The sequence below is a fragment of the Mus musculus genome, chromosome 11 (assembly GCF_000001635.26).
Source record: "Mus musculus strain C57BL/6J chromosome 11, GRCm38.p6 C57BL/6J".
NCBI classification, from domain to species: Eukaryota; Metazoa; Chordata; class Mammalia; order Rodentia; family Muridae; genus Mus; species Mus musculus.
This window is the reverse complement of record NC_000077.6, coordinates 46,664,964-46,731,816: the sequence shown is the minus strand read 5'-3', so window position 1 is coordinate 46,731,816 and position 66,853 is coordinate 46,664,964. Positions and strand designations below refer to the sequence as shown.

Below are 66,853 nucleotides of genomic sequence, written 5' to 3'. Positions count from 1 at the left end.
CCAACAAGATCTGAATCTTCCCAGGCTACTGTCAAGCAATTAGCTTCAGGCTGGCTGCCCCGCCCAGAGTGTCCTTGTGACCCCTTGACTGGAAAGAAGCAGCAAGAACAGTGTGGAATGCCGGGCATGGTGGCGCCCGCCTTTAATCCCAGCACTCGGGAGGCAGAAGCAGGAGGATATCTGAGTTCAAGGCCAGCCTGGTCTACAAAGTGAGTTCCAGGACAGCCAGGACTATACAGAGAAACCCTGTCTCGAAAAACCAAACAAAAACAAAAAGAACAGTGTGAAATGTCAGACTTCATAGTCTTTCCTGAAATTCCAGGATGATGAGGCTGCTGTGTGTGTGTGGCAGAGATTTTTAGCCTGAGGAAGATGGTTGATGTCACTGTTGGAAGGGGCAGTGAAAACTGCAGAAACCTTCACTGAGGCCTGGAGCAGACAGGCCTTAAAACCCCTCACCATGAGCACTAGAACCTTCCTGTTATCACAGCTCAGTCAGCACCAGGGCCAGAGAGTTTGGCCAAGAACTCGTGGTCAACTTTCGCATGAGGAAACAGGAAAGGCAGGAGAAGACAGATCTTTTTGAGTTTGAAGGTAGCCTGGTCTGTATAATGAAGAGGTTACTTCATCTACCTAGAGAGTTTAACATAGTAAGACCCTACCTAGGAGAAAAGAAAGAAAGGAAGAAAGAAGTTGTTCCCCCTCTTCATGGCAATGCACACATGGCCACAACCATGGTGGGTAGAAGCAGGAAGAACCAGAGGTCAAAATCATCTTTCCTACATTAGAAATTCAAGAAAACCAACCAAACAAACAACAACAATCAAAAACTGGTTACATAAGACCACGTCTAGGGCTGGAGAGACTGCTCAGCGGTTAAGAGCACTGATTGCTCTTTCGAGGATCCTGAGTTCAATTCCCAGCAACCACATGGTGGCTCCCAACCATCCATAATGAGATCTGGTGCCCTCTTCTGGAGTGTCTGAGGACAGCTACAGTGTACTTACATATAATAAATAAATAAATCTTTAAAAATAAAGACCCCGTCTGGGCCTGGCAAACACAAAAGTGGATGCTCACAGTCAGCTATTGGATAGATCACAGGGCTCCCAATGGAGGAGCTAGAGAGAGTACCCGAGGAGCTGAGGGCATCTGCAACCCTATGGGTAGAACAACAATATGAACTAACCAGTGCCCCCCAGAGCTCGTGTCTCTAGCAGCATATGTATCAGAAGATGGCCTGGTCGGCCATCAGTGGAAAGAGAGGCCCATTGGTCGTGCAGACTTTATATGCCTCAGTGCATCGGAACGCCAAGGCTGGGAAGTGGGAGTGGGGGGGGGGGGACTTTTGGGATAGCACTGGAGATGTGAATGAAGAAAGTACCTAATTAAAAAAAAAAAGACCCCATCTAATTCCCTCCATTATCAACCTCCCCACCACCAAGAAGAAACTGATGCAGAAATCCATTATTACAACAAAAATATAGGAAACAGTCCTATTGTACAAATACTTTGTATTTGCCCCCTTTGCTGAAGAATTGTATGAGTAAGCTCAAGGAAGAGCTTTAGGCCTGAAACAATATTTTATTTCTCCTCCTCCCCTCTCCTCCCCTTCCCTCCCCTCCCCTCCCCTCTCCTCCCCTCCCCTCTTCTCCACTCCCCTCCCCTCCTTTCCACTCCTCCTTTTCTTCCTCCTCCTCTTCCTCCTCCTCCTCTTCTACTTCTTCCTCTCTCTCTCTCTCTCTCTCTCTCTCTCTCTCTCTCTCTCCCTCCCTCCCTCTCTCTCTCTCTCTCTCTCTCTCTCTCTCTCTCTCTCTCTCTCTCTCTCGGTAGTGTCTTACTATGTCAAACTCTCTAGGCAAACCAAGTTAACTTCATTATACAGATCAGGCTAACTTCGAACTCACAAAGATCTGTCTCCTCCTGCCCTCCCAGTTTCCTCATGCCAGAGTTCACCACGGAGTCCTTGGCCAAACTCTCTGGCCCTGATGCTGACTGAGCTGTGGTAGCAGGTTTCAGTGCGCATGGTGAGAGGCTGTAAGGCCCATCTGCTCGAGGCCTCAGTGAAGGTCTCTGCAGTTTTCACTGTTCCTTCCAATAGTGGTATCATCCGTCCTCCTCAGGCTAACAATCCCTGCAACACATGCAGCAGCCTCATCAGCCTGGAATTTCAGGGAAACACTTCAAAATCTGACATTTCATACTATTCTTGCTGCTTCTTTCCCAAGTGGGGGGGGGAGGGTATGGGGGACTTTTGGGATAGCATTGGAAATGTAATTGAGAAAAATATATAATAAAAAATATTAAAAAAAGAGAAGATGTTCATGTCTGGGATGAGCTAGTAACCTAGGACAATGGAAACTCCTAAGGAATCTATGGGTGACCCTAACTCCTAGCAATAGGGGATATGAAACCTGAAACAGCTACCTCCTGAAACCAGGCAAGACGTCCAATGGAGGGATGGGAACACCAACCCAACCACAAAGCCTTAAACCCATAACTTTTCCTGCCTACAAGATGTGCAGGGGTAGAGATGGAGCATAAATTGAGGAATAGCCAACCAGTGACCCACCCAGCTTGAGATTCAGCCATGAGAGAGAGATCCCAGCCCAGAAAAAAAAAAAAAAGATATCGCAAGAACATGCTTGTACCCACAGTACACCTTCCATCAGACATCTGTCTAATCCTAAATAAATGCACAGTGTAAATTCTTCTTCTTCTTCTTCTTCTTCTTCTTCTTCTTCTTCTTCTTCTTCTTCTTCTTCTTCTTCTTCTTCTTCTTCTTCTTCTGCTGCTGCTGCTGCTGCTGCTGCTGCTGCTGCTGCTGCTGCTGCTGCTGCTCCTGTTCCTTCTCCTCCTCCCCCACACCCCCTCCCCCTCCTTCTTCTTTTTCTTCTTCCTCCTCCCCATCCTCCTCCCTATCCTCATCTTCATCCTCTTCTTCATGCTCTTCTTCTTTTGGTTAATTCTATCTATCTATCTATCTATCTATCTATCTATCTATCTATCTATCATCTATGATCTATCTATCACAAGCAAATATGTAGTCTCAAAGGAAAAAAATGTATGTGTACATTTTCTCTGTCTTTCAAATATGGCTGCAAGAAATATTCTTTTTTTTTTCAATTTGCCAAGCTGTGACTGTTTATTAACTGACCAGATTACAAAAATACAATGGGTGACACCTTAGTTCATCCGTCTAATAAGCCTGTTTATCTGGTCTTCCCTGTTGCCAGCATCTCCACCTTCTACAAAGTGAGTTGTCTTTTTCTTCATCCCACCTCGTGGGGAAGATAACTTGAAGGGCCACAGGAAGTTATTTGCTTCCTTGAAGCGTTTCCCAACTATATAGATCTCATGAATTAGATCCTCCATGCAGATGATGCCAAACTTACCAAGAGACCGAGCAATCAAGGAATTATCTGTCAAGGCAATCCGCTTCTTGTTGATTTTGCCGTAGCCGCGATTGTAGATGAGCTCGTTTACTGACTTCAGGTTGGGGTACCCCCATGCAATGTATGGTTCCACAATCTGCAGCATGTTAATTGAAGCCTTGTTGAGCTTAACAAAGGTGCCATTGAAGATCTGTCGAAGACGAAGGAGCTGCAGAACCTTACGAACCTTTGGGCTTACTCCATTGATACCTCGGATTCTGATGACAAAGGCCAGCTTTGGTTCTGCGGGCACATAGAAGTTGCCAGCTTTCCTTGCCATCCTGGCCATCCGAATCTCAGTGCGGTACATCTGCCTGTACTCCTTGTGATAGTGTTTTGCCTTCTCATAGATGAGCTTCCTCCTTGCCTTTCAAAGTGTCTTCAGGGCAAACTTCTTCCTCAGGCGCTTCACCTTCAACTCTGCGAAATTCCTTCGCTTTTTCTTGAGGGTTTCTGGCACAGAGGGAACCTTTTTCTTGAGAGTTTTTGGCCCAGCAGGAACCTTTTTCTTAAGGGTTCCTGGCACAGTGGCAACCTTCTTTTTCTTCTCTGGAACAGCCTCCATGGTTCCAGCCGGAAAAGAAGAGAGCCAAGAAATATTCTTGTAAAAATATAAGCATTTGACAACCGGCCACCTTCCTGGTGAGTGCACAGGGGTCCACCCGGCCCCAGAAGTTTGTGCCTCAGGCCCCGGCGGGAGCCTCCTTGGCTCCGGGACTCCGCGGAGGGCAGGCTGCACGGGTGACGGTGTGGAATACAGAGGCCAGCCGTTTCTGGGACAGGCGAGAGCCACAGAGCTTCTGATGTGGCGCCATCTTCGGCTCCAGACAACCGGCCACCTTCCTGACAACTGGCCACCTTCCTGGCGAGAACCACAGAGCTTCTGAGGCGGCGCCATCTTCGGATCCAGACAACCGACCACCTTCCTGGCGAGAGCCAGAGAGCTTCTGAGGCGGTGCCATCTTCGGATCCAGACAAACGGCCACCTTCCTGGCCAAAGCAACACAGCTTCTGGGAAAGATCCTGTTTTAGGCCTTCATCTTCAGCCAGGAGGAGGTCCAAACATCAGATAACTGTGCACCTTCCCTGAAAGAGGAGAGCTTGCCTGCAGAGACTGCTCTGACCACTTAAACTCAGAGGAGAAAGCTAGTCTCCCACGTCTGTTGATAGAGGGTAATAAAATCAACAGAGGAACAATCTCTAAACAAAGACAACTATAACAACTAACTCCAGAGATTGCCAGATGGCGAAAGGTAAATGTAAGAATCATACTAACAAAAACCAGGACCACTCACCATCATCAGAACCCAGAACGCCCACTTCGCCCAGTCCAGGGCATCCTAACACACCTGAAAAGGTAGACCTGGATTTAAAAGCATATCTCATGATGATGGTAGAGGACATAAAGAAGGAATTTAATAACACACTTAAAGAAATACAGGAGAACACTGCTAAAGAGTTACAAGTCCTTAAAGAAAAACAGGAAAACACAACCAAACAGGTAGAAGTCCTTAAAGAAAAACAGGAAAACACATCCAAACAGGTGATAGAAATGAACAAAACCATACTAGACCTAAAAAGGGAAGTAGACACAATAAAGAAAACCCAAAGTGAGGCAATGCTGGAGATAGAAACCCTAGGAAAGAAATCTGGAACCATAGATGCCAGCATCAGCAACAGAATACAAGAGATGGAAGAGAGAATCTCAGGTGCAGAAGATTCCATAGAGAACATCGGCACAACAATCAAAGAAAATGGAAAATGCAAAAAGATCCTAACTCAAAACATCCAGGAAATCCAGGACACAATGAGAAGACCAAACCTACAGATAATAGGAGTGGATGAGAATGAAGATTTTCAACTCAAAGGACCAGCAAATATCTTCAACAAAATTATTGAAGAAAACTTCCCAAATCTAAAGAAATAGATGCCCATGAACATACAAGAAGCCTACAGAACTCCAAATAGACTGGACCAGAAAAGAAATTCATCCCGACACATAATAATCAGAACATCAAATGCACTAAATAAAGATAGAATACTAAAAGCAGTAAGGGAAAAAGGTCAAGTAACATATAAAGGCAAGCCTATCAGAATTACACCAGATTTTTCACCAGAGACTATGAAAGCCAGAAGAGCCTGGACAGATGTTATACAGACACTAAGAGAACACAAATTCCAGCCCAGGCTACTATACCCAACCAAACTATCAATTACCATAGATGGAGAAACCAAAGTATTCCACAACAAAACTAAATTCACCCATTATCTCTCCACGAATCCAGCCCTTCAAAGGATAATAACAGAAAAAAAACCAATACAAGGACGGGAACCACACCCTAGAAAAAACAAGAAGATAATCCCTCAACAAAACTAAACGAAGACAGCCACAAGAACAGAATGCCAACTCTAACAACAAAAATAACAGGAAGTAACAATTACTTTTCCTTAATATCTCTTAATATCAATGGTCTCAACTCCCCAATAAAAAGACATAGACTAACAGACTGGCTACACAAACATGACCCAACATTCTGCTGCTTACAGGAAACCAATCTCAGGGAAAAAGACAGACACTACCTCAGAGTGAAAGGCTGGAAAACAATTTTCCAAGCAAATGGTCTGAAGAAACAAGCTGGAGTAGCCATTTTAATATCGGATAAAATCGACTTCCAACCCAAAGTTATCAAAAAAGACAAGGAGGTACACTTCATACTCATCAAAGGTAAAATCCTCCAAGAGGAACTGTCAACTCTGAATATCTACGCTCCAAATGCAAGGGCAGCCACATTCATTAAAGACACTTTAGTAAAGCTCAAAGTACACGTTGCACCTCACACAATAATAGTGGGAGACTTCAACACACCACTTTCATCAATGGACAGATCATGGAAACAGAAACTAAACAGGGACACAGTGAAACTAACAGAAGTTATGAAACAAATGGACCTGACAGATATCTATAGAACATTTTATCCTAAAACAAAAGGATATATCTTCTTCTCAGCACCTCATGGGACCTTCTCCAAAATTGACCATATAATTGGTCACAAAACAGGCCTCAATAGATACAAAAATATTGAAATTGTCCCATGTATCCTATCAGACCACCATGGCCTAAGACTGATCTTCAATAACAACATAAATAATGGAAAGCCAACATTCACGTGGAAACTGAACAACACTCTTCTCAATGATACCTTGGTCAAGGAAGGAATAAAGAAAGAAATTAAAGACTTTTTAGAGTTTAATGAAAATGAAGCCACAACGTACCCAAACCTATGGGACACAATGAAAGCATTTCTAAGAGGGAAACTCATAGCTCTGAGTGCCTCGAAGAAGAAACGGGAGAGAGCACATACTAGCAGCTTGACAACACATCTAAAAGCTCTAGAAAAAAAGGAAGCAAATTCACCCAAGAGGAGTAGACGGCAGGAAATAATCAAACTCAGGGGTGAAATCAACCAAGTGGAAACAAGAAGAACTATTCAAAGAATTAACCAAACGAGGAGTTGGTTCTTTGAGAAAATCAACAAGATAGATAAACCCTTAGCTAGACTCACTAAAGGGCACAGGGACAAAATCCTAATTAACAAAATCAGAAATGAAAAGGGAGACATAACAACAGACCCTGAAGAAATCCAAAACACCATCAGATCCTTCTACAAAAGGCTATACTCAACAAAACTGGAAAACCTGGACGAAATGGACAAATTTCTGGACAGATACCAGGTACTGAAGTTGAATCAGGATCAAGTTGACCATCTAAACAATCCCATATCACCTAAAGAAATAGAAGCAGTTATAAATAGTCTCCCAGCCAAAAAAAGCCCAGGACTAGACGGGTTTAGTGCAGAGTTCTATCAGACCTTCAAAGAAGATCTAACTCCAGTTCTGCACAAACTTTTTCACAAGATAGAAGTAGAAGGTACTCTACCCAACTCATTTTATGAAGCCACTATTACTCTGATACCTAAACCACAGAAAGATCCAACAAAGATAGAGAACTTCAGACCAATTTCTCTTATGAATATTGATGCAAAAATCCTCAATAAAATTCTCGCTAACCGAATCCAAGAACACATTAAAGCAATCATCCATCCTGACCAAGTAGGTTTTATTCCAGGGATGCAGGGATGGTTTAATATACGAAAATCCATCAATGTAATCCATTATAAAAACAAACTCAAAGACAAAAACCACATGATCATCTGTTAGATGCAGAAAAAGCATTTGACAAGATCCAACACCCATTCATGATAAAAGTGCTGGAAAGATCAGGAATTCAAGGCCCATACCTAAACATGATAAAAGCAATCTACAGCAACCCAGTAGCCAACACCAAAGTAAATGGAGAGAAGCTGGAAGCAATCCCACTAAAATCAGGGACTAGACAAGGCTGCCCACTTTCTCCCTATCTTTTCAACATAGTACTTGAAGTATTAGCCAGAGCAATTCGACAACAAAAGGAGATCAAGGGGATACAAATTGGAAAAGAGGAAGTCAAAATATCACTTTTTGCAGATGATATGATAGTATATAAAAGTGACCCTAAAAATTCTACCAGAGAACTCCTAAACCTGATAAACAGCTTCGGTGAAGTAGCTGGATATAAAATAAACTCAAACAAGTCAATGGCCTTTCTCTACACAAAGAATAAACAGGCTGAGAAAGAAATTAGGGAAACAACACCCTTCTCAATAGTCACAAATAATATAAAATATCTTGGCGTGACTCTAACTAAGGAAGTGAAAGATCTGTATGATAAAAACTTCAAATCTCTGAAGAAAGAAATTAAAGAAGATCTCAGAAGATGGAAAGATCTCCCATGCTCATGGATTGGCAGGATCAACATTGTAAAAATGGCTATCTTGCCAAAAGCAATCTACAGATTCAATGCAATCCCCATCAAAATTCCAACTCAATTCTTCAACGAATTAGAAGGAGCAATTTGCAAATTCATCTGGAATAACAAAAAACCTAGGATAGCAAAAAGTCTTCTCAAGGATAAAAGAACCTCTGGTGGAATCACCATGCCTGACCTAAAGCTTTACTACAGAGCAATTGTGATAAAAACTGCATGGTACTGGTATAGAGACAGACAAGTAGACCAATGGAATAGAATTAAAGACCCAGAAATGAACCCACACACCTATGGTCACTTGATCTTCGACAAGGGAGCTAAAACCATCCAGTGGAAGAAAGACAGCATTTTCAACAATTGGTGCTGGCACAACTGGTTGTTATCATGTAGAAGAATGTGAATCGATCCATACATATCTCCTTGTACTAAGGTCAAATCTAAGTGGATCAAGGAACTTCACATAAAACCAGAGACACTGAAACTTATAGAGGAGAAAGTGGGGAAAAGCCTTGAAGATATGGGCACAGGGGAAAAATTCCTGAACAGAACAGCAATGGCTTGTGCTGTAAGATCGAGAATTGACAAATGGGACCTAATGAAACTCCAAAGTTTCTGCAAGGCAAAAGACACCGTCAATAAGACAAAAAGACCACCAACAGATTGGGAAAGGATCTTTACCTATCCTAAATCAGATAGGGGACTAATATCCAACATATATAGAGAACTCAAGAAGGTGGACTTCAGAAAATCAAATAACCCCATTTAAAAATGGGGCTCAGAACTGAACAAAGAATTCTCACCTGAGGAATACCGAATGGCAGAGAAGCACCTGAAAAAATGTTCAACATCCTTAATCATCAGGGAAATGCAAATCAAAACAACCCTGAGATTCTACCTCACACCAGTCAGAATGGCTAAGATCAAAAATTCAGGTGACAGCAGATGCTGTCGTGGATGTGGAGAAAGAGGAGCACTCCTCCATTGTTGGTGGGATTGCAGGCTTGTACAACCACTCTGGAAATCAGTCTGGCGGTTCCTCAGAAAATTGGACATAGTACTACCGGAGGATCCAGCAATACCTCTCCTGGGCATATATCCAGAAGATGCCCCAACTGGTAAGAAGGACACATGCTCCACTATGTTCATAGCAGCCTTATTTATAATAGCCAGAAGCTGGAAAGAACCCAGATGCCCCTCAACAGAGGAATGGATACAGAAAATGTGGTACATCTACACAATGGAGTACTACTCAGCTATTAAAAAGAATGAATTTATGAAATTCCTAGCCAAATGGATGGACCTGGAGGGCATCATCCTGAGTGAGGTAACACATTCACAAAGGAACTCACACAATATGTACTCACTGATAAGTGGATATTAGCCCCAAACCTAGGATACCCAAGATATAAGATACAATTTGCTAAACACATGAAACTCAAGAAGAATGAAGACTGAAGTGTGGACACTATGCCCCTCCTTAGAATTGGGAACAAAAAACCCATGGAAAGAGTTACAGAGACAAAGCTTGGAGCTGAGATGAAAGGATGGACCATGTAGAGACTGCCATATCCAGGGATCCACCCCATAATCAGCATCCAAACGCTGACACCATTGCATACACTAGCAAGATTTTATCGAAAGGACCCAGATGTAGCTGTCTCTTGTGAGACTATGCCGGGGCCTAGCAAACACAGAAGTGGATGCTCACAGTCAGCTAATGGATGGATCACAGGGCTCCCAATGGAGGAGCTAGAGAAAGTACCCAAGGAGCTAAAGGGATCTGCAACCCTATAGGTGGAACAACAATATGAACTAACCAATACCCCGGAGCTCTTGACTCTAGCTGCATATGTATCAAAAGATGGCCTAGTCGGCCATCACTGGAAAGAGAGGCCCATTGGACACGCAAACTTTATATGCCCCAGTACAGGGGAACGCCAGGGCCAAATAGGGGGAGTGGGTGGGTAGGGGAGTGGGAGTAGGTGGGTATGGGGGACTTTTGGTATAGCATTGGAAATGTAAATGAGCTAAATACCTAATAAAAAATGGAAAAAAACAAACAAACAAACAAATAAATATTCTGTTAAATTTAAAAAAATATATATATATAAGCATTTATGTGCTGTGAACGTATAGAGTTCTGAGGGTAAAGTTGTTGTATCAAACTGTGATCTTACTTAGGGTACTGGGAGTACAAAACAATAACACTTTAAAAATCACATCAGTAAGTGTGCAGCTGCACACATTGGTTTTAGTCAGCACCACAACTAGAGACACCTGGGAAGAGGAAGCCTGGACCGAGGATTCTCCTGTTGGCCTGATTCTGGGCATTGATTAATGATTGATGTGGGAGGGTCCAGTCCACTGTGGGCAGTGCCAGGCTGGGCAGGTGGTCTCCTGTTGTATAAACAGGCAGGCTGAGCAAGCCAGTAAGCAGCCTGCCTTCATGTCTTAGCTCTGTCCTGGCTGAGCTCCTGCCCCTTTCCTCTCTATGGCAGAGTGTCCTCAGGATGTTCAGGAAAGTCAAATAAACCCACTCAGCCCAAACTGCTCCTGAGCACTGTGTTCATCTGTTAGCAACAGAAAGCGAGCTGGGATAAGAGCCAAGTGTCCACTCTCTATTACAAGGCAAGTGTTCAAACAAAGAAACAAAACATAACTGTATGTGTGAGACAGGCTCTCATGTAGCTCAGGCTGGCCTTGAACTCCCTACATAGGCAGGCAGTGCTGACCCTTGAACTTGTTATTTCACCCCCACCTTCCAAGCCCTGACCCTGCAGGTGTGAGCCACCATGCTGAGTGTGAAACCCAGGCCTTGGTCCAGGCCAGGCAAACACTCACCTGAGTTACATCCTCAGTCCCTAGGAAATTCCATTTTGATTCCAGCACAGGCCCTTCAGAGTGGGTTTTGCTGTTTAATTCGGCTGAAGAATTTAGTTAGGCTGGTGTGAGGTACACACCCTCAATCCAGCAGTCAGGAGACTGGGGCCTGAGGAGCAGAGCTGGAGACAATCAAACCAATCAAAGCCAGAACACAGTAAGCAAACCATAGAGGCCAAGCAGTTCCCACCAGTTTTCTGTTGGAATCCCAGTGATTTTTATCCTCATTCTCCTCTCCCCTCTTCTCCCTCCCCTTTTAGCAATCAGTGTCCAGCCTGGGGCCTCTCCTCACTCTTGCTCTCCTCGCAGTCCATTCTCCTCCTGTGACAGCCCAAGTGGTCCACTTTCTGTGATTATCAGAAGGCTCCTCCTGCTATGTTGTTCAGGTCCTTTCAGTCACTGCCTGGAGGGACTGCCTCTCTCCTGCCTTTGCCAGCCCCTCCTTGTCCTCTCTGTTTCAGCCACACTGCCTTCCTGTCTGCTTCTAGGATAGCCTGAGTTCTTCTGGTCCCTGCATCCATTCCATGCCTGGTGCCTTTCTCAGGACCCTTCTCTGGTGGGCATTAGAGCTTTCTCATACTTTTCATTATCTGGCTTACATTTGTTGTCCAGAAAACAACCTTCTTGTTTGTACTCAGTTCATTTCTTGGGTAGTTTATCCCAATTAAACTCTTACCTAGAGAGTAAACTTTAATATGGTATACAATAGGAGCCCACACAGCATTTGACTCATGGAGAAAAATGAGTTTGCCTCCTGTGATTGGAAAAATGAACACATGCCTGCTGTATTGCAATCCCATGAAGAAGCAGCTGGAGAGATGGATCAGTGGTTAGGAGTGCTGGCTGCTCTTCTAGAGGACCTGGGTTCAAGTCCCAGTACTACACAGTGGCTTACAGGTACCTATGGCTCCAGTGTCACTGGATCTGACTCTCTTTTCTGGCCTCCTCCAGCACTAGAAATGCATATGGCACACAAACATATAGGTGTGCAAAATTTCCATTCACATACAAAGTAATAAAATAGAAAACAGAAGGAAGGAAGAAAGAAAAAGATTCTTGATCTTTTCTTTCAAGGAAGTCAGACTGCAGTAGGAAAGTTCCATGGCCAAGCAAAGTATTTCAGCAACCAGACTGAGCACGGAGCAGACGTGCTGCCACTACATTCCGAAGGACACTAGGAAGGCGTTCTTGCCCATGTCTTTTGTTTTCCTCTCACTCTAGAAATAGACATTTTTAGTGTTATGTTTGCTTAATTAGTTCTACAAAATTCAAGTGACTCTTGCTACATAGAGATGGCCCAATGGATCAGATGTTCCATAAGTAGAAATTGGTGGCTTCATGAACTAGTGCCTATGGCAGAGCCTAATTTCCACCCCTAGACCCATGGTGACTCAATGTGTTACTTGGTAGAGGAAAAAGTATTTCTTAATGAAGCATTTGTGTTCTTGTAGCCTCCTATCATTCCACATGCTTGGTGATGTCCTTCCAGGACATCTGTCTTACTAAAAGAAGAAGGAAGAAAAGGAAGGAAGGAAGGAAGGAAGGAAGGAAGGAAGGAAGGAAGAATGTTGTAATTATGCTGAGAAAAAGAAAGTCCTGTTAATAAAATTACTCCCACCTCTGTAAAAATACATTATTTGGAGACTTCCTGTGTTGTTTGTTTTTTTTTTTTTTTGTTTGTTTTTTCCTTAAAAATTTATTTACTGTTAATTCTTCTAAGAAAGGAATGGCCATTTTGGCTCACAGTTTGAGGATACACTCCATCATTGTGGAGTCCATGCCGGCAGCAATGTGAGATGTCTGCTGGCATTGCATGCACAGTCAGGAAGCAGAAAATGATCAATGCTGGTGCTCAGCTGGCTTTTTCTTCTTATTTAGCTCAAGGCTCAAGGCTGTGGGCATTTGCTGCTCCTTGTCTAATTGTTATTTACAGCATTTAACTTGGGGCTGGAGAGATAGGCAGTTCAGAGTGTGTGTTACTATTCTGTTGGACCTGATTGAATTTCTCAGCTCCAGTGTAGTGAACCTACAATGTGTTACTTCTCTCTGGCCTCCAAGGGAATACACATATGTAGAATACATTGATATGTGCACACATACACACACACAAACAAACAAAAATAATAAATCTTAAAATAAACAAATCTCTTTTAACAAACATACATATACCAGTAAGTCTTATAAAATACTCAAATTATATATTTATGTATGTATATATATATATAAAACATTAACATTTATATTTATATGTCATAAAACTCAAGCCCTCCTATTCTGTCTGATTCTCTACCAGGCATAGAAAGAATACTATGGTGAGTCTGGTGGCTTTTGCTCATGACATTTCTACCTTGTCTTAGTTAAGGTTTCTACAGCTTCAAAAAGAAAAGAAAAGAAAAGAAAAGAAAAGGAAAAGGAAAAGGAAAAGGAAAAGGAAAAGGAAAAGAAAAAGAAAAAGAAAAAGAAAAAGAAAAAGAAAAAGAAAAAGAAAAAAGAAAAAGAAAAAAGAAAAAGAAAGAAAGAAAGAAAAACCTGACTAAAGAGTACATTGGAGAGGAAAGGGTTTATTTGGCTTACACTTCCAGATCATAGTCCATCACTGAAGGAAGTCAGGACAGGCACTGAAGCAGGGCTGGAACCCTGTGGCAGGAGCTGATGCAGAAGCCATGGAGGGGTATTGCTTATTAGTTTGTTTCATGTGGCTTGCTCAGTCTGCTTTCTAATAGAACCCAGAACCACCAGCCCAGGGATGGCACCACTCACCATGGGCTGGGCCCTTCCCAGTTGATTGATAATTGACAAAATGCCTTACAGCTGGATCTCATGAAGGCATTTCCTCAACGGAGACTGTCTCTCCTTTCTCTGGTTTGTGTTAACACACAAAGCAGCCAGTATACATCTCTAGACAATTTGTCAAGTTTTTACAAAAATGGGTTCCTGTGGCATAGGTTGTTTTGCACTTTTTAAAAATTATATTTCTTGAAGTTTTTTTTTTGTTTTGTTTTTTGTTTTGTTTTTTGAGACAGGGTTTCTCTGTATAGCTCTGGGTGTCCTGGAACTCATGCTGAAGACCAGGCTGGCCTTGAACTCAGAAATCTGCCTGCCTCTGCCTCGCAAGGGCTGGGATTCAAGGTATGTGCCACCACGCCCAGCAGAGATATTTTCAAGTCTTAGAGCTCCAATATAATGTTGACATTCTCAGCCAGGCAGTGGTGGCACATACCTTGAGTCCCAGCATTCTGAAGGCAGAGGCAGGCATATCTCTATGAGTTCAAGGCCAACTGGTCTACATAGTCGGTACTAGGATAGCCAGGGCCACACCGAAAGCTCTGTCTCAAAAAACAGCAAAAAACTATTGACATTCTCTATGATTGATTTATATATATATATATATATATATATATTATATATAATCACTAGCAAGTAAAGTTAATATTGTTTTAAGTCACAAGCCCTGACTAGGAAGCTGATAAAACTTCGTACACATTTTATATAGCTACTCCTGGCAAGGGCCGTTCAGCTTGGTTTTCAGGGACTCTGGGACATCTTGATTTGAGAATAGACAGTTCTGAGAACTATTCTGGCTGAGATGTAACTCAGTTTTAGTGTACTTGTCAAGCATGCATGAAGTTCTGGGTTGGATCCTCAGCATAGCAGAAACCCATGGGTGCTGGCACAAACCTGAGATCCCAGCACAAGGGGAAGCAAGAGGATGGGAAGCTGAAAGCCCCCCTTGCTACACAGGAGTTTCAGGCCTGCATTACATAGTGAGACCCTGTGTCAAAGCAAAACAAGGAAGAGAAACAAACAACACCATTCCAAATCCAAACTGAAATGACAATCCTAATTCCATTAGGTAAAACCTAACATTATTAAATCTCCCTGACCCATCTGTCTTCTCCTGAGTGGGTGTGGAGACATCTTACACTCATTCACGTGGTCATGGCCCAGAAGCTTTAGCACCAAACTTACCTGTGAGATAGTCCTCAATATCTTTTAAAAAATCTATGCATGCTGAGCAGACTTTGGGTGCTGGATCCACACCCAGTCTCACAGCACCCAGAGGAAGCTCGACTCCCAGGTGTTCTAATATGTCCAGACCACAGGATTTCAGGATCCCAGCGACACCTTGACTCTCAGGAGCTCTGACACACCCAGAATCTCAGGGTCACAGAATCATAGGATCACAGAGACAGCTGGACTCTAAGGAGTTCTGACACAACCAGAATCATAGGAGGGACAGGCTCCAGTCAGAGACAACAAGGGCAAGTGTAGTCTCCCCTCCCACAGCCTGAAACCTGCTTGCTCAGGGGTGGAGCTTCCCGATCAATGGTTCTGCCATGCCCACTGCTGGAACCTGCCTCTTTGCTGTTCAGAGCCATGCACGTGGTCACCCTGCTATTGGACCCCAAGATTAATTGGTGGGAATCGGGCCCCTCCCCCTGCTTTATAATTGTGTGCGGAACAGTAAAATTGAGCTTTGATCAGAATGCCTGTCTTAGCTGCATTTCTTTATCTCGCCGCCTAGACCCTCTTCTCTTCCAGGTTTCCAAAATGCCTTTCCAGGCTAGAACCCATGTTGTGATCTGCTGGCCGGACACAACAGGCAAGTAGCACTAGAGATAACCAGATGGTGAGAGGCAAGTGCAAGAACATAAGCAATAGAAACCAAGGCTACTTGGCATCATCAGAACCTTCCAACATAGCAAGTCCTGGATACACCATCACACTGGAAAAATCAAGGCTCAGATTTAAAATCACTTCTCATGATGATTATAGAGGACTTTAGGAAGGGCATAAATAACTCCCTTAAAGAAATACAGGAGAACACAAGTAACCAGCTAGAAGCACTTAAAGAGGAAACACAAACATCCCTTAAAGAATTACAGGAAAACATAACCAAACAGGTGAAGGAATTGAACAAAATCATCCAGGATCTAAAAATGGAAATAGAAACAATAAAGAAATCACAAAGGGAAACAACCCTGGAGATAGAAAACCTAGGAAAGAGATCAATAGTCACATATGCAAGCATCACCAACAGAATACAAGAGATAGAAGAGAGAATCTCAGATGCAGAAGATACCATAGAAAACGTTGACACAACAGTCAAAGAAAATTAAAAATGCAAAAAGTTCCTAACCCAAAACATCCAGGAAATTCAGGATACAATGAGAAGACCAACCCTAAGGATAATAGGTATAGAAGAGAGTGAAGATTGCCAACTTAAAGGGCCAGTAAATATCTTCAACAAATATAAAAGAAAACTTCCCTAATGTAAAGAAAGAGATGTCCATGAACATACAAGAAGCTTACAGAACTCCTAATAAACTGGAACAGAAAAGAAATTCCTCCTGTAACATAATAATCAAAACATCAAATACACAAAACAAAGAAAGAATATTAAAAGCAGTAAGGAAAAAAAGTCAAGTAACATATAAAGGCAGAGCTATCAGAATTATACCAGACTTCTCACCAGAGACTATAAAAGTCAGAAGATCCTGGGCAGATCTCATCCAGGCCCTAAGAAAACACAAACACCAGCCCAGGCTACTATATCCAGCAAAACTCTCAATTAACATAGATGCATAAATTAAGATAGTCCATGACAAAACCAAATATACACAATGTGTTCCCACAAATCCAGCCCTACAAAGACTGATAGACAGAAAACTCCAACACAAAGAGGGACACTACACCCTAGAAAAAGCAAGAAAGTATTCTTTCAACAAACCCAAAAGAAGATAGCCACACAAACATAATTCTACCTCTAACAACAAAAATAACAGGAAGCAACAATTACTTTTCCTTAACATCAATGGACTCAATTTCCCAATAAAAAGACATAGACTAACAGACTGGTTACATAAACAGGACCCAGCATTTTGCTGCATACAGGAGACACAACTTAGTGACAAAGACAGTCACTGCCTCAAACTAAAATGCTAGAAAACAATTTTCCAAGCAAATTGTCCCAATAAACAAGCTGGAGTAGCCTTTCAAACATCCAATAAAATAGACTTTCAACCAAAAGTTACCAAAAAAGATAAGGAAGGACACTTCATACTGGTCAAAGGAAAAATCTACCAAGATAAACTCTCAATTCTGAACATCTATGCTCCAAATGCAAGAACACCCACATTCATAAAAGAAACTTTACTAAAGCTCAAAGAACACATTGTACCTCACACAATATTAGTGGGAGACTTCAACACCCCACTCTCAGCAATGGACAGATCATGGAAACACAAACTAAGTGGAGACATTGTGAAACTAATAGAAATTATGAACCAAGTGGATTTAAGAGATATCTATAGAACATTTCATCCTAAAACAAAGGAATATACCTTCTTCTCAGCACCTCATGGTATCTTCTCAAAAACTGACCATATAATTGGTCACAAAACAGATCTCAACAGATACAAGAAGACTGAAATAATCCAATACATACTATCAGATAACCACATTAGTCGGCTAGTCTTCAATAACAACAAAAACAACAGAAAGCCCACATACACATGGAAGCTGAACAACGCTCAATGATAACTTGGTCAAGGAAGAAATAAAGAAAGAAATTAAAGACTTTTTAGTATTTAATGAAAATGAAGGCATAAACATACCAAGACTTATGGGACACAAAGAAAGCATTGCTAAATGGAAAACTCAAAGCTCTAAGTGCCTCCAAAAAGAAACTGGAGAGAGCATACACTAGCAGCTTAACAGCACACCTGAAAATTCTAGAACAAAAAGAAGCAAATACACCAAGAGGAGTAGATGGCAGGAAATAATCAAACTCAGGGATGAAATCAACCAAATAGAAACAAAAAGAACTATACAAAGAATCAACAAAACCGGGAGCTGGTTCTTTTGAGAAAATCAACAAGATAGATAAACCTTAGCCAGACTAACCAGAGGGCACAGAGACAGTATCCAAATTAACAAAATCAGAAATGAAAAGGGAGACATAACAACAGAAACAGAAAATTAAAAAAAAAAAAAAAAAACAGATCCTACTACAAAAGCCTATACTCAGCAAAACTGGAAAATCTGGATGAAATGGACAATTTTCTAGACAGATACCAAATACCGAAGTTAAATCAGGATCAGATAAACCATCTAAGCAGTCCTATAACCCCTAAAGAAATAGAAGCAGTCATTAAAAGTCTCACAACCAGAAAAAACAAACAAACAAACAAACAAACAAAAAAAAAAAACCCAGGACCAGATGGGTATAGTGCAGAATTCTATCAGACCTTCAAAGAATACCTAATACTAGTACTCTTCAAACTATTCCACAAAATAGAAAGAGAAGGAACTCTACTCAATTCATTCTATGAAGCCACAATTATGCTTATAACTAAACAACACAAAGACCCAACAAAGAAAGAGAATTTCAGACCAATTTCTCTTTTGAATATCAATGCAAAAAATACTCAATAAAATTCTCACAAACCAAAATTGAAGAACACATCAAAACAATCATGATCCATCATGATCAAGTAGGTTTCATCCCAGGGATGGAGGGATGGTTCAACATAATCTGCTATATAAACAAGTTCAAAGAAAAAAGACACATGATCATCTTATTAGATGCTGAGAAAGCATTTTACAAAATTCTACAACCCTTCATGGTAAAAGTCTTGGAAAGATAGAAATTCAAGGCCCACACCTAAACACAGTAAAAGCATTATACAGCAAATCAGTAGCTAACATCAAACTAAATGGAGAGAAACTGGAAGCAATCCCACTAAAATCAGGGACTAGACAAGGCTTCCCACTCTCTCCCTACCTATTCAATATAGTACTCAAAGTCCTAGCCAGAGCAATTAGACAACAAAAGAAGGGCAAAGGGATACAAATTGGGAAGGAAGAAGCCAAAATACACTATTTGCAGATGATATGATAGTATATTTTTGTGCCCCTCAAAATTCCACCAGAGAACCTAAACCTGATAGACAACTTCAGCAAAGTGGCTGAATATAAAATTAACTCAAACAAATCAGTAACCTTCCTGTACTCAAAGGATAAACAGACTGAGAAAGAAATTAGGGAAATGACACTCTTCACAATAGTAACAAATAATATAAAATACCTTGGTGTGACTCTAACCAAGCAAGTGAAAGACTGTATGATAAGAACTTCAAAGCCGGGTGTGGTGGCGCACGCCTTTAATCCCAGCATTCAGGAGGCAGAGGCAGGAAGATTTCTGAGTTCGAGGCCAGACTGGTCTACAACGTGAGTTCTAGGACAGCCAGGGCTACACAGAGAAACCCTGTCTCGAAAAAACAAAAAACAAACAAACAAAAAAAAAGAACTTCAATTTTCTGAAGAAAGAAATCAAACTTCTTTCCAGAAGATGGAAAGATCTCCCATGCTCATGTGTTGTCAGGATTAATCAGGATTAATATAATAAAAATGGCCATCTTGCTAAAAGCAATCTACAGATTCAATACAATCCCCATCAAAGTTCCAACTCAATTCTTCATAGAGTTAGAAACAGCAATTTACAAATTCATTTGGAATAACAAAAACTATCAAGATATCAAAAACTATCAAGGACTTCCATATAAAACCAGAGACACTGAAACTTATAGAGGAGAAAGTGGGAAAGAGCCTCGAACATATGGGCACAGGGGAAACTTTTCCTGAACAGAACATCAGTGGCTTGTACTGTAAGATCAAGGATTAACAAACGGGACCTCATAAAATTGCAAAGCTTCTGTAAGGCAAAGGACACTGTCAATAAGATCAAAAGGCAACAAACAGATTGGGAAAAGATCTTTACCAATCCTAAATCCAACAGGGGGCTAATATCCAATATATACACAGAACTCAAGAAGTTTGACTCCAGAATACCAAATAACCCTATATAAAAATGGGGTACAGAGCTAAACAAAGAATTCTCAACTGAGGAATAGCGAATGTTGAGAACATCTAAAGAAATGTTGAACATCTTTAGTCATCAGGGAAATGCAAATCAAAACAACCCTGCGATTCCACCTCACATCAGTCAGAACGGTTAAGATCAAAAACTCAGGTGACAGAAGATGCTGGTGAGGATGTGGAGAAAAAGGAACACTCCTCCAATGCTGGTGGGATTACAAGGTGGTACAACCACTCTGGAAATCAGTTTGGTGGTTCCTCAGAAAACTGGACACAGTATTACCTGAGGACCCAGCTATACCACTCCTGAGCATATAACCAAAAGATGCCTCAACATATAACAAGGACACATGCTCCACTATGTTTGCGTAGCAGCCTTATTTATAATAGCCAGAAGCTGGAAGCAACCCAGATGTCCTTCAACAGAGGAATGGATACAGAAAATGGATACATTTACATAATGGAGTACTACTCAGCTATAAAAAAAAACAATAACTTCATGAAATTCTTAGGCAAATGGTTGGAACTAGAAAATACCATCCTGAGTGAGGTAACCCAATCACAAAAGAACACATATGGTATGCACTCATTGACAAATGGATATTAACCCAAAAGCTCAAAATACCAAAGATACAATTCACGGACGACATGAAGCTCAAGAAGAAGGAAGACCAAAGTGTGGATGCTTCAGTCCTTCTTAAAAGGAGGAACAAAATACTCAGAGGAGGAAATACAGAGACAAAGTATGGAACAGGGACTGAAGGAAAGGCCACCTGGGGATCCATCCCATATACAGTCTCCAAACCAGACACTATTGTGAATGCCAATAAGTACATGCTCACAGGAGCCTGATATAGCTGTCTCCTGAGAGGTTCTGCTAGAACCTGACAAATACAAAGGCAGATGCTGGCAGCCAGCCATTGGACTGAGCATGGGGGTCCCTAGTAGAGGAGTTAGATAAAGGATTGAAGGAGCTGAAGGGGTTTGCAATCCCATAGGAAGAACAACAATATCAACCTACCAGAACCCCCAGAGCTCCTGGGGGAGGGGGCGGGGGGGGGACCACCAACCAAAGAGTACACATGGAGTGACTCATGGCTCCAGCTGCATATGTAGCAAAGGATGTCCTAGTTGGGCATCAATGGGAAGAGAGGTCCTAGGTCCTGTGAAGGCTGGATGCCCCTGCGTAAGGGAATGCCAGGGTGGGGAGGTGGAAGTGGGTGGGGAGGTGGGAGTGGGTGGGTGGGGGAACACCCTCATAGAAGCAGGGGGAGAGGAAGGGGATAGGGGGATTCATGCATGCTTTGTTTATTTATTTGACTGGAAGAGACTTGGGAGCCTTTGAAAGCAACAATACCTTCTGGAAACATTTGGCTTTGAACAATGCAGCACCTTCTAGTTGCCAGAACAGAAAAGGATCTCATCTAGCTTTCTGTTTTCACAAGACTCCATACCTTAGCAAGCCCTGAGACCTTTACATAAGGGACTCAGAAATGTGGAGACAGCACCTTGCCAAACTAAAAGATTCTTCCCATCAAAGTCGATACAGGCCTGGGAAAGTGTCAAAATCTACCTACCTTGCTCTTTGGAGTCTGTAGTTCTACTTCTGGCTAACTGTTCTTCTTCTTTTTTTTTTTTAACATTTTTTTTTAAAGATTTATTTGTTTATATGAGAACACTGTAACTGTCTTTAGACACACCAGAAGAGGGCATCATATCCCATTACAGATGGTTGTAAGCCACCATGTTGTTGCTGGGAGTTGAACTCAAGACCTCTGGAAGAGCAGTCAGTGCTCTTAACTGCTGAGTCATCTCTCCAAGCTTCTCCCCCCCCCCCCCCCCAATTCTTGTCAACCCAGAACATGATGGTTTTTTGCTTAAAACCTCACCCTGAGAGTGACTTAGTGCTACCCTGAGATCCCAAGCACCAAGTATCAAAGCTGGCTGGCTAATAAAGTTTGACAAAAATAAATACAAAAACTTGTTGCTGGTTCCTAATAGGAAACACTTTAACGATTGTGAGAGGGAACCCGCTGACATAGACACTGTGGGTCAGACATGTGGGTAGAGGTCAGGCAACAGAGGTGGATGATTGTAACTTTATTACCATGAAAAGATTTCAAATCACATTCATGCTGTGTACACATGAATAATGGGCACAATGATGGACCGACAGTTCCCAGTGTCTGCTGTGTAATCTCCTGCCACGCCTCTCTGATGCTGTGTCCCCCATGTACACAGTGTATTGATTCCTAGGAGTATAAAGTTGTCACCCATCAATAAAGATCACAAAGTTGGTTTAAAAAAAAAAAGATTGACAAATGGCTTAATTAAACAATTGTCTAATTGGCTTAATTGGCTTCTCGGCTGAATACTCCACCACATTTCTGGAGACCCCAGTAAGATCCCAGAGACTGGACCTCAAGACAAGGAGGTTCTTGGTGCCCCTTGGCGTGAGGAAGAGTGTAGTGGTCAGGGAACTCCTAGGGTGTGGAAAGCCTTTTGGGGTACCACTTGGCAGGAGTCTGACAATGGCTAAGGACAAAGAAGTAGGCTTCAGACAGGAATCTGACATTGTCCTAGGACAAGGAAGTAAGCTCAGACAGGAATCTGACATTAGGGCAAGATAAGGCAAGAATCTAACTGTAGGCTGTGATAGGGAAGTAGGATAAGGCAGGAATTTTAGTTTTAGGATAGAACTAGGCCTCAGACAAGAGTTTTGGGCTTGGATGAAGAAGTGGGCTTAAGTCTTAAGCCTTTTTTATTTTATTTTTTATTTTATTTTATTTTTTTGTTTTTGTTTTTTTTTTTTTTTTCGAGACAGGGTTTCTCTGTATAGCCCTGTCTGTCCTAGAACTCACTCTGTAGACCAGGCTGGCCTCGAACTCAGAAATCTGCCTGCCTCTGCCTCCCAAGTGCTGGGATTAAAGGCGTGTGCCACCACTGCCCGGCGATAAGCCTTTTTTTTTAAACAATTATCAGGAGTCATCACAGGACTTCACTTGCTGCCTGTTCCTTATTGTACTGCTTGCCCAAAATACTTGCATGTAATTGATATTGTATTAAAAAGTGGGTTGAAAAATAAAAATTTGCCTTCAGTCTCAGAATTGACTGGGGTCACGCTACAATGTTGTCTAACTGTCTTTTTTCTTTTTAATCCTCACTCCCGCGCTGGAGAACCTGATGTCTGACTGAGCGGACTTGGTCACTAGGGGGTGTGTAATCTGAGTTATTTCAGGTCCCCAGGGCTCCCTTTGATCATGTGTTTCCTAATGCTTTCCCAGGAGTCTGACATGTCTACCCCAAAAGGAAACAAATTAGTCACCTGGTCTGTCACTTCTGAATGTAAGTGTCGTTAGGGAACCTTCTCTTTGAACACATAGGACAGGTCAGACATGGCTACTGATCCAGACTCTGGGATCCATTTGAGACGTTACTGGATCCTCCTGTCTGTTCAGAATGGCTGGATGGTGAGTGTGAATTCATTAAGTCTGTATGGTGGCCACTCCCAGTTGTTTCGTGTGTGTGTGTGTGTGTGTGTGTGTGTGTGTGTGTGTGTGCGTGCGTGCGTGCGTGCGTGTGTGTGTGTGTGTGTGTGTGTGTGTCTGTAAGTTTTGTTTCCCAATATTCACAAGTGGTTTTCTCTGGTATGAAACCTTCCCCTGACCCAGCTTAGAACCTCCTGTTGGGGATCTAAATCCTTTTGGCTCAGCCAGGTCAGGCAGAGAAACAAACAAACAAAAACAAAAACAAAGCACTCCAGGAATAGGAGAGCTTGCTTGTTTTCTTGCTTGGCTCCTTCCTGTTCATGGTCAGAATTGATCCAAGTGTGGAGGTTGGGAAACACTGGGTCTTTTATCCAGGGGAATGCACACGGGAAGGGGGAAATAGTTTCCCCCAGGTGAGCGTTTCTTCTAACCCTGTTCTGTGCCTGCTGTAAGTTCCTCAGGGCTGAGCCCCAAAGGAAGGAGGAATTTCCATTCCTTTTTCTTTCACAATGTATGTATTTGTTTCAAAGAATGATCTGTGAAACCTACCATTCTCAGAAAAAAACAAAAACAAAAACAAACAAACAAGAGATGGGGGAGGGTCACAACACCCCTGCACCCCTGGGCTGGGTGGGGAGTGAGGTGTGTGGGGGGGTATGGATCCCTGCCAGATAGTACAACCTGGACAGAACAGATTTTTCCCTTCTGTCCAACATTTGCTAAGGGGGGAAGAGGGGACCCTTTGTTGAGTCCTTTTTAAAGGATTAAAGACAGCTACTAACAAGATTGTCTTTGTTACCCAGCTAGCTCCAGATATATATATATATATATATAAAAGTTAAAAGAAATTTAAAGAAATAAGCAGGTCCCAGTTGCTGGAGATAGCTTAGAGGGTGTTTAATAACAGAGAACTGATGAGGACAAGACCTTTTGCAAAAACAGAAAGCCACTGTCTCCTTCTCTGAGGATGAGATGCAGTTAGACTTACAGGTACTCAGCCAAATTTTGATGTCTTACCCTCTGTCAGAAAAAAAACCAACCCCCAGGGCTGGCCCAACACCAAGCTCCTATAATTGCTCAACTAACCAGTTCATCTACCTCTGTCCGGACGAAACCATTCTCAGTGAGTCTGGAAACAAAAGGAGGAAACTAAAGTCCATGTTGCCTAACTTGAAAAGACAGGAGCCCCGGTTCCCTTCCAGTCAGCCTGGGTCAACCTCTCCTGACTGGGAAGGTCCTGGGACCTCTGACTCTCATGACTCTGGTTCTTTCAGCAAAATAGGAGTACACCGTCTTGGACCAGAAAGATTAATTCTTCAGCCTCCGATAGGCAGAGGTGAGTCCACCCATCTTTTTTTTCAAATGGACAGACCTAGTGGGAGGTTACAACACACAACTTACATGGATCAGGTTGCCCAGGATACACACTTCCTGCCTCAGAGGCTTCCGGGGAAAACAGATTATAACAGGGCCACTGAGGAATTGTTGCAAGTGTTACAGACCTCAGGCTACAAAATATCAAGCTAAACCAGCCCATGGTGGTGCATGCCTTTAATCTCAGCACTTGGGAGGCAGAGGAAGGTGGATCTCTGAGTTCAAGGCTAGCCTGCTCTACAGAGTGAGTGCAGGACAGCCAGGACTACCCAGAGAAATTCTGACTCAAATTAAATTAAATTAAATTAAATTAAATTAAATTAAATTAAATTAAAACTACCGGCTAGGACAGCCCACTTTTGTAGAAGGCTACTTATCTTGGCTACTAGCAAAAGGGAAGCAAAGAGAGCCTGTCTCACAACAGGATTGCTACCATCACTCACAACCCAACTGCAAAGACGACGAGACAGGTTTAAGAGTTCCTAGGTGCAGCTAGATATTGCTGCCTCTGGATACCAGAGTTTGTGGAAATAGAAAGACCTGTATACGCGAGCACAAAGTAGGGCACTGCGCCCCTAGTCTGGACTGAGACTACATAAAAGATGAAAGTGGTTGTAACTTGTTGTGGTCCAGGAACAGTCACCCACTAACCACGTGGACACAGATGTCAGATAGGATGAAAGTTTATTGAATGCTTAATTCAAGCTGATGAATCAGGGTCATAGAGAAGACTCTGGAACCAAACTGATGCTGGTCTACTCTTAGAGCAGGCTTTTTATAGGAAAACCACGCGCAGAAGACAAGGGGGAGGAATATTACATTTTGGCTAACTAGACAAAGTATTACCAGACAACCTTTAAGCTATTTGGCCTAAGTGAGGTGGTGGTTAGGGTTTTCCAGAGGACTAAGATGATAGAGGATGAGTGATACAACCATAGCATTGGGACCTTTTGGGAGATTTTCTCAGTGTCAGCTAGAATAATTACTTCTGGGAAGTGGAGTTTGAGAATTTGAACTTAGCTTCACCTTATGAACTAAATGGACTAGATTCAAAATGACTACAGTTGTATTAAAATGAGTAGGTCTTTTTTTTTTTTTTTTTTTTTGGTTTTTTTGTGTTTTGTTTTTCTTTTCAAGACAAGGTTTCTCTGTGTAGCCCTGGCTGTCCTGGAACTCACTTTGTAAACCAGGCTGGCCTCAAACACAGAAATCCACCTGCCTCTACCTCCCAAGTGCTGGGATTAAAGGAGTGCGCCACCAACACCTGGCTAAAATGAGTAGGTCTTCACATAACCCAATCTTTGGAGCCATGGAAACATCCTGTGACAAACCTGTCCGTACAACTGGACTTTGTAGTCCAAGGATGACCCACCTGTCTAAGAGCTGCAGTAGCTACTGGAAATTTAATGAAAAAAACAAAACAAACATACAAATAAACAGACAAGTTAACTCTGGGTCAAGTTATGCTCACAGCACCCAACAGCACACTTGAGTCCCTCCTCTGTGGAACAGCAGAATGACACTTGTCTAATGACTGTATGACCCAGTACCAGGCCCTACTCCCGGTCCATTCTTGAGTCCAACTTGAGAAACCTACCACCGTCAGTGCAGGTGCTCATCCTTGACTGACAGGAGATGAAGGATGAAACCAGGTACGTGGGAGCTACAGTAGTTACTTTAACCAAAATGATTTGAGCTCAAGCAAGGTGCCTCAGCCCAGAAAGCAGAACTGATTGCTCTGATCCCGGCTCTCAGATGGGGCAAAGGTAAGTCCACCACCATATACAAGGACTGCCAGTCAGTATTGTTTACTACCAGTCATATCCACAATGTGATGTATACAGAAAGAGGGAAAAGGAGCATTAAAAAAAATCTTGACCATCCTAGGAGCTATTTGCTTTCCCTTATAAAGTGTTGTCCCACACTGCTAGACTTTATGACCTGGTTGCTTGACAAACAGCCCTAAGACCAATGGCTATTTCTGGTTGTCAACTTGACTCAGGGAAGACTCAGGCTTCTGACCTGGATCTTGACATGGAGATCTTGAGACATAGCAGCCATGAAATGTTTAGGCCCAGCAAGGTAGTACATGCCTTTGATCCCAGGAGACTGAGGCAAGCAGATCTCTGAGTTCAAGGCCAGACTGAGACAAAACAAGTTCCAAATCCAGGCATGGTGGTACATACCTTTAATCCAGGCCACACCTTCTGCTGGAGGCCTGTATGTGAACATTGAAAGAAGGAAGACTCGCTCTTCTTTGCCTGCTTGCACTTACTTGCCAGCCCATGTGTTGGGACCTACTTCTTCTGGATTCCAGCTTATGCAGAAGACCAGCTGAAACAACTAACCCCATGGGACTGAGCAACTACTAGATTCCTGGACTTCCCATTCACAGCTGCCCATTGTTGGGGCACTTGGACTACAGACTATAAGTAATTACAATAAATTCCCTTAATATATAGAGACATTCCATAAATTCCGGGATTCTAGAGAACCCTGACTAATACACCCAGTGAGACCTATTGATAGTGTAATGACATGAGTTATTCCCGAGTGATACTACCTGAGACTCCATGCTAAAGGAAACAGGGACATCTCAAACCCACCCATAGACAGGTTGATGGAGGACACCAGAGGGAAAGGAAAGATCACTCTCTCAGAAAGAACTGGCAGGACTGTTAGTAACTAACCTGCACCAGGCTACATCTCTGGTTTCAGACCCCAGGACAAGGGGCTAAGGTGCGTATTTCACATATCAAAGCTGACCTGGCCTCCAGATTCTCCCAGCATCCCTCAGTCCCTACCTGGTATACCCTTCCCCCAGCCCTGAACTTTCCAGCCCATAGACTGGACTGCCCTTCCCCCCAGAGGCTCTTCCCTATATAATCCAGACATTTTGGTCTCCCCACCCTCTCTCCTTCTTTTTTTTTTCTCTCTCTCTCCCTTCTCAAGACAACTTTCCTGGCCTCCTTTCTTGGTGCCAGTAAACTGGCCCACCTGACAGCAGCACTCCAATAAACCTGAATTTAATATAATCTAATCTGGCTTGAGTTTGCTCATCTGGGATCCATGAAACTTTCTGAGTTGCTCAGACCAAGGTATGTTGTACCTTAGACTGGGCAGCCTAAAGCAGGATGTCTCAGCCAGATGTTCAAATGAATCCAAAATGGAGAACCGTTACCCAGGAAGGGGTAGGGATGAGCAATCGACACCTTAACAGACTCTCAAACAACTGATGTCACCAAGATCCAGACGGCTGGGGGACGATAGAAGTACTTGCTAGTTTTTAAAGACACTTTTTCAAGGTGGGTAAAGTGTCCCCCAAACAGGCTGAAGCTGCTCAGATAGCAGGTTAAAAAGTTCCCTCAGGAAGAGGCTTCCCACTACCAATGGGGTCCAATGATGGCCTGGCTTTCATAGCCCATACCCATCAATGAATAGCTAAAGCTTTAAGTATATATTAAAGACTTTATTGTGAGTATAGACCTCAGAGTTCTGGCCCGGTAGAAAGGATAAACAAGACATTAAAAAAGAAAAAAAGCTAGAGCATCCTTCCTTCCTTCACTTTGCTTCAGCTGTAGGGATGGATTTACTATGAGATTCAGTTTGAGAGGCCCCTGCTTCCCAGGCTCCAAGACCAACAGTTGGCAGCATTCTCTTACAATCTCTTTCTCAAGTCACTCCAGGTACTTCAGAAAACCCATCATTAGACTGAGAGATCCAGCTGGCCTCTCAGTTCATTACCAGTTTCCCCTTGTTCCAGTCCAGTGATACTGTCTGAGTCAAGCAGGTAGCCAATGAGCCACTGAAACCAACTTGGATAGAACTCTATACAGTGATTCTTGCCACTCCTATGGCTGTGGAAGTAGCTGGCATTACACCATGGATCAACTACACCCTGGTCAAGAAAGTGGAAGCCACAGACACTGATGCCAAATGGACTGTCTCTAGATTATGGACTCATTGAAATTAAAGTTTCAAACTCAAAGACAAAAATCACATGATCATCTCATTAGATGCTGAGAAAGCATTTGACAAAATCAAACACCCCTTCGTGATAAAAGTCATGGAAAGATCGGGAATTCAAAGCCCATAACTAAACATAATAAAAGTAGTATACAGCAAACCAGTAGCCAACATCAACCTAAGTGGAAACTCGAAGCAATCCCACTAAAATCAGAGACTAGACAAGGCTGCCCACTTTCTCCCTACCTATTCAATATAGTATTTGAAGTCCTAGCCAGAGCAGTTCGATGACAAAAGGAGGTCAAGAGGATACAAATTGGAAAGGAAGAAGTCAAAGTATCACTATTTGCAGATGATATGATAATATATATAAGTGACCCTAAAAATTCCACCAGAGAACTCCTAAACAGAGAACTCCTGATAAACAGCTTCAGTGCAGTAGCTGGATATAAAATTAACTCAAAGACGGGCGTGGTGACACACGCCTTTAATCCCAGCACTCGGAAGGCTGAGGCAGGCAGATTTCTGAGTTTGAGGCCAGCCTGGGCTACAAAGTGAGTTCCAGGACAGCCAGGGCTATACAGAGAAACCCTGTCTCGAAAAAAACAAAAAACAAACAAAAAAAATTAACTCAAACAAATCAGTGGTCTTTCTCTACACAAAGGATAAACAGGATGAGAAAGAAATTAGGAAAACAACACCCTTCACAATAGTCACAAACAATATAAAATACCTTGCTGTGACTCTAACTAAGGAAGTGAAAGATCTGTATGACAAGAACTTCAAGTCTCTGAAGTAAGAAATTGAAGAAGATCTCAGAATATGGGAAGATTTCCCATGCTCATGGATTGGCAGGATTAATATAGTAAAAATGGCTATCCCCGAAAGCAATCTACAGATTCAATGCAATCCCCATCAAAATTCCAACTCAATTTTTTGTTTTGTTTTGTTTTTTTGTTTTTCGAGACAGGGTTTCTCTGTGTAGTCCTGGCTGTCCTAGAACTCACTCTGTAGACCAGGCTGGCCTTGAACTCAGAAATCAGCCTGCCTCTGCCTCCCTCCCAAGTGCTGGGATTAAAGGCCTGTGTCACCATACCCAGCTTCCAACTCAATTCTTCAGAGTTAGAAAGGGCAATTTGCAAATTCATCTGGAATAACAAAACACTTAGGCTAGCAAAAACTATTCTCAACAATAAAAGAACCTCTGGGGGAATCACCATGCCTGACCTCAAGCTGTACTACAGAGCAATTGTGATAAAAACTGCATTGTACTGGTACAGCAACAGACAGGTAGAGCAATGGAATAGAATTGAACTCCAGGGAATGAACCCACACACCTATGGTCACTTGATCTTTGACAAAGGAGCTAAAACCATCCAGTGGAAAAAAGACAGCATTTTCAACAAATGGTGCTGGCACAACTGGCGGTTATCATGTAGAAGAATTCGAATTGATCCATTATTATCTCCTTGTACAAAGCTCAAGTCTAAGTGGATCAAAGACCTGCACATAAAACCCGAAACACTGAAATTTATAGAGGAGAAAGTGGGGAAGATAACATAAGGGCACAGGGGAAAAATTCCTGAATAGAACAGCAATGGCTTGTGCTGTAAGACCAAGAATTGACAAATGGGACCTCATGAAATTGCAAAGCTTTTGTAAGGCAAAAGACACTGTCAATAAGACAAAAGGGCCACCAACAGATTGGTAAAGGATTTTTACCAATCCTAAATCTGATAGGGGACTAATATCCAATATATACAAAGAGCTCAAGAAGCTGGACTCCAGAAATTCAAATAACCCTATTAAAAAATGGGGTACAGCCAGGCGTGGTGGCACACGCCTATAATCCCCAGCACTCAGGAGGCAGAGGCAGGCAGATTTCTGAGTTCGAGGCCAGCCTGGTCTACAGAATGAGTTCCAGGACAGCCAGGGCTATACAGAGAAACCCTGTCTCAAAAAAAAAAAAAAAAAAGATAAAAATTGTAAATTTACAATTCTACATATGCCTTACTTGATTACTAGAAACAAGGGAGTTTCCGTTACAAAATTTGAGATTGTGAAATGAGGCTTCCTAAAACAAATTTCTTCAAAAAAATATTCCGGTCTTTGGGAAACAGGAAAATCCTGAGGATTCAAACCTATGCCACAGAAGGCACCCTAGGGATAGAGTTTATCATTCCCAGCCAAAAATTAGCCAGGGTTACTGGTTGTCAGACATCTGGCCCCTGTACTACATGGGGGTAGAAACAGTTCGGACTGTCAGCCTATTAACTGACAAAGTTCACAGTGACTGGGGGGTACCCCAATCAATATTAGAGGACTTACAAGAGGCTAAAACTTGCCTAATATCCAGAACTTTTAACCAAGGCACTTCCCCTTATTCTGATGTCTGCTATTCTGCCTTATCTGGATAACAACAAGAGCTGTAGGACCAACCACATCTCATTCTAACAGGATGAGTAGTGTATAGTGTGACTCATTTACTAAGACCAGTATAACAGGGCACCAAACCTTAGCAAGCCCTGAGACTCGACTCCACATGGAAGTGCCATTCAGTCTGTAAAATTCAGCAGCATATGGAAAACACCTCCTGCCAAAACTAAAACAAACGCCTAATCTATCAATGTCAATACGGTTCTGGGAACGTCTCAAACTGTACGAACATTGCTTTTTAGTTTCTATAGTTCTGCTCCTGGCTAACTGGTCTTGTTAACTGAACTATGTCAACTCAGAACATGGTTTTTGTGCAGCTGGCTAAGAAAGACTTTCTATTGGCTTAAACCCATGTCCAAGCTGTCTTCACCATCTATCACAACCCTTTGTAAAAGTAACTTTTATTCACCAGATATAATTGTTGTCTCAGAAGCTAACTGCTGAATAAACCCATTCCTTCTAGCTCGTTTTGCTATGGCCAGCTGGTTCTGGCCCAAATCCTCTCCAAGTTGACTGTTTCAAAGTAGCTTCTCTCAGCTTTTGACTGAATTGCTCTGCTTGGCCTCAAACTAACTCTGGCAATCTGTTCTAATCTGGTTTCTTCTCATTTTCTGGCTCATTCTGTCTTTACCTGTAGCCTGTCTCTAAAAATTATCCTGGTAAAGCTCTAAAACTCTCATATTCTCTCTCTCTCTCTGTCTCTGTCTGTCTGTCTGTCTGTCTGTCTGTCTGTCTCTCTCTCTCTCTCTCTCTCCTCCCTTCCTTCCTTCTCTTTTAAGTAGCTTCTCTTTCCTGTGTTCTCCTGAGAGTTGGGCATATCCTCTCTTTGACTCATTCTCATTCATCACTTTGCCTCTCTATTAGATATCACTTTCAAATATGACTTCTTCCTTCTACAACTTTACCTTCATTGTTTGGGACTAAAGGTGTGTACCAAGGGTGTGTCTGTAATCCAGCCAGAGGAATTAAAGGTGTGTCATTCCAGCCCGATCACACAGACATGTGATCCCTTGCCACAACAGTTATGTTTCTGGATTAAAATTCCTCTGCGGGGCTGGAGAGATGGCTCAGTGGTTAAGAGCACTGACTGCTCTTCTGAAGGTCCTGAGTTCAAATCCCAGCAACCACATGGTGGCTCACAACCATCCGTAATGAGATCTGATGCTTCTTCTGTGGTGTCTGAAGTCAGCTACAGTGTATTTACATATATGTAATAAATAAGTAAATCTTAAAAAAAATTCCTCTGCAACTACCCAACTCTGGAAGCCTGTATAGTTACTAAGCCTGAAAAGCGTATGAGGGCATGGAGAAGCTCAGCTTAGAAAGCTGGCAGCCTCCCCTTAGCGTTCTGCAAGCAGGGACTTTAGTCTAGCTTTATTTGCTTAAACTGTTAATTGACTGACAGACCAACGTGTATAATTAGTCAGCTTTCACTTCTGCCTGTGCACCAGGTCCCTCGCTGGGTTCTATCTATATTCTATTCCTCTTTCTGACTTTCAGTTTATTCATATACAACTAAGAAAGCTGGTGCATGGTGCAAAGTCCCTTTCTGCTGAAAACTTTTCAAAGTCAGCATGATCTCCAGACCTGGAGTTTGAACTCAAGTGAAGACCTTTGCTTCGCCCAGCAGAAAGTTAGCTTTGTTGTTGTGGGGACAAAGTTTCACTATGTAAACGGAGTTGGTCTTGAACTCAGAAGATCCACTTGCCTCTGCTTTCCTGAGTGCTAGTCTTTTAAGTATTTTTTTATAATCTCTTTAAGTTGAACATATACAATCAGGCAAAAGGATGGTAGAACTAGAGAGACTCAGTTTTCAAACAAAATATTGAAGGTGTGGCCAGGAGATAAGGATGGAATTCTGGGACAGATTCCTCTTTATCTATCAGCAGCTCCATCAGCAGCAGAGGATTAGAAGGAGACACTAACCAGAAGCTACGGCTCTCTCCTAACTGGTAAGTTCCCTCTTCTGTAGGCTCGTGTTAGAGAGAAGCAATGAGGACAGTACTTCCTGGAGGTTCTGTGCCATGTGGCTTTGCATTTGAGACAATGTGGGATTCTATGGCGGCATTGGAACAACGATGAGTCTCTAGACATTAGGACAACTTAATATCCAATAGAGTTCTTCGGATTCTTGGAAGGTTGATCCTCGTTTAAATGGAATAATGGACTTTTTAATATATGAGCTATTAAAGCCTTCTTAAATGGAGTTAACATGAGATATAAGAAGGAAACTGTAGAAGAGAATAGTCTGGTAATTTTAGACTAAGCCCTAGATAATTAGGCATGGACCTATAGACCCAGATCTATAGCATCAAATTGGCTGCTGGAATTTGAGATATCGTGTTTGTGAACTTGGCAAGGCCAGAAAGAGAAGAAGATTTGCTTTAGTTGGAGTGTTGAGAAGGGGAGCACATGGCCAGGCTAGGCAAGTGGGCACCGTTTAGAGCTTGGTGTTCATGTGGATTTAAGAAAAAAAAAAAAAAGATTTGTTTTTATCTAATGTGAGTAGGTATTTGTCCACATGTATGTCAGTGTGGGGTTGCCAGTTCCTCCCCAGAACTGGAATTGCAAACAGTTGTGAGCTGCCATGTGGGCACTGGGAGTTGAACCTGGGTCTTCTGGAAGAGCAGCCAGTACTCTTAACCATTGTTCTATCTATTCAACTCCTGGATTTCATTTTTCTTTAAGTGTTGTGAAAGATACTTAGAGAAAAGCTTGAGATTTTTAAAATGTATGCGTTTATGTTGAGAATTGGTGTACTCTTTCTCCAGAATGCATATTCTGTGTTTGGGGAATTTCATGCTCTTTGGTTGTCTGACCTGGTATTTTCCCTCACTTCCAGATGCAATAGAGTGATTGTGTTTTCACACTCCAAAGCCCCAATGCTTCTCTCCCCCACCTACACTGTAAGATTTTAAAATGAGCCACGAGTCAGACAGTGTAGGAAACACATCATAGTGAACACTCATCAGGTTTTTACAATGCAGTTGTGAAACCTCACTGGCCTAGATCTCCAGTCTTCCCCTGAGTTCTGGGTTCCAAGCATAAAGCTCCGTGACTGCTTCTTACTGTCACTGTCTGTGAGACAGGGCCTCTTGTGTCAGGATTTCCTCAGAATAGAAGCTTTGCTGAGGATGGGCTTGAACTTCTGACCCTGCCTTCCCCAGTAGCCATATGCCTCCATACCCTGTTTATCTGGTGAGAAAGATTGAACTCAGGGCTTCCTGCCAAAAACAGAAAAAGAAAGAAACCCTGATCTTAGCGTGTTGGCAATCCCAACACTTGAGACAGTAGGAAGGGGTTAAAATCCAACTGAGCTACAGTGAGTTAGAGGCCACCATATGGTTGTTTTTTTTTAAGTAAAAAAAACAAAACAAAAACAAAAAACAACAACAAAAAACAAACAGCCAGGCATGGTAGCACACGCCTTTAATCCCAGCCCTTGGGAGGCAGGTGAATTTCTGAATTCAAGGCCAGCCTGGTCTACAGAGTGAGTTCCAAGAAAGCCAGGGCTACACAGAGAAACCCTGTCTCAAAAAATCAAAAAAAAAAAAAAAAAAAAAAAAGTATATAACTTTAGCTATGTAAAAATACAGACTTTTCTCTAAGGTGGTGGTAAAATAGTTGATTTTGATCCAAGTTTAAGTGAGCATGGGTTTGGGACATCAAATAACCCTGAGTGACATTCCACTATGGAAAATTTATGTGAAGTTCATTTTATTCTACAATTATAATTTGTGTGTGTGTGTTTGCTGCAATAGCATCTTACTATGTAGCTATTCCAGCTGCCCCAGAACCTACTATGCAGATCAGACTGACAGGGAACTCACAGAGAACTGCATAACTGCATTCCTTTGTCTCCTAGTTCTGGGAATAAAGGAATGTGCTACACCTTAACTGACTCTTTCTGTTGCAATCACTTTTTTTTTTTTTTTTTTTTTTGGTTTTTCGAGACAGGGTTTCTCTGTATAGCCCTGGCTGTCCTGGAACTCACTTTGTAGACCAGGCTGGCCTTGAACTCAGAAATCCGCCTGCCTCTGCCTCCCGAGTGCTGGGATTAAAGGCGTGCGCCACCACGCCTGGCTGCAATCACATTTTTTATGTGCTTGCAAAAGATGTAAACAGGGTCTCTCTGCCACTGACCTTTAAATCCAGCCATCCAAACCCATTTCCCCATTTTTTATTTAGAGGAGTTGCTCAGGTAGCCTAGACAGGCCTGAAGCCCATGATTCTCCAGCCTCAGCCTCCTGAGAAGCTGGGGGTACAGAGCTGGGGGTACAGAGCTGGGGTACAGAGCTGGGGTACAGAGCTGGGGGTGCAGAGCTGGGGGTGCAGAGCTGGGGGTACAGAGCTGGGGGTGCAGAGCTGGGGGTACAGAGCTGGGGTACAGAGCTGGGGGTACAGAAGGCTTGTACTACCAGGTCAAACACGAACTTTGACTGTCCAGGAATGAAAGTGAAGGGTTAGTGTTTGTACAAAGCCCAGAGGGCAGACTGGGTGTGTTGGGTCATGCCTGTAATCACAGCCTTCTGAGGCAGGAGGATCTCTATTTGTGAGAGACCAACCTGAGATAGAAAGAGTTCCAGGTCGACCCTACCAAAATAACTAAAAAAATGAATAAACCAACCACACTAGTGGGCCATGAGGTGAGAGCTACATTGAGGCAAAGAAATTTCTGGTCATGAGATGTCCCAGCCTCAGAGCAGATGAAGCTAGTTGAAGCCAACCCAGGCTACATTTCAAGTTTCATTTAATAGTCAAGAAGTTGTTAGAAGCTGATCTCAGTAGCTATTGGCTACTCAAAAATCTAAGATACCCTGAGATAGCTTTGGTTCTGCAGGTCAGTGAGTATTCTATCCCTCCACCATCAGCAAGTTCTTCTACTCAGTCAAGGTCAAACAGCCTTAGGGATTTTGAGCCATGTCCAGCTGCTTAGACGTCAGCTGCTTAGTATAGTGACAATTTTGGAATTTGTGTTTCTTAAAAAACAAAACAAAACACACACAAATATCATAAGAAAATGCTTTGTGCCTTTTTTTGGTTTGGTTTTTTGAAACAGGGTTTTTCTATATTTGCCCTGGAACTCACTTTGTAAACCAGGCTGGCCTTGAACTCAGATCCACCTGCCTCACAAATGCTGGGATTTAAGGTGTGTGCCACAAAACCTGGTCAGTTTAATCCCAGGTGTGGGGCTATCAGGCTGCTTGAGAGGGTCCGCCCTCAGCATGCCTATGATTTGCCTCATGCTATAACAGAGGCAGGGTTTTGCCAGCTGCAGATTCTGTGATTGTGTGAAGTTTGGAAGTCTGGGAACTTTACATATGGTATAAAAAGGCTAGAATCCAGATTGAGGGGTAGTTGGGGATAAAGGGTAGGAGGAAGAATTACAAAGTAGCAAAGACAGGCTTTGAAAGAAAAATGAGATTTTGTATCTTGTGATTCATGTAAAAGAGTTGTCTATGAGCTAGAGGCCTGGGGCCGAGAACAAAGCAGAACAGACAGGGCTGTTGTTAAGACATTCCTAAGAACAGCTTGATTGTACAAGCAGGGCTATCTTGTCTGGGTCAACACCACCTGGCCAGAACCTCCCCTCTGTCTACTGCCCCTTGACGCTGGGTAAAGTCATACATCAACTGGTTGCTATGTGAACAAGATAAGCCCCCAGCCCACAGGAACAAAGTCCTGATGCCCTTTTGCTAACATGTAATCTTTCTGTTAATGTTTAAATAAGCCAATAGTGTGTCACTATGCTGAATTCCACACCCCTAAGCCCCTTACCCCATAAAAACCCCTAGCTTTCGAGCCTTGTGACCGACATCCGTTATCTCCTGTGTGGGATGCATGTCGGTCCGGAGCTCCGTCATTAAACGTCCTCATGTAATTACATCAAGAGATGGTCCTTCATGATTTTTTGGGTGCACGCCGAATCGGGGATTGGGTGGGGGTTCCCACAGGGTCTAACAGCTTCAGCTCACCCCACCTTAAAAGTCTCCTGGGTTCCAGCTATCACCTTGTCTTTTTCCTTACAATCCTTCCCACTGATGTCTCCACCCTAGGAAGGTCACTGGCCACGCAGTTGCAGGGTCACCAGGACCAGGTTATTGCTGCCAGTTCCTTTGCATTTGTGTGACCTGACATTCAGGACCCCCTTGTCTTTATGCTCCTCTTTCACCTTGGGCTGTTCCAGCTGTGTGTAAGCAACTCTTTTCTGTTGCCTATTCATGAAACGCCATCCCCAGGACACCCCAGGGCCTTAGCACTCACACACACACACACACACACACACACACACACACACACACACACACCTCAGCAAAGGCATTCCCTCCACAGCACAGCTTCCAGCAGAGTACGGAAGTCAAGCTTCTGACTTTCATTTTTTGTTTTGTTTTTTTTTTGGTTTTTGAGTCAGGGTTTCTCTGTATAGCCCTGGCTGTCCTGGAACTCACTTTGTAGACCAGGCTGGCCTTGAACTCAGAAATCCGCCTGCCTCTGCCTCCCGAGTGCTGGGATTAAAGGCTTTACAGAGAAACCCTGTCTCGAAAAAAAAAACAAAAGAAAGTGAAGGGAAATGGCTGGCTTAGACAGCAGCCAGGACTGGCTGGCCGACGGCTACGGGACATAAAGAGACCACTCTGGAAGGGGTTTCAGGACTCTGGTTATAGATGGAGGCCTAGCAGAAGCTCATGGAGTTGGGATACAATTGAGTGCATGCAGTGAGTACCGAGTAGTACAGGGGGAGCAGCGGGGCATGGCCCAGGGGGAGAATAAGGGAATTCAAGATGGTGCACTCCTTCAGAGAGGGCTGCAGTAAGCAAGAATGGAGACTCAACTGAGTGTGTGCTTTGGCAGGATGTTGTCCCCATGTTTCCACGAGTACACAAATAAGCTCTTTAGTGAGTGCTGGGAATTCAGTGATGGTCACTGAATCCTGTTACCTCACGGTACTTTCCTGTGGGTGGTGAGTAACCTTCATGGGATGCCAAAGTTGACCCTAAAATGCAGTGACTCAGGAAGACTGCAAAACTCAAGTTAACCAAGAAAAATTCCATCACCCAAGGAGAAGGCTCAGGGGAGCAAAGGGCCTGGGCAGCCTGACAGCTGAGTTTGCTGTGGAACCCTCCTAAAGGTGGAAGGTGAGACACAACTCCAGAGGGGCTTTCTCCCCTTCTCACCAGTCCATGGCATGCCCACATTCATACACAGCTAGGAGGAGTCAGTGTATTACAAGGGTAACAGATAACACAATAAGACATCCCACTGCACTATATCCTCTGCAAATGATAGGGCTCAGTGTCTGGTCTTGTGGGAACCCATGGATTAATGTGGGGAACTTCGACCCTGAGGATTTGGTTATTTGATGCCTCTGTTCCTCAGCTCCTACCTTCTTCACATCCTCACTGCTGATGCAATCTGCCCCTCACCTGTTCTCCTTCAGCTCTTAGCCTGTCCTGTCACTTGCTTTGGTTTTGCATCTTTATTTTTTACCTCTTTGTAGCCCAGGCTAGCTCAAGCATTGACCTTCCTCCTTTCAGCCTCTCCTATGCTAGGATTACAGAAGTTTGCCCCTAGGACTATTATAGTTTGCTCTTTGCTTTATTGATAGTTACTCTATAGTGTTGGCTAGCTTGGTATGTAGTAGGTAGTCCAGGCTGCCCTTAAGCTCATGGCAATCCTCCAGCCTCATCTTTATGAATGCTATGCACACAGACAGGAGCCATCATTCCCAAATCTCACATGCTTTAAATCAAAGCGAATCCAGGGAGAATATCTGAGACATTTAACCCAGGGTCAGTACAAAAAAGAGAAAAAGTGAAGGCTGTGGGTTAAGGAAAAAGAGCCAAGACAAATACCATCTAGAAAAGACCTGAGGTGATAAGTTGGGAAAGAAGATCTTGTGGCCTTGGGATAGGTAGTCAAGACAGCAAATCTGAGTCCTAGGCAGGGACCAGATAAGTGGGAATTTGCAAAAACCTGGGCAAGAAATTGGGCTCCCTGCTCTTTGAGTAAGTGGGACATGTCATGGTCTGATTATACATTTACCATCTGTCTCACTGTTTGTGAATTTATTTGTTAGCTGTTCACTTACCCATGCATGTAAACTGCTTGCACAATTCTGGATATTTTACATCCCTTTTGGTGTGACTCACACTCCTCCATCCTCAGATTATTAGTAATAACTGCATTGAAATAAAAATCTGTTCAAAACTCCTGATTGACATTGATGTTACCATGGCCTTTAGCTATAGAACCACTAGAATGGAAACATTTTGCCTTCCAAATGAATAAGATGTGTGTCATTTTTGCGTGAGACACTTGGCTGTCCTCTGACCACATGTGTGCTCTGGCATGTTCATGCACTGCATGACATGAAACTGTTTACATGAAATCTTTTAAAAATTATGAAAAAATATAGCTCTCATTCCAAAGGAAATAAGGATTACTGTAATCCAACTTGGAGTGACTGGGCTCAATAACATGATATAGGCTAGGTTATCGGGAATGAATACTGGGTTCCACTGTAGGAGAGGTTATGTGAATTGTTAGTGTTGGAAAAAGAGAAAGCCATAAAACAGGGCATTTTCCAAATATCCTGGTGGAAAAATCAGGCAGACAGGCCACAGCAGCAGAACACAGAATCTCTCCCTGCTTCTCTGTCTCTCTGTCTCTGTCTCTGTCTCTCTCTCTGTCTCTCTGTCTCTCTGTCTCTCTCTCTCTCTCTCTCTCTCTCTCTCTCTCTCTCTCTCTCTTTAGGATTTCCCCCTGTATTCCTGACTGTCCTACAACTTACTCTGTGGACCATGCTGGCCTCAAAACCATTGGGATCTGACTGCCTCTGCTGCCATAGAGTGGGATTAAAGGCATGGCCACCATCTAGCCACTCAAAATCTCTTCTACAGATTTCAGATCTTTCAAAAGTCTTAAGCTTGAGGGTGGGTGGAAGCTAGCTGTGTGAAAATGTAACCATACATGTCAGAAGTTGTTCTGACTGTCACAAGGATGTTAGGTGACATACAGGCATTGGTAGCAAATAGCTACTGAGGGGACAGGAGAGAATTAATGTTTGTTATGGCTCTTGAAACACAGAGTTCTATCCCTCCACAGTCTCCCTGCAGGATCTTCACAGGGGTAGCTTCAACAGGGAACCACAAGTCAAACTCTGTTTGGGATGGAGTCAAGTGCTCTTCTCAAACACAGAAATACAAATGTAAAAGGATTTCAAGCAACCAGCAAGGTGCTTACAACATGGTAGATCTCATCTAGTTACTCAGTTGAACTCCAGAAGGTGAGAAAGTTAGCTTTGGGAACATACAGAGCCATTCACTGTCAATGTCTGTTCCCTTCCTTTTCAGAGAGTAGGCCATAGGACACCCTGTGAGACACTTCAATGAGAGTTATTTCATGCCAAATGGTAGCCAACTCTGTTCGGCAATGAATGCCCCTTTCCATGACCCTACCTACCTTAATAGAACTCTTAAAGGGACAGAATGGCCAGTACCATGTTCTGCTCACTATTTTTATATGCGAAAGTAAAATAGTAATGTCTCATGTGGGTTTTATATGTTCTGAAGTTGTCTAGTGTCCATGGCATTCTCAGTGTCTGGCTACCAGTTCCCAGTACTGGTTTTCTGATCTCTTCTGACGTGTAGAGACTGTTCCTGTGATTAGTGCGGGACCCCAGGCCTGAATGCTGAGCTTATGGTGGCCTCATGAGAACTAGTGCTATCTTTAAGACTGGTAACGGCCAAAACAAAAGCAAACAAAACAAACAAACAAAAAACGCTGGATGTGGTAGCACATGCCTTTAATCCCAGCACTCGGGATGCAGAGGCAGGTGGATTTCTGAGTTCAAGGCCAGCCTGGTCTACAAAATGAGATCCAGGACAGCCAGGGCTACACAGAGAAACCCTGTCTCAAAAAACCAAACCAAACCAAACAAAAAACAAAAACAAAACAAAACAAAACAAAACAAAAAAGACTGGTAACAGCCTTCTCTCCTCTCTGACAGGAAGTCAGAAAATCTTCTGACCAGAAATGGAGTTAATGAAGTACTAGGCAGGATTATTCATGTTTTTATGGTTTAGCAATTAAGAAGCAGAAGCTGAAATCTAGAACTTGGAATCTGAAGACATGTAACATTCTCTGTAAATGAGGTTAAAAGTATCTGCCCTACGAATTTCTTGAGTATTTGGTGCCCGTGAGTAAATAGCTCAAAGTCTCCTTCACAGCAATGCTCCAGGAAGCTGAGCAAACATTAGTGCTATTTTACCTAGGAAGAAATCTAGTTGTGAGAGGCTCTGTGGATCTAAGGCTTGGATCTGTAGCCAGTGCTTTTTTAGGTGTCTCTAGACATCCCTCAGGAAGTTGTGGTCTCAGTCATCATGTGTGGCTGCATTCTAGCTCAGTCCATCTTGTTGTGTTTAAGGTAGTTGAGGTTTAGGGACCAAACAGTATGGCTCTGAGCAGAAACAGTACTGTGTCCATCAGAGGGCAAGTGCGTCTTTGCCATTAGAAGACTGACCTTGACTTAGAGTTCTTTTTTTGTTTTGTTTGTTTGGTTTGGTTTTTTTGAGGCAGGGTTTCTTTGTATAGCTCTGGCTGTCCTGGAACTCACTTTGTAGACCAAGCTGGCTTCGAACTCAGAAATCCACCTGCCTTTGCCTCAAGCGCTGCGATTAAAGGCATTTGCCACCACGCCCGGTGACTTAGAGTTCTTAGAGCACACAGTCTAATGTCTGCCCCCAGTTTTCTCTGTTTGCTGCCTTATTTGTGTCCTGGCTAGAAGTCATTTGGATGGCTCTATGTGAGGAAGGACCAGGAAAGAAGAGTGTATTTTGGAGGACAGGGTATCCTAGCAGAGAGGCCTGTGGGATTCATACAACCAGGGTGAAGACTTGATCAGACATAGTGTGCTGATGCCACAGCTAACCAGAGTGTCTTTTCACTGTCCTTCAGGTCAGTACCATGAATCAGATTCAAGTCTTCATTTCAGGCCTCATACTGCTTCTCCCAGGTAAGTGAGTCAATGGGCTGGAGATGCTGAGAAGGCTAGAAGTGGCAGGAGAGATGACAAGCCTCTGGCTTGTTTGATCATGGATTATGTAGTGAGCATAGATTGTAGATCCAAAGAACTCCCTTAACATGTATGAATTTCAAAACTGATGGCTAAATAAACATGATCCACAAGAACATGTATGGCAAGGGGTGCATGCATGTAATGGACAAGCACGCATGAGTACGCATGCATGCATGTATTCAAGAATTATTATGGAGTACACATGACTGCATGTGATTGTCAAAGGTTAATGAAAAATCACCATGTTTTCAAGTAAGATGGCTAGTCAAAGTCAGCCTTCATCACATCTCTCTGTGCCTTTTTATTTACTTATACAATTATGCATAAAAATATTCTAATTCAAAACATTTCATTAACAGGGCAAAAGAAGGAAGAATATAATTGCCTTTGACATGGGGGCTATGTTAGTCCAGGTTAGCCTCAGACTCCATAGGTAGCTGAGGATCACTTCAAACTTTTGGTTCCCCCTGCCTCTAACTCCCAAGAGCTTAGATAACTCATGCAAAAAACAATATATTTTATGACTTAATTAAAATAGAATGTATTTGATTCTATGAAAGGTATTTGGTAAAATCAAGTAATGAGTGTCCCAATAAGAAATATACTCGTTTTACACTACAAGGAAAGTACTTTCTCAGATCATGTAAAAGCTCAGAGCCTAGGCCTCCATATGGATGATTAATGAGTCTCATAGTTCATTGTTTTGTAATTTTGTTGCTTATTTGTTTTTTCCTGTGCTGGGACTCTAACACAGGAGCCAGCCTAGGCTAGCCAAGCATTGTATCATTGAGCTACATCATAGGCCCATAGAACTGCTTTATAGGCCACCTTGGAAGCTATTGGAATTAGGAATTTTATTCCATCGTTTCCATAAGAATTACAATTAATTATTTCAGTTTTCAAAACTGTACCATTAAGTGATTGGTTGCATATTCTGTAACTATGTTGCCTTTCTTTACATGTGGGTCTTGTTCGATTTCTGGGGATGTCACCAACATGTAAGAAGGGATCACCACTTAGGGGGAATAATTTGTTTTATTTTTATTTATTTATTTTTGCAAAGGGCTAATCATGAGGTCCAGAACAAGCCTCAGCCCTTCCTTATAATGTCCTAAAATCCTTTCTGTTAATTCACTTTGAAGTTATTAAAGTTCTGTTATGAAGCCATCAATGCTATATAAACAAGGCAGCGGGGTCAGTGATTTTGTAGTGTTTAGTACTGTGGGGGAGGAGAGGGGATGGTTTGAGTCAGGGTCTTCAAAGCTTAGGCCTGTCTTGAACTCAGTGGTTAGGTGGAACTCACCCTGGAATTCCCATCTTCTGCCTCCACCTCCCAGGTTCTGAGAATACAAGAGAGTTCTGGGTACACAAGCATTACTCATGTACCCAGCTTCTGAAATAAAGAGATTTAAATGTATAAAAATGAAACATTTGAGCTGCTCTCTGTGGCCCATGCTTATCACCCAGCCCTCAGGAGTCAGGTGGGAGGATTTTGATCTTAAACCAAATGAGGTGTTTGGCAAGACCCCGTGTCCAAAAGAAATACACACACTGAAGAACAAAAAGATGAAAGGAAGCAGGGTGAATATTAATTATCCCACAGAATACGTTGTTTTGTTTACAGATAATCTATCAAGTAATCATACCAACGAAGACTATACCAATAGAAAAAAAAATGTTTAGAGACTTCAAAGTCAAGCCATAAAAATGGGTCTTTAACATAGGATATGGGAGGCAGCAGGAGATCTGGGAGTTTGAAGGTCAGCCTGATTTCTGCTGCAAGTTCCAGGCCAGCCAAGGCTACAAAGTGAGGCCCTGGCTGAAAAGACAAAATAAGAACAAAACTTGTGATTACAAAAGAATTACAAAAGTTGTAATTCTCTGTATGCCCCCAACAAACACAAAGGTATACACACACACACACACACACACACACACAGGAAAACAAACATGCACACGCACATCAGAACACATGCACACATGCACACACACAAAGAACCACCAATGATCAGCAAGGGCTGAAGCTGTCCAGCACTTCTCTTTCATAAGTTAAGTTCCGCTTGAGTCTCCCAGCCCAGACTTTTTCTGAAATGAATTAAAAACAAAAGTTAGGGGGAAATGTCAAATATTAACTGTTCCTTTCCTTTCCTTTTTAAAATCACAGGTGCCGTGGAGTCTCATACAGCAGTGCAGGGGCTGGCGGGTCACCCTGTCACACTTCCATGTATTTATTCGACACACCTTGGTGGAATCGTTCCTATGTGTTGGGGCCTAGGGGAATGCCGCCATTCTTATTGTATACGGTCACTTATCTGGACCAATGGATATACGGTCACACATCAGAGGAACAGTCGATACCAGCTAAAGGGGAATATTTCAGAAGGAAATGTGTCCTTGACCATAGAGAACACTGTTGTGGGTGATGGTGGTCCCTATTGCTGTGTAGTGGAGATACCTGGAGCGTTCCATTTTGTGGACTATATGTTGGAAGTTAAACCAGGTAGGTTTTCTTTGTTTATTTCTGGCAAGTGAAGTGAGTCCTCTAGTCTGTAATTACACCTGAGGACATTAAAACACCCGTTCTCAACTGTGTAAAACTGTCACCTTGAAGCAGGCAATGCAGTGTGCGGCTGTGCAGATGAGCTGCCTTCAACAGTGGTCAGCTGACCTTCTGAGCACAGGGCACAGGTAAAAGTGTGAGGTTCTACACTCTTCCCTGCCCTGCCTTAGGGTCTTGTTTTGTTTTAAAGATTTATTTATTTATTTTGTGTATATGAGTACACTGTAGCTGTACAGATGGTTGTGAGCCTTCATGTGGTTGTTGGGAATTGAATTTAGGACTTCTGCTTGCTCCAGTCAGCCCTGCTCGCTTGGTCCCTGCTTGCTCTAGTCCAAAGATTTATTTATTATTATACGTAAGTACACTGTAGCTGTCTTTAGACACACAAGAAGGTGTCAGCTGTCATTACAGGTGGTTGTGAGCCACCATGTGGTTGCTGGGTTTTGTACTTAGGACCGTTGGAAAAGCAGTCCGTGCTCTTACTGCTGAGCCATCTCACCAGTCTCTGCTTTAGGTTTCTGAAGTAGGTCTCACATCATATCACAAAGCTGTTATTAGAGAAATGGAAATATCCTGACAGAGCAGTGTTTCCTTCCAACTCCTGCTCACTGGCCACTAATCAGTGTATTAGCAAATGGACAGCAGTGGTGAGCCTATAAAAGACCATGACACACAATTTCCTCCGATGAACTTTATTAGAACCAGGAAGCCTCAAGGGCACGATCAGAGCCAGAGTTGGGAGGGAGAACATTTGACAGAAACAACACACCTACACTCACTGTATGAGTTCATATCTTGTCAGGATATGAAGAGGCTGAGAGGGAAGGGGAGGCTTCTCTGGAAAACCTGGAGAGGAACTTCATTAAGAGCAAGAATGAGAGCATGCTAGGGGAGGAAGAGAGAGAGATGAAAGGCAGAGCAGTCAGAGCATCCTCTTCAGACAACAGCCTTCAAAATGATCTTAGCAGTCCTCCTGAGGATCTGAGCCCAATCCCCAGAGCACAGGGCAAGTCTGACTTTTATAACCTTTTAGTCATGGAAGTGAGCATCCTGTCGTATGATTTAGTTCACCATAGCACAAGTGACAGAGTACAGAGCAGCCAGGTTTTGGTTAGATCCATAAATCGGGGGGCTGCTGTTAGGACACAGAGCAGAGAGATTAACTGTGTCTCAGAGAGCAGCAGGGAGGTGTGGCTGGATCTTTTCAGATTGGGATCTGGTCTGAAGGGCAAGCCCATGCTCCAACAGTAAGAAGGTCATGAAAGCCCTGAATCTGGACTTATTACATTATTATGTCCCCCCCCCCTTTTGTTTTTTTGTTATTTGAGACAGGGTTTCTCTGTGTAGCCCAGGATCTTGATCTGTAGACCAGGCTAGTCTCAAACACACAGAGATCTGCCTGCCTGTGCCTCTTGAATGCTGGGATTAAAGGCAGATGCCACCACCTCCTGGCTTTATGTTGTTCTTCCTGTTGTAGATATCCTTATTTTCTTGCCCTGATTCAAAGAGTGGGTTTTAAGGACTTCCTGGATTCTGGTACTGTCCCTCTTCTCCTTTTACTTAGGGTTTACACTGAAAATAGGAATCAGTACTAACCTCTATCTATAATTTTTACATTAAGAAGATTATTCTGTAGCTTCTGCTTCTAGTTTTATTATTCATGCATCTATATGTCTTTTGTGTTTAACTTTTAAAACTGTATTTATTATTGTGTGTGTATGTTCATATGGTATGAAGCAGGTATGCATACCGTGATGAATTTGTCAGAGGACAAGCTTGTGGGGAGAGTACCTCTTTATACCTGTGAGTTCTCGGCATGTAAGTTGAGTGGCCAGGCTTGCAAGTGAAGTGCCTCTACCTACAGATCACTTTTTTTGACTGCCTAGCAGTATTGCCTTGGACACTACTTAGGGAAGCTAGAAGTAGCGGGTCATGGAGTATGCAGTGAATGACATATGAGGCAGCATTGGGGACAAGGCAAGAAAGTTCTGAGCATCACTTCATAGCTGTGAAACGATATTACTTACCTGACTGAAGTTCAGTGACTCTGGACCCTAACCCACATAAGAATAAACTCATATTCATCACACATAGACATATTACAAACAAACACATAGACTTTAAATCTCTAAAATAGAATGTTATAGGGGATGTAGAAATTTGTCTAGCATCCCTGAAGCCTTAGGTTCTGTAGCTGGAACTCCAAACAAAACTGAGGGGCTGAGCTTGGGAATTGTAAACAAAATTATAGAAAAATATTGTAGCTTGGAAAGGTACTTGTCTAACACATTCTCGCATCACTCACTGGCATTAGAGAGCCAGCATCAAAAGGGGAATGGGCCCGACATCATAGTATTAAATTATCAATTTCAGTTAATCAATTGAAGCTTTTATAAACCCTAGAAACTCACTAACACGCCAGTGTTTACAAAGCCACTGTTGACCGCCCACCCAGGGTGTCCATTAGCAAGCCAGCAGCTGTTTCATCTTAGCAACCTGGTCCACATTTTCTCAGGGTTTAAGCACACTGAGCCTCCTCTTCCGCTGTCCCAGGACCCCCATCAGCTCCCTTGCACTTTCCCATCCACCTGGGAGATAAAACGCCCCAGAGCAAGGAAGAAAATCTCCTGTGTTGGCTGCTTTGTCCCTGAGTTTTGCTCTCACAGTGATCTTCTGACGTGATTTTCTGCAGGCCTCCTTTTACTCCTCTTTAAAAATGTATACTGTCCAGGGAGGGTTTGTATTATGCTCAAGCCTCCACCCATACTATAGATTGGGTCAGGCAACACAATCTAGTAGCCTAGGGCCGGACCAGGCTATTAACAGACCTGTGAATAGATGTATAACAACACAGCCAAGCCCACTACTGGCTAGGTTGTCAGCGGTGATTTCCAAACCTTTAAACAGAAGTGCTTGCTCCTCAGCTATTTTTAGGTTTCTGAGCCACAGCCACTTACTATCTGATTTTCTCTAGAGACGCTCCTGAGTGAGAGGCTGCGTGGGTAAGGGAGCCCACTGCTAAGCTTGCTGACCTAAGTTCAATCCCTGGGCCCACCTGTTGGGATGAGAGAATAGATTCTGAAAATCCACATACCTGACATCACACAAAGACACAAATACAGGAATAAATAAATGCATTGAATTTAAGGGGAAGGCTCTATGCCTGCTACTTCCCTATACACAGTAGAAACACGACATTTATTCTTTATTTTAAGGTAAAAACACACTGGATTAAGGGATGTCAGTGTATCTCCCAAAAAGTAACTGTTGTTTGTTCCTGAGGTTTTAGCTCTTAGGTTGGGCAGTGAGGACAGGCAGGTTACTTAGAGACCACAGGTCTGCTGACACAAAGGAGCCTGAGTGCTTCACTGGCTGTTTCCTTTCAGCACCATTTTGCCTCTGCTCTATCTTGGAACTCTGCACACTGAGACCATCAGTAGCTATCTGCATGCTACTGGCAAGTCTGATGCTGTTGGTTTGTAAGTTGCAGGCTGAACATGCCTAATCCAAAACCTCCAGTGTGCAGTGCTCCCAAACCTTGTGAGAATGGACTTGACAAGAGATATTTAACCTGCTTCCCTTAGATTGCAAGAAAAAATAGAACACAGTGCCCACGTTCTATCAAATGTGCAAATCTCCATTGTGTTAGGCCTTGTGTGGGATCTACATGCTAAGAGGCAGGGCTGCATGGTGTGTCCTCTGAGGACTGACTGAAATGAGCATGCTGGGCCTGGAAACTATGGGTGAAGTCAGTCACCACTGAGGGGAATCCCAGCCCCTATACCTCCTCAGTCTCACAGATGCTTAGAGAGATCTGAGGAGCTGACACCTGTCAATCATAAAGTGTTTCCATGGAAACCTGGGCCCTGTTCTCATCCATGCTGTCAGTGCAGCTGCCTCCTATGGGTGAGCCTCTCTCCACTGCCACACCCTGCCACATCCTAGTCGATAAGAACTTCAGGAGCAGAGCCTCTGCCTGGACACAGCCTCTCCCTGGTGCTACAGCTGAAGCTCTTGTCACTTCTTGCTTGACTGATTATTGCTTTCCTCTTAATTTCCAAATCTAGAAATTTCCACGAGTCCACCAACAAGGCCCACAGCTACAGGAAGACCCACAACTATTTCAACAAGATCCACACATGTACCAACATCAACCAGAGTCTCTACCTCTACTTCTCCAACACCAGCACACACAGAGACCTACAAACCAGGTAAAACCCAATGTGTATCAGGGCCCAGAGTCCTTCTTATGAAGGACAGTAGGACACACAGATACTGAGTCAAGGAATAAGCTTACAATCGGTGAAGAGTTTTGAACTGGGTCCCAAACAACAGCTTCGAGAGGCCTGTGATTTTCCAGGCTCAAGCTGCATTCACCCTCTGGTTTAACAGCTTGAAGACCTGTCTCTCTTTATTAGATTCCCAGGGAATTCACTAGTAGCCAAATGTAGGTGGATCATAGACCTAGGGCAGCTGATGAGGATGGTGGGAATCTGGTCCAGCTGGGCAGGCCTCTCTGAAGAAGAAACAGGGAATGACTGAGAACGAGGGTCACTGTGGATCCTTTGTTGTCCATTTTGAAATTGTCCCACCCAGCTGAGGCTGTAGTTCAGTGATGCTAATGGTTAGTGTTTCCTGAGCACTGGGCACAATACTGCATGCTGTATGACACAGTGTATCGTCAGAAAACTGTCTGATATAGCTGTGGTCTGTCCCTATTGTATAGTGACAGAAACTGACACAGCATCAGAAAGTTGGTGGAGGTTATGAATAAGAAAGTGGCTGAGACTCTATACCTGTTCACTTGAGTTGGAAACTGATTCTTCTAGCTCCAGGGTCAGGCCTCTTGTGGACAGAGATTATTTGGAGAGTTTGTTCTGTTTTCACATAACTGACAGGAAAAGCCTTCAGAACACCCCACTTTAATAAGAGGCAGTGGGATGTCTCGTAAGGTTTGGCTATAGGCATCTTTTCATTCATTCATGCAGCATGAAAAGTGCAAAATATACCCTTGGCATGAAAAAAAAAACCTCACATTGAATTTGAAGGTTTTAGGAAACCATTTAACCTGCTCATGCTTTTGAGTGAGGCTATGTAGTTCATATTTCAAATTGCCTACAGGTTAGAGTTCAGATTCAATATTGATGGGTAGTAACGTGATTTCAGAATGGGGAAATCTTATCATCCTGGAGGCAAGGTTAGGGCAAACCTTCTACATCTAGGAGTGAAACAATCACTGTTGGAGAGGTTCTCAAAGCTTCCTAAACCCCATGCTGTGAGGTATGTCTCCATTCTGACAAGCAGCAGAAGCCTCAGAGCTGTTTTTGATAGAGGAGACTCATGCCAGGTATTGCTTTCCCTCCCCTCTCTTGGCCTGCAGATACATTCAAGCAGCAGAGTCCTGAAGGACTGGGTGACAGGCTGAGCTTGCAGAGGCCTCTAGGCTTTACCTAGGATTTTAGAGAACAGGATTTGTGAGAAAACCCACTTTGTTCCAGGCAGCTGCACACGCTAAGGACTATGAGACTCTCAGGATGGACAGAACTTTTCAGTTCTTAGCTTTTGGTGCTTTGGAGGATGAGCCCATGGGCTGAGTTTGGAGAACATGGATAAGTTACTGACTTCATTGAAACCTGAGATTTAGAAGAGAAGTGTTGGCTCATCTGTCCATAGGGCCTCTTGGGAGTGGTGTTAGTGTAATCTTATTTGTTGTATTGTTAGCTTCCTAAAGAATTGCTGTTGTGGGTTGAATTTTACAGCCCGGAGAGAAGACAGCCAGGTTACTGTAAGAAAAGGACACACATCTTCACACCCACTTCTTGTGCTCATCCTGGCTGCCCTAAATTCTGTTCATTGAATATAAGATGTGACAGTGTAAATCCAGTGGAGAAAAGTGACCCAGGCTCGGGAAACAAGTTAAGGTCATGATGCTTTTTGCCAAGAAGTAAATGGCCATCTAACATCTGTGTGACCATCTAACATCTGTGTTGGCCCGTTTTTAATTCAGAAGGACAGCCACATCCTTTTTGATGCTTGAGTGTTAGGGTTAAACAAGAGAAGAGTGCAAAACAGGGGGGCATTGCTCAAATGTGAGCATCAGGTTGTAGTAAGGTAGGGCATCCAGGAAGACCACTGAGGGGTCCTGAGGAAGCTCAGGGTTAGGAGCTCCTGTGTGGCCTCAATCAACTTTCTCTAAGACCCTTTGTTGTTCTGAGAAGGGAAGCGTTTATTGGACTCACAGAGAGGCAAGTGCTCAGCTCTTCATGTGAATTGTGCCATTGTTGAGGAATGTGTAGGGACTCCAGGAAGAGAAAGGGAAATACAGGCTGCATTGGAGAGTTCCACGTGGGAACCTTTGGAACTCTCTCTCCAAAGCCTTGGAGAAATGGAAGATGAATTAGATAACTGGAAATTATTCTTAGTAAAGGAAAGAGAGGAGGATGGGAGAGCTGGCTTCAGTCAGTCACTCACTCACCCAACCACATTCAGCAAAGACTTGTTTTGTTTTTAAAGAGAGAGGGATAAAGGAGAATTCCAGAAAAGGCAGGCTGCAGGACAGGAATCATCACCAGAGTGAAATGGCTCCCTTGAGTAGGACTCTGAGATAGAACAGTTTGTTTACTCCACATTGTGCATTGAGCACGTCTCCCTGCAAAGAAGTGGGAATAATCTTGACCTGGAGGAAGGCCTGTAATGAAGAAGGTAGAGAGAAACTTCCAGGCCCTTTCCTAGAGAATGAAATACTGCCTGTTTTAATCCTGATCTTAGCTGAGTTTCCTATTCTCTGTGTGCTAGTATTGACTGTATGCTCCAGAGAAACTCATGCATCTAGAATGGAAAGTGTGAAACAATTCTGAATACCAATAAAGTTTTCTAGAGTATTAGAACACAGATCTCACTTGCTCAGGATAGTGAAACAACTACAGTCAGGGGTCATCTTTGGATACATTTCTAAGAGGAGTCAGCAGATACAGAAGTGGGTAGGAAGGGAACCTTTCTGCTTAAGATGATTGGGGAGGCACTGTGTGTGTGTGGGGGGGTGTGATGGTAAGTTTTGGGTTACATTTTTTTCCCAATTTTCCTTGGTGGGGACCAACCTGCTTCCCAGCTGAAATAGTTCTTGTGTTGTTCTTGTTCCAGAGGCCACTACATTTTATCCAGATCAGACTACAGCTGAGGTGACAGAAACCTTACCCTCTACTCCTGCAGGTAACTATGGTAGCCTTCCTGAACCTCGTGCTAGGTCAAGATCTCGATAAAGCTGATGTTGAAAAGCACACAGCCTCTGAAACAAGACAGATCTGACTTTGTAAATGGTGGTAGGGTCAGAGGCACAGCTCCATGCTACTCCACACAGCAGCCTGAAGTGGTAGCTTCTCCACATGTACCTCCATTCATGCAGAACTAAGCTGTATGGCTTCTCCATGGGAAAATCATGTCAGGGAGATTCGACATGATGGAGTGTTAAAGGCTTATGAATGTGTATTTAACACAGATCCCAAACACGGGGATCATAAGAGAGATGCTTAGGAAAGGATATTGACACACTGAGGCATGAGTAAAGGCTTCTCTATTAATTTCACATTAGTGTATACACCGAGATCATCCTTGATAGCTGTGCTTACCTGGAATCATATATACATAGTGATTATTTCATGGTAATTCATGCTGCTGCTAAATTGGGGGAAACTCTATAATTCTTTGGAGACACAAACCTTTTAATTTATCCACCAATACTACGTACATTTCTTTTAACAAGTTGTTGACATTTCTCATTAGAGATAGGATATTGTTAAAGTGAACTCCACAGTATTCACTCTCCTCACTGCTCCTTCATCACATAACAACAATAACATCACCTGTGTTTTCCAACACTGTTGAATATTCAAGCGTGCATTCTAAGTGCTTCTGTCAGGACCTTGAGGATGAAGGAAGGTCACTTTGTAATGCATGTGATCAGCATTGAATTCAAATTTTGTCTGATTCAACCTCACCCTACTGAGTCACTCACTCTGATGCCTGGAAGGGCTTACTTAAGGGCCTACGTGCCAAACAGAGCCTAGACTGTAGATATTGCCTAAACCTAGTCATTGCCTTTGGCTGCTTGGAAGGGCTCTGCCAATGAGTAAAATATAAATACTGGAAAGGTGGAGGGCTAGGAGTCATCCAAATGGCAAGGCCAGCTTTGGCGGTTGTTAGGGACTCCCACAGACCTGCAGTATTTCCACTCATTGTATGGGTGTTGGGGGCCGGGGGGAGATTGCCCACACAGTTGTCTGTCATTTGCAAAAACTGGAAATATGTAATCATCTGATAGTGGCTTCATCTGTAAATGCAGTTAAGGGGATTCTTGTTAGTATTTTATAACCCTTATATGTGTCAGACACTCAGTGGAAAGAGAATGCTGTATTTCATTCATAGACACACAGAAACAATGAAAACAATGTATTTCTTTTTACAAAATAGACATTTCAAAAACACTTTAAACATCTAAATGTTCCAAAGGCTCCTTCCTTATAATCTTAATCCTCAAACAGTGTAAGACACATTGGCCTTGTGGATATTATTTAAAGTTGTATTAAAAAAATGAAATCTAAAATTTTATGTTTGTAACTAATTTTTCCAGACTGGCATAACACTGTGACATCCTCAGATGACCCTTGGGATGATAACACTGTAAGTGCATGTCTACCTAATTTATTAGCCATGTTCCCTTCTATATCTTCCAGGAAGCACATTGTGTTTAAGAACTGTGTCTATAATATTAGTCTCCAGGAAGAAACAAGGTTGTTTTCAGTGTGTGTAAATAGCACAGGAGAAATGGGGTAGAGGTAAGAAGACAGGCAGATATGGAGTTGTGAAGAGTAACTATGGAGAGTAGCAGAGCCCTTGCTGGGTGTGTAGGTGTGTGTATGTGGTGGTGGTGGGGTGGTTTTCTTTCTTGTGAGTTCTTCTTGAAGCAGCAGAGGGGGTAGAGCCTTGTGGAGGGTAAGACTTTGTCTTACGAGATATTTAGGGTTGTTGTATAATAATAGTTTACTTACCTAGAGCTAAGTTACTCTGCTACTGTAGGTGGCCTGCCTTCTGTGTTCCTCTGAGGCCAGAAACTGAAGGTCAGATACAGTTAGAGGTGAATTATTTTTCCTTTTTATTATCATAAGATGATGCTTTTATGGAACACAGTACTGACTTTTAAAATAGGCAGAACTGAATACATGTTATATCAACCCACATTAAGCACACAGTCAGAACGTTGACTGAGTTGTACACACATGCCATCAACTTGAACAGCACAGATCACCTTTCCAACATTTTTGAAGACACTTCAAATTCCCATGTCTCCATGTTCCACTGCCCATTACTGCCTTAGCTCCTTGGATCTTGCTGCAAATTCTAGACTAGCCCCAGGCCAGTGAAGATGAAGGTCTAGGTTTAAGGTCTAGCTTATGTTTTCTGATCCTTGGTGCCCCCTTTGGTTTGCTATTTATTGATTGATTTGTCTATTTATTACTACTGCTATTCTATTTATTGTCTCCTTAGGAAGTAATCCCTCCACAGAAGCCACAGAAAAACCTGAATAAGGGCTTCTATGTTGGCATCTCCATTGCAGCCCTGCTGATATTGATGCTTCTGAGCACCATGGTTATCACCAGTAAGTAATTTCATGACTGTCCCCAAGGAAGAGGAGAGTCAGGGTTCTAAGTCCTTCTGAGAAGGACTTACAAGCAAGTGTACATGCCATAGGGGTTTGGAGATCACATGACTTCCATATGCCCAGATCCAAGACACACAGTAAGCCATCCATTCCTAAAGGGATGTGTTAGAACCTACAAAGGACTGCAGGTGGTACCTGGTGCATGCTCAGTGATCTTGAACCATTGATACCATGTCTCCAAAGATCCCTGGTCTGGAAAACTCTGATTTTTGTGGCAAACCTGGTTGTCAGGGGCAGTTCCGTGACAGGCTAGGTTATATAGGGAAGCACTATCTCAACAAACAAACAAAAATAATCAAGAATATGCCAATTCAGGATGTTTCCCTCTAATTATTTAGAACATGTTTATCTGAAAAGTTTATTTATGCTAGCTCTAGTGCCAAATGCTTTTTATCCTAGCATTCCAATTCTGTGGTTAGACACCATTTCCGTGGCTAAAAGGGAGAATTACATAGAAACTGAGTAAGATGCCACAAATGTGTTGACTTCCTCAGTCCAAAGTTGTTTATCCTTCCCTCAAAAATGTGTTCTCTTGCAGCCATTAGAAATATCTACAGCTCTTTGTTTCTTTCTGTGTCATTCTAGCAACTTAGGCTAGGTGGGTGAATATACCAAACAATGAATAAGGAAGCCCCTTCCTGTGCACCACAGGAAGGAATTACCCAAAGTTATCAGGGGATGGATCAACTAAAATCAGAAACAGTATCTTTGATTAGAAGAAAATATCATGAGTGTTCATGATTATAGTTCAACTTTCCTTTCAACCTCTCTCACCATCCTTCTCCCACCCCTTTAGGGTACGTGGTTATGAAAAGGAAGTCAGAATCTCTGAGGTAAGCTCACATGGATTGTGTTCATTCTTTTGGAACTCACTGTCTTAAGAATTCCTCCCTATGCTCTCTTTAGCCACTAAATCATTCTTTACTGATTGATTTGTTGATTGGTTGGTTGATTTGAGACAGGGTCTTACTATGTGGCACAGACTAGCCTGAAACTTTCTGTGTAGCCCAGGCCAGACTGGAACTCACAAACCTCCTGCCGCAGACTCTTTAGTTCTGGGATTACAGTTGTTATCCATAATGCTTGTCTCCCATTTTGTACCTTGGATCTAAAACTAGATTTCAGTGAGGTCCAACACACACACCGTGTTTTGTTTTGTTAGTTTTGTTTTGTTTTGTTCTGTTTTCTCTGTGAAACCATGGGTGTCTGTGTGTGTTTGGGTCTTGCACTGGGAGAGTACTAAGTTAAAGCACTGGCCCCCCAAGTACTAAGTTAAAGCACTGGGCCATCACCATCTGACGACATTTTCTTCCTACCATCACTTTGCAGAGATATTTTCTCCAATTGGTCTTTCCTAGCATTTATGTCAGAACAGGAACAGAAGATCCCTCAAGATTTGAATTAAGAATTCTAATCTCCTCTAGGCAGATACTGAAATGTAAATTTTGTATCATGAAGCTGAATGAGGATCCTTTGTTTTATCCATTCTTGTTGTATTCAATATTTTCCTTAAGTGAGTACATATCAGAGAGTATATAAACGAGTAGACAGGGACTTTTAGGTGCTGTCAGGCATGTAAGCTGGAGATGACAGGGCTGGGTGGTGGGCTCTTTGAGGGAGCCCAAGGAAAGCAAAAGATTTATAGGAAGGTAATTCCTGAGGCTATAAGGAGTGCTGCGGAACTGTGGTATTGCCAGTGTTTCCACAGCTCCACACCAGGCCCCTTCACTCACTACACTCGTGTCTGCCTTATAGGTTCTTCAATTTACTGTACTTGAGACGATCTTTCAGTCATCTCCAGTGTAAGTCCCCTGTGCATCCTCTGTGTCACATGGCTTCCCTCCTTGGTATAAAGCCATCTAGTTTCCTTCACTGGGTTATATATCTTTTGGTCAAAATCCATGTCCTTCAGGCTGCCATCCATAGCCTCACCTGTGTCTCTGTCAATCACAGAATACATCCATAGACTGTGTCTTGAACAGTGTGAGCCCGTCATGAGTGCCTCATAGAGTCAGCTCTTGTTAAGTTCCAGTCATACCTTCCCTTCACAGTATTAAACCTTCAAGATTGAACTACAATCAGTCTTGTCTTACAGATTAGAAAACTGGTTCACAAATAGGAAGGAGCATCTGAGGTCTCAACCTCAGGAGTCCATGCTTTGAAGTCTAAGTGCTAAATGAAATATAATATAAATCGAACTAATTGCTTCTTAAAATAGACAGGAAATATACCTTCTAGTTGAAAAAAAAAAACATCATTTTAGTTCATAATTTTTGTTCCTGTGTTGCTAAGCTATCTTTTAAAAATATTTAGTTTAAATGCATTATTTGTATATGTTAAAGAGAAAGACAGGCTAGTGATGGGCAGAGAGGTAGAGGTGGGGCAGGAAGAGGGACAGGGACAGGGGAAGAACAGGCATGGGGGTGTGCAGGGATACATGCATGGAGACCAGAGGAGGGTAGTGAACCTCCTTCCCTATCACTCTGTCCTTTGAGGCAGAGTCTCCATTGGACCTGCAGTTCACATTGAGTGCTCTGCCTGGCAGCCAGAAAGCCCTAGTGATCCTGCCTCCATTTCCCTCAGAGCTGCAGAAGACTTTCTACCTGTTATGGAGGGCCTTGCTTCTGACCTCTGCTTCTCCTATTTGTAGGAGTATGCTTAACTGCTGACTCACCTCTTCAGCCCCAAAGTTTATTTCTTTAGTCACTTAATTTAATAGAAAATATTGGAGAAAACACAACATAGAAAAAAAGAGAAGTTGGGTTAGGTTGCACATACCAATTATCTCAAAACTTGATAAGCCAAGGCATGAGGACTGATTGTAAAAGTTGTTGTTTTAATTTTTGGGTTTTTGCTTTTGTTTTTGTTTTTTGTTTTTTGTTTTTTTTCTAAACGTGTTGCATGTAACACCCTTCTGCCTTCACGGGAGCTTTTTTGGTGCTCCTGGCTGGGCTCCAAGATCAGCCGCCCCAGTCTCAGCTCCACTGATGGCCAATTTTTTTTCCCTCGGAGCTGTGATTGATTCCCACCCCTCATGGCTTAGCTTCACCAAACCACCAGCCTTTCCTGAGAATTCTGGGAGCTATTGTTCACACCCCACTGGCTAACTGCTCTGGCTGCCTGCTCTCTCCTTCTGCCCACCCTAGTGCCTCAGATGGAAAACACTAGTTTTATTATTTTAAAACTAGCCAGATAACTCAAAGGCTGGGCAAAGAATTTCCTGTCCTAATTTAATCAACTAACTCCCTCCATCTTCCTTGGCCCCCCCACTCATGGCGGAAGCTACAAATTCTAGGGGCCCCAAGACCTACATGTCTGCAGCTTCTTCCTTGCTCCAGGTTTTAACCTGGTCCAAAAACCTTTTCTCCTGCATCCCTTTTCTTCCTCCTGGAAAATGGAAGTCCCACCCTTTTCCTTTTACCCAGCAATTGGCTTCTGCCTCCCTTATTGACACAATCCAGAACCAATTAGGGAATCAACACCTCCCCCTACATCTCACCTTTTCTGAAAACAAAAACAAAAAACTCTTCTCCCAGATATAAGTTGAACAAAATCATAACAATTAAGTAAATGTAAAAAACTGTCCTTCTCGGGACAATATTGTCTGTAGATGACATGTGTAATTTCTGCCCAGTGGCTGCCTTGTCACAATAAGCAACTCCAACTCGAGGTAATGACGCTCAATATCTTCTTTGAACAGTGGAGCAGGTACTGTCAGAAGCAGATGTGTCTCATAGTCAAATGATTTTTAATAATGAAGTGGCCTTAGCTATTGTATTTTGTGGCCTTGAAGACTTTATATAAGATGTTCTGCACTGTTAAACCTTAACCAATCTCAACTATTTCTAATTAAAACATCTCAAAAACATCCTTTTTTAATTAGCTCAGAACCTTGTTTTGTTATCTGACCCTTAACTCATTACTTAATCATCATACCATTTTGTAATAGCACCTATTAGTAGGACTGGGTTCAAGACTCATATTCTTAGATGAGTTGCAAAGGTATAATGCCTATCTAAGAGTAACAATATTAATTTCAAAATTTGTATTTTCTCCTGCATCCCTTTCCTTCCTCCTGGGAACCATAAGTCCCACCTTTTCCCCTTCGACAGCAATTGGCTTCTGCCTTCTTTATTGATGCAGTCGTGAACCAGTTAGGGAATCGACACCTCTCCCTACATAAATGACATTTCTTTGTGTAGTTTCTTGGTTGTCCTCAAACTAGCTCTAGACCAGGCTGGTCTCAAACACAGAGAGATCTGTCTGCCTTTGCATTCAGGCTACTGGAATTAAAGGCATGGAGGACTATATGCTTTAGGCTAGCTAAGACTTCTAGAAACATAAATGAAGCCAGGTGGGGTGGCTTACTTACACCTATAAGTCCAACACTCAGTTGGTTGAGACAGGTGGATCTCTGTGAGTTTGAGGCCTACCTGTTCTATATAGGGAGTTACAAGATAGCTGGGGCAACCTAGAGAGATCCTGACCAAACCAAGTGAATGAATGAATGGATGGATGAATAATAAATAAATAATAAATAAATAAAGATAGATAGATAGATAGATAGATAGATAGATAGATAGATAGATAGATAGATAGATAAGCAAGCAAGAAACTCAGGAAGCCAAACTAAGCACTACCTAACACATTCAGGGGCTTCCTCAGTTGTATCACACTGACTCTTGAGTGTCTTGACCTTGCACTGTCTCCCTACATATGTGACAGTCCCAGGTAGAGTGAAGCTGGATTGCTCTTTTCCTTATTCTCACCACAGGTGTTCCTTATGTGGCCAACTAGACACCTTCATTTTGGGTCTACATATCAGTAGTAGAGAAGGCCACTGTGTACAAATCACAAAGCTCCATTATGTCACACATCATTGACAATTAAAGTTAGTCCCTTTTAAAATCTGATTTGCTTTTTCCATGAGTTCTATGAAGCTCAAATATCAGTCCACTGCGAGTACCCTGACTAACAGGGGTAGTGAATGACCTCCACGAGAACCACCTCCTGTAGCTGCAATGGGCCAGCAGTCCTCTTCCCAAATTGATTTTCTTCAGTTCAGTGTCTGATGTTTTTGTGCATGCAACGTATGTGAATATGTGTCATACAAGTGGACTTTGAGATTATGTAACACACACCAGCCCCTGTGAAAAGGCACTATGTAGCTGGCTTGGCGTGGTGGCACACGCCTTTGATCCCAGCACTCGTGAGGCAGAGGCAGGCGGATTTCTGAGTTTGAGGCCGGCCTGGTCTACAGAGTGAGTTCCAGGACTGCCAGGGCTACACAGAGAAACCCTGTCTCGAAAAACCAGAAAAGAAAGAAAAGGCGCTGTGTTGTGCTAGCACCTACTAGAACGACTAGGTTCAAGCCTCACACTCTTAGATGAGTTGCAAAGGTATAATTCCTATCTTAGAGTAACAGTATTAATTTCAAATTTTGTTATCATTATATAGATTTATATCAACATTTTTTTTCCTGCACCCCTGACCTTTCTCTTGGGACCCAGAAGTCCCACCATTTTCCCTCTATTCTACTCTTAATGTTAAGAGGATGTAGATTCTATGCAGGTTTCAAAACCTTTGCTTTAAAATAGAACTTCACACTAATTGTATGCATAGTGCCTTGGCTGAGGGCGGAGGCGATGTGTAATGGCACCTGTGGGGGTTGGAGAACAACATTGTGGAGTTGGTTCTTTCCTTGTACCCTCCCACGGTTCCAGGGTTATCACTCAGGTCACCGGGCCCTCCTAACCCTCTCTAAAGCATCGCAATCCAAAGTAAATACAGGACTTTTCATTTTAAATCCAGTTTCAAATGCACATCCTAATTGGGTACCTGCTTTGATGCTAGTTATGTCTTCATACAACTTTCCTTCTATTACGTAAGTAATGTAGAAGATTTGAATATGAGCTGCTCTTTAAAAACAAAAAATAATTCTTAGTCTGATGATAATCACATTTCTATGACTTAATACTGAGGGCCTGTGTGGAACTATTCACTGTTGCAGTTTTTGTGCATGGAGCTTCTGGAGTCCTGAGTATGTATCACAAATGTTCCACTCAGACTCTAAAGATGGCCTCTTATTCTTTCAACATCTCTCTTTTTCTCTCTCTCTCTGCAGCTTCGTTGCCTTCCCTATCTCTAAGATTGGAGCTTCCCCCAAAAAAGTGGTCGAACGGACCAGATGTGAAGACCAGGTCTACATTATTGAAGACACTCCTTACCCCGAAGAAGAGTCCTAGTGGCCCTCTGAGGCACCTTCTGCCTGAGATTAAAGAGACTGTCAGTGATATCACAGCGTCCAGAGCAATTTTCTGTGTTGGTTCTTCCAGCTGTAGTGGAGAGGGTAACCCTCTACTGTGTACACTCAACTCAAGTTTAACATCATCCTAATTCTTGTATCAGCACCGCCTCAGTGTCTCCATTCACTGCAGCGATTTTCTCAAATGTGAACATTTCAGAGGGTTGATTTTTTTTCTGAGTCAACACAATTACTGATAATACAGAAATAGTCTTGGTTATTTAAACCATTAAGAGAGAAATAATATTTAAAAGTTTAAAAAAATGTGTGGGTGGGAGGGAAGTTCTGAATTCAGAAGAATTTCATAATCATGTTTTATCTATTTTATCATACTTTGAAATGTCACTTCCCCCATCTTGCCCAAAGGGCTTCAATAATGAGAGCATGGAGGTTTTAAGGAAATCTAATGTCGCTTTTAGAGGTGGCAAATTTCTCATACTTCTGGAAATAAGATCATTTATTATGCCGTTGGTCTTAGGATAAGGGTGGGTGTTCATTATTAGGAGAGGTTATCATGGTGACTATGGACCAGGCACACATCAGGGGAAGAAAATAATGGATCAAGGGATTCAGTTCATTGGTGCTATTTCTACTCCACTTCTGTCTTGGTGCTTACTGTTCCTAAACTTACCCACTGAGCTCTGAATTAGGTGCTAGGAGGAGATAGTGAAGAAATGAAAGGGGAAGGAAAGGCAAGAGAGAAGGGCACAGGCTCTCTGCTGAGAGAAGCCTTATGGCAGGTGTGACAGTATTTGGGACTATCTACTTTTCATAATGAAGCAATTTGTCACAATCAATAAAATATTTGGTTTTGCTAAGAACTAACAAAAGTTGTTGCAGTTTGGTTGTTGAAAAGAGCAGATTGGCTAGAGTTTGTTAATGTCTATATCAGTCTGCATGATTCTTGACACCGGATCAGAGACATTCAACCCATAGCCAAGGAGAGCAGGGTGCTGGATCTTAGTACAGACTCCCAGTGCTGTACTATGGAGTTCTAGGAAATGAATGTGTGTCTGCTTCGGGTTTGTTTGGCTGTTTGGTTGATTGGTTGGGTGGTTGATTGGTGAGTAGGTTTTGGTTTGGTTTGGTTTGGTTTGGATTGGTTTTTAATATTTGCTTGTTTGTTTGTTTTTGTTTTTGAAAAGTCAGATAGTGAGTGGAAAGTTGCATTCTGTCTGGGTTTGCCAATGGAGCCTCCTTCATCTGCTGTAAAAATAATTATGCTTAAAGTACATTGTTTTATTTTTCTTAAATATGCAGCGATTATACATCAAAGAATGTTTTTAGCCATGACAGCCCTGATTTGTAGCTTCCCTAGAAATACTATGGATGGTGAAAGTACAGGAGTTATAGTCTACAGCTTGATTTTAAAAGAGGTTTTAAGAAGCTAAACCTATTGCATCTTAAGACCAGCCTCCATCTTAAAGAAAAAAAGCCTAGGAAAATGACCTACAGCTGAACTCATGCTACACCCAAGTGCCAGGAAGGACCCCATGTCCTTGGCCCATAACCCAGAGTTACTCCCTAGCTACTTCCTAGCAACAGTCAATCAAAGATTAGTCTGACTGTTTCAGATGTACTTTCCGACCATTTGTGATTGCCATGGTCTTGCTTCAGAGCATGCACCTGAGAGCTGACAGTACTCATTCTGTTAGATGCTCGTCAGACTAGACACCCCTCACTTGCTCCTATTCTACTGTAAAACTCTTTCCAAATGAGGGTTCAGAGTTGCTTCACCAAACCGTCCTATGCTTAGCAGTAAGGCCAAACTCCAGTGTAAAATAAAGAGACCCTAAGGGGATCGTATTGTTATTTGGCTCCTTGGTGGTCTTTTGAGGTTCATAAATGCTTCCAAGCACAATATTAGAAGTTAAACTTTTTCACATGTGTCTTATTCATTCTTCTTAATTTATCTTTGTGATTAGCTGGAGGGGAGTGTTGAAGTTGGGAAAATATCAAGGTCTCATCAAGTCCTATAGTTTGTCACTTTGGCCCTTCAGCTGAGTCATCTGGAGAGCTGAAAACTGTCCATGAGCCCACTAATTGCAGTCTCTGGTGTCCTAAGTGTTCAACTTCTCTGGATGATTTATGTGGTGGCTCAGACTAAAACCCACTGGCCTAAGGAGACTCAGAGGACAGAGGAGAGAATGCCTTCTTGATGTCTGAATAAATCCTCTGGAAGAACATAAAATGCACAAATTGGAATAGCACAATACCAACAATGGGCGAGGGCAGGTGTACAACCAAGTCGTGGTCAGGGCGTGAGGTCAGTGAGAGCAGGTCTGGCCCAGGTCTGGCCTCCAGGGAGGTAGTGTTGGGAACAGGAAGTCTGAGTGCTCCCATGCATCTGTGAGGCTCCCCAGGAAGCTGGTGCACAGCTGCTAGCTGACTCTGTCCCTGGGCCTTCAAAGAACTCAAAGATTCATCAAAAAAAAAAAAAAAGTAAAAGACAAAATCCCCACTGTGCTGTGGAGAGATGCTGGAAGGTGACCCCTATTCTGCACTGTATAACACAGATATGGGATGCCTGTCTTTACTAGTTTTGCACATGCAGGAGCCTAAAAATACTTCGATGACAATTCAGTCATAATTTTAGCATATTTTGTTTTTTAAGAATAGTTTTATGCTCATAGCAAAACTAAGTGGGAGGTACAGAGATTTCTTTTTCACAAAACCACCTTCCCCAACCTACACAAGCATACACACGTGCTGACTGAAACAGAGAATGAGATAGAGCAAGAGAGAGAGAGAAGGGGGGCTGGGAGAGGGGGAGGAGGGGAAGAGGGAGAGGCCTTGCCAGCATCAGCAATCCCCATCACTGTGGCACTGATGAACCAATCCTGGCACAATTGGCCACTGAACTGAAGTTCATAGTCTCTTTCTCTTGCTTCTGTGCATCCTGAGATAATACATTTGACAAATGTATTATGACATATACTCACTAATATTGCTTCATAGATAATAGTGTGACAGACCAGAAAATAGCTCCCAAAGTGCCACATTCCCAGGCTTTACAATGAACAATAGATCCCTCCAGAATCTGTTTCACCCATTGGCATAGCCTCAGAGGCACCAAACTCTAGTCTCATTGATAATTGATGACATATGTCCTGACTCTGAGGGTACTTGTGTCATCCAGTTATCCCTCCCTTTCCTAAATCTCAACTATAATTTGTTTCTTTGTGGTTCTTGTTTGATTTTTTTATTTTATTTATTTATTTATTTATTTATTTATTTATTTTTCTTTTTTGGTTTTTTGAGACAGGGTTTCTCTGTGTAGCCCTGGCTTTCCTGGAACTCACTTTGTAGACCAGGCTGGCCTTGAACTCAGAAATCTACCTGCCTCTGCCTCCCGAATGCTGGGATTAAAGGCGTGTGCCATCATGCCCGGCTTTTGTTTGATTTTTTTAAAAATTTTACTTATATGTATGTGTGCCTGCCCAGGGAGACCAAAAATTAGTGTTCAATTCCCTGGAACCAGAAATACAGACAGCTATGAATCACCTCACATGAGTACTGGGAATAGAACTAGTGTCTTCTGTAAGAATAGCAATGGCCCTAACAGCTGAGTCATCTCAACAGCTGGGGTTTTACTTTTTTGAGATAGATTATTCCTGTACAGTAGATGAGCCTCTTATTTGAGGTCCTTCTGCCTCAGTACCTTGAGTGCAGAGATAATGTGTGCATGACCATGGCCAGCACAGCTCCAGAATTTATAGATAAGTACCATTTATTTCATTGGAGTCATTTAGTTGGAGTATACTAAACCTTATTGATTCATTGCTATAGGAGACAGTTTGGAAGTTTCCAACTCTGGAAACTAAACTATCTGGTGTGAATATTCATGTGCAGAGACATTGTGCATATATCAGATGAGTTTTCAACTGATTTAGGTATCCAGAGTGTAGGGACTTCCAGGTGAGAAGGGAGATTAGAGACTGCCTCTCTGTGAGCCTGGAAAGAAGTTGATTAGAATAAGAAAATACAGGCTGCTTCTCAAGGAAGGAATACAGAGCTTCAGAGATGCAGCAGGGAATGAAAGGGTCCCTGAAAGGGGGAAGAGAGGGGCACTTGATGCAGAGAAGTGAGCAGAAGCCTGGGTCTCATCCCTGCAGTTTCCCAGGAAGCAGAGGGGGAAGAAACAGTTTCCAAAGGTGAGCAGGAGCAGAGATGGGCAGTCCTACCACAGGACAGGCCCACAGCCCTCACAAGCCCTGAACCCAGCTGTGGGTTTGATTGAGCTGAATCCTCTGGCTGATGAGTCATCAGGAGGGAAGAATCCCATTTTCCTACTTGTAACTCAAAGGCCTCACACAGAAGCCATTTTGAAACAAGGCCTCAGTATAGTCTTTCAGTCTTCACTGAGGAAAGGCCCAGAGATACAGCTTTGGGAAGGATGCAGACCAGGCACTAGGTGGAACAGACAGCAGGAGGCTGGGTTCAGACTGAGCACACAGAGGGAGAGAGTCTAGCCTTGCCTTCAGAGTCAGGACAGACCTCAACAACTATCAGTAAGACTGGAGGTTGTACCTCTGTGCCTGAGCCAGTAGGTGGAGCCAAATCTGGAGATATCATTGCTCATTGTTGTAAAGCCTGGGAATTTGGAACTCAGAGGTTATGCGTGATAACCATACTGAGTGGCTCTCTAACATAGACTCCAGCTTTTCAATATAGAAAATTCATTCTGAGGAGATGGGAGTTTGGGAAATTGGGAGAGAAGATGGCTGAAAGCAATGGTGTTCACAGCAAAGAGAAGCAGAACTAGAGATTCAGTGGTGGTGACAGGTCTGGAAGTGTGGCAGGGGGACAAAGGAGTATGTCCCTGCAGAGCAGAGTGGGCTCCTGGGATGCCAGGAGGCTCAGGCCACCACTGTGCCATCTTTCCCCTAGCAATATCTGTGGCCACTGCTCTACCCACTGACCCTGCCAGCAGCATGCAGCCACTGCTGTTGCTGCTGCCCCTCAAGCTGCTCACCCTGCTGGGGAGGGGAAACCTTCCATCCAGGAGCTGCCTATGTGCCACAAACACGTTTTAGCCTGAGATATCAGTTGGACAGTGGCCATGAAGAACAAGATTGTATGTAGCAGCCTGGAGCTTGTGTAGGTCCTGCCCCTGGAAACCACAGGATCACCCTGACTCTGAGCAACAAGACATCTGAGACGAAGAATGCTTGATTTCTGGGTTAAGTCTCCTAGAAAGACCTCCGAGATCCATGCTACACCGCGTTGATGTCCATCACCTCCTGAAACCACAAAGTCCTGATCTGTGCTGCCTCTGCTGCTATGTGCAGGGAAACTAATTTTGCAGTGGGATAGATGACTGCAGACTGGTAACTGAGAATGGGAGACAGGGAATGTTTCTGACAACCTTCCCCACCCCCAACAAGATACAGGCCAGATGTGAAGCTACTGAAAAAAGGCCTTAAACATTGTAACAGAGATGCTGAAGTGTAGGTACTAAGCACTGATGGCTTCCGGGGGTACAGGAGGATTTTAGGTTCTTTAGGGATGGCCACTGAGGGGAGTTTGACCATGCTCCAATCTCCAATGACTATGCGGCAACACAAATTGGACTTTGTGTTCTCCCCCTCCCCTTCCCTTCTTTTCCCTTCCCTCTGCTTTCTCTTGGCCCTCCTACTTCTGTGCATTTGTTCATCAAATCTGTAGTTGGGTCCTCTTTCTTCATCTTTGGTAGTCATCTCCTAGTTTTTCATTTACTGCCATCCCTTTCTTGACATAATCTCCTTCTTCTTTGGGGACCCTACCCCATATCTATTAGATCCAGAGCTCTGCAGAGATTCAGGTCTAGGTGTGAACTACTGGTTGGAATTTTCTTGTTGTTTTGTTTTTTTTTTCCATCTGGATTTTTCACAGG

The 66,853-nt window shown here is 42.9% G+C and overlaps 1 protein-coding gene and 1 pseudogene across 6 annotated transcripts; one reads left to right on the top strand and one right to left on the bottom strand.

The window, feature by feature from the left end:
- Positions 1 to 3,113: 3,113 nt before the first annotated feature.
- Gm12174 lies at positions 3,114 to 4,019 on the bottom strand (annotated as a pseudogene). The gene has a single exon (XR_141051.5). The product of XR_141051.5 is annotated as a predicted gene 12174 (transcript).
- Positions 4,020 to 24,709: 20,690 nt separating this feature from the next.
- On the top strand, positions 24,710 to 62,857 carry Timd2 (T cell immunoglobulin and mucin domain containing 2). 5 transcript variants are annotated; one of them, XM_030245625.1, is made up of 10 exons: positions 24,710 to 24,882; positions 33,212 to 33,274; positions 42,279 to 42,336; positions 44,564 to 44,899; positions 49,027 to 49,170; positions 52,100 to 52,168; positions 53,586 to 53,635; positions 54,500 to 54,611; positions 55,471 to 55,507; positions 60,799 to 61,803. In XM_030245625.1, exons 3-10 carry the CDS (start codon positions 42,288 to 42,290, stop codon positions 60,917 to 60,919), a joined length of 918 nt encoding a protein of 305 aa, XP_030101485.1. In that variant the 5' UTR covers positions 24,710 to 24,882; positions 33,212 to 33,274; positions 42,279 to 42,287; the 3' UTR covers positions 60,920 to 61,803. The 5 variants fall into 5 exon arrangements, with proteins under 5 accessions (XP_030101485.1, XP_030101484.1, NP_599010.4 ...); XM_030245624.1 differs by having other exon boundaries at positions 33,209 to 33,274; NM_134249.5 differs by lacking the exon at positions 33,212 to 33,274 and having other exon boundaries at positions 24,713 to 24,882; positions 60,799 to 62,857.
- Positions 62,858 to 66,853: the final 3,996 nt, after the last annotated feature.

Coding starts and splice junctions, on each gene's coding strand:
- Timd2 (NM_134249.5), top strand. CDS start 42,288: ATGAATCAGATTCAAGTCTTCATTTCAGGCCTCATACTGCTTCTCCCA. Junction 44,900..49,026: donor TATGTTGGAAGTTAAACCAG/GTAGGTTTTCTT, acceptor TTCCAAATCTAG/AAATTTCCACGAGTCCACCA. Junction 54,612..55,470: donor GAGCACCATGGTTATCACCA/GTAAGTAATTTC, acceptor CCACCCCTTTAG/GGTACGTGGTTATGAAAAGG.